At 40.8% G+C, this 72,089-nt stretch overlaps 5 protein-coding genes across 8 annotated transcripts; 4 read left to right on the top strand and 1 right to left on the bottom strand.

Moving 5' to 3' along the window:
- Window positions 1–3,695: 3,695 nt before the first annotated feature.
- Window positions 3,696–6,634, top strand: LOC133895323 (NAC domain-containing protein 83-like). Of its 4 annotated transcripts, none has more exons than XM_062335561.1 (3): window positions 3,696–4,072; window positions 4,198–4,490; window positions 5,641–6,035. In XM_062335561.1, the coding sequence occupies exons 1-3, from the start codon at window positions 3,871–3,873 to the stop codon at window positions 5,785–5,787; spliced, it is 642 nt and encodes a 213-aa protein (XP_062191545.1). In that variant the 5' UTR covers window positions 3,696–3,870; the 3' UTR covers window positions 5,788–6,035. The 4 variants fall into 4 exon arrangements, with proteins under 4 accessions (XP_062191545.1, XP_062191547.1, XP_062191546.1 ...); XM_062335563.1 differs by lacking the exon at window positions 5,641–6,035 and adding an exon at window positions 5,248–5,634; XM_062335562.1 differs by lacking the exon at window positions 5,641–6,035 and adding an exon at window positions 5,004–5,192.
- Window positions 6,635–34,797: 28,163 nt separating this feature from the next.
- On the top strand, window positions 34,798–37,218 carry LOC133896175 (pyruvate dehydrogenase E1 component subunit beta-2, mitochondrial-like). The gene is made up of 8 exons (XM_062336724.1): window positions 34,798–34,880; window positions 34,985–35,047; window positions 35,127–35,199; window positions 35,307–35,376; window positions 36,149–36,186; window positions 36,293–36,417; window positions 36,479–36,518; window positions 37,150–37,218. The coding sequence occupies exons 1-8, from the start codon at window positions 34,798–34,800 to the stop codon at window positions 37,216–37,218; spliced, it is 561 nt and encodes a 186-aa protein (XP_062192708.1).
- Window positions 37,219–39,253: 2,035 nt separating this feature from the next.
- Window positions 39,254–44,801, top strand: LOC133894971 (uncharacterized). The gene is made up of 8 exons (XM_062335187.1): window positions 39,254–39,657; window positions 40,213–40,984; window positions 41,170–41,685; window positions 41,776–42,027; window positions 42,979–43,059; window positions 43,595–43,751; window positions 43,840–44,276; window positions 44,571–44,801. The coding sequence occupies exons 2-8, from the start codon at window positions 40,529–40,531 to the stop codon at window positions 44,625–44,627; spliced, it is 1,956 nt and encodes a 651-aa protein (XP_062191171.1). The 5' UTR covers window positions 39,254–39,657; window positions 40,213–40,528; the 3' UTR covers window positions 44,628–44,801.
- A 4,548-nt stretch (window positions 44,802–49,349) lies between these two features.
- On the top strand, window positions 49,350–50,011 carry LOC133895204 (CASP-like protein UU-1). The gene is made up of 2 exons (XM_062335365.1): window positions 49,350–49,553; window positions 49,781–50,011. Exons 1-2 carry the CDS (start codon window positions 49,350–49,352, stop codon window positions 50,009–50,011), a joined length of 435 nt encoding a protein of 144 aa, XP_062191349.1.
- Window positions 50,012–50,301: 290 nt separating this feature from the next.
- LOC133894972 (zinc finger protein CONSTANS-LIKE 15-like) lies at window positions 50,302–54,333 on the bottom strand. The gene is made up of 4 exons (XM_062335188.1): window positions 53,351–54,333; window positions 52,135–52,362; window positions 50,915–51,156; window positions 50,302–50,803 (listed from the first exon to the last, which is right to left on the bottom strand). The coding sequence occupies exons 1-4, from the start codon at window positions 54,182–54,184 to the stop codon at window positions 50,689–50,691; spliced, it is 1,419 nt and encodes a 472-aa protein (XP_062191172.1). The 5' UTR covers window positions 54,185–54,333; the 3' UTR covers window positions 50,302–50,688.
- Between the last annotated feature and the right edge of the window lie 17,756 nt (window positions 54,334–72,089).

Raw genomic sequence — 72,089 nt, forward strand, 5'->3', positions numbered from 1 at the left:
AATTTATCAACTCTAAAGTTGTAGATCTTATTAAGAGCTATAATTTTCTATTAAAAAATTCTTCATCCAATTAAGTATGAATATTTTATAAATTTCAAAATACCTCACTACAAACATGCAAACTGACACTTGTTTTTCCCATCATAACATGAATCGACTTAAGCATTGTGTATATTATCATTTTACTATATGATTACTACTGTTAGAGATGATCATTTATCTAACTTATATTTTTGTATCATTTCATATTTCACCCAATTTAGAATTTAATTGGCCCACATGAAAATCTGAGAAGAGCTTTGACGAGTGCATTTCATATATACAACATGCTAATCATTTTTTATGGAAAAGCATTGCATATATTATTATTTTATCTTGTTATTACTATTTTTATCCTTTTTCATACAGTTTAGGAGTGCCAGTTACTCCCATGAGTGAATCACGATGAAAGAAGTTGAGTCGGATAAGTTATGGAGGACAAATTATTTTTTACCATCTTTGGGCACATAGATGATTTTAAATAAAATTTTTGTCAAATATAAAGTTATAGATATCGTCGAGAGCTATAATTTTCATATAAAAATTATCTCCATCTGACTCCGTACAAAAAAGTTATGAATTTCTAAAGACGAGTACAAACTTAGAACTGATAATGATAATTCATTACCATTATCACTGTCGGTTCATAATATGAATTGGCTCTGATACTCTCTCCGTTATCACTGTCAGTTTTTTATATGAACCGACAGTGATAATAAATTATCATTGTTGATTCATGTTAAGAACTGATATTAATAGTATTATTATCAATTTTGACATGAACCGATAGTTATAAGTCCCCATATTGGTGTTTTTTATAGTGTGTGAACCTATCCATGCTGGTTTGTGAGTCTCATGATTGGCAAAACTGTGCAAAATTGGAAAATGCTAATAGGCATCTCTAAAAGCTGGTGGGATGTCACTAAATTTATCGTATGTCACTGATGTCTCGCCAGAATTGAACCCCACGTACTAGCCTCACTCGTGCATATTGTGAATCATGTAGCTATCAAATGGTATACTGTGGATTTTTGGAATATATATTGCCAGATGTCCCACATGATACACCAGTTCCACGTCTACTTTTCATATAAAATAGTGGATATATTAATGTGGATAGATAACTAATGACAAACTCCAGAGTTTGATTGTACTACTAACCAAGGTGTCCAGGTTTCTTGATCATGTGTCATGTGCATTTTTGACACACCAATACCTGAATTTCATATGCATGGTTTTTTATAGGTAACCTATTTGGAACAGCAACCAACCTTACATGTCCATCCTACATAGCCATTTGCATGTTTTATAACTCAGAGATGTCATTGCCATGATTCGGTCGGAGGGGAACAATACTTGTGAGTGTAGCGATTACACAGTTCATAAAAATATTGTACCATCAAATCTTATCCATCTATCTGAGATCGAACAGCTCACAATGTTTCAAAGTTATTATGACTTCAATTCCTCTGAAGTCAGAGGATCTCAATTCACCATTGCTGCACTATACCATGAAGTCAGAGAATCTCAATTCGCCATTACCACACTGTACTGTGTATGGGCCCACTCACCCGGCCGCGGGTGTAAGCCCCACCTCTAAGATTTTGGTGCAAAGGCTAGTGCTCAAAAGAGAGAAGGAAGGGAGGAGGAGGCAGCTCCTAAGTAAAGGTGCAAAAGAGGAGCCAGCAAGAAAAGGTGAGCAGAGGAAGGGAGCATCATTTGAGCAAAGAAAAGGGAAGGCCAACCAACCAATTGATGCCCTCCAAATCCATTCCACCACACGCACACCACTCGCGCTAACTTGCACGGTTTCGATGTACAGAATGGGTTTGATTGATTAACTATTTGGAGATGCTGCATGTGTTAAGAAAGCGTTAGTGGAGAGCTAATGGAGGGCAGTTGGTTCGTGGGTGAGAACAGCAAGAACTAGACTGGTCGCTAGCTGGCGCCAAATCTGCCGGACAGATTGGCGAAAACCATGTCTGTTAAGTAAGAACATTACCGATTTTTATGTAAGAACATTACCGATTTTTATGTTAAAAAAAACTTGCGTGAAAAAACCACGTGCACACTACGGTGATATTCACTGTATCAGAAGAGTTACAAGCGTAGTTGATTTGCAATGAATCATCGATCGGCTTATTCAGTGCGGCTTCCACGAAGTATACATGGTGGCATAAAAATGATCCACTCAAGTCGAATACGAAAACAAATCCTGCCTATTGGCCTCTTCTCCAACAAGCCTGGCCTTTCATAATTTAAAAGAACTCGGATCATATATCAACAGCCATATGCATAATATGAAAACAATATGGTTCAATTTTGTAGTGCTAATTGTACAGAGTAACACTAGCAAATAAATATGGTACGATGTGAAAGAAAAACTTAGGAGAATAAGGTACAGTTCTAGTCCAATTCAGAAGTCATTTGCCTTTTGAGAATGTCTTTATTCTCGTCTCTGAAAAATGCTATAAAAATTAGGGATAAAATTTTTAATTGTGCCTCGAAAACGGGCTCATGTGCACATCAAAATGCATAAGGGGTAGATTGGACATTTTCACTGAGAGACTTACGGTCCCCATCAACAGTAGAGAGAGGGCGACCGAGGAGGCGATTTCTCTTCCAGGCATTGATCTTGTCGGATCCCTCCATCCCGTGACCTTCTTGGTTCCGAGGGTAGTAAGTGGATCGACACCCGGCATAGCTAGTTATGGAGTCTAGTTGTAGTTATTAGGGTTGTAGATCTATTTCTTTAGGTCTAGCTAAGCTCCGGTGGAGCCGCCGGTGATGGCACTTCTAGCCACTTCTAGGTTTTGTATGCTCCTACAAGCCTTCTCTAGCAGTGGTGGTCTGTTGGCCTCTCCGGTGAGGTTCTTGGTAGGTTAGTGGTGTTTGTTTGGCCTATGAATGGTTTGTTGTGGTTGTAGTCTCCTACTTTTGAGTTTGGTTTCTGAGCTACCGGTGTTCTCACCGGTGGCGCATAAGTTTTGTTCTAGGCCATCTAGGTGGCTAAGGTCCACGGTGGCGCCATGTGGTTGTACTACCAGATTAGAGAGCTTGACAACCGATGTTCTTTCATCGAGGATTTCTTGCGGCTTTCCAATGTTTAGAGTCCGTTCTACGATCTGGGCTGGAGAGGTTAGAGGTTGGGTGCTCTGGTGCGCAACATGACAGACGGGTGAGCAGCAGTAACAGCCAGATTCGAAGAGGAAGAAGAACATTAGGGTTGTTGATGTAATTTCTGTGTTACTCAGGGGCCCTTTCATAAAAAGGATGTACTTAATCTCTATTACCTTTTAATCTAATGATATTCCCCTTTCACTAAAACAAAAATAATGCACCAGGGGTAAGTTAGATCCCATCCGATTTGATTCCCATAACAATCCACATCCAGCCCTCAAATCAAGTGCTCCAGTCAAAATTGGTGGATGGTTTATCCTTTGCAGGAAAAAGAGCAACAATTTCACATCGCTGTAGCGGGAGCAAGTAACTTCCTGAGAAATTAAGGAATTTATGATGCCGGCGATGGGCTTGTCAGATCAGAGAAGACATCAAATTACGCTATAAACAGAACAGAGAAGGATAAATTACACTCGACGCCACAGGAGATCCTATAAAGCCCAGCGCCCTTTTCCCCTCAAAGCCTCCTCAGGCACACCCCCCTCCCCCTCCCCCTCTCCCTCCCCCAACTTTCTCTCTCTCCCCCATGGACTTGCCGAGCAGATGCACGCCTTCTGCTCACCGCTCTGGGCTCGCCAAGTGAACAGAAGCTGCGAGCTTAGCTGCTTTAATCAAGCTAGCTAGTTGTGTAGCACCGGCTAGTTGCTGAGCATGGAGAGGGCGCCGGTACTGGTGAGGAACGCCGTCGTGGTGGAGGCGCTGAGGCAGCTGCCGCCGGGGTTCCGGTTCAGGCCGACGGACGAGGAGCTGGTGTTGCAGTACCTCCGCCGCAAGGCCTTCGGTGCCCCGCTCCCTGCTGCCATCATCCCCGTCGTCCAAGACCTCTATGGCCTCGACCCCTGGGACATCCCTGGTACACACCATACGCCTTAACACTTTCGAAACCTCGTGCGTGCATGCTCCGCATATCGTGCTGTGAATGATATCGTGACACTAATTAAACTTGCATATTATTTTTTTGCGTATGGATCCTTCCAGGTGGAAGCGAGGGGGAGAGGTATTTCTTCGCGGTCCGGCCGGCGGGCGGCGGTGGATGCGCCAAGAGCGGCGCCGGCAGCAGGTGCAGCAGGGCGACCGCGAGCGGGCGGTGGGAGCCGGCGGGGAAGGAGAAGCCGGTGCTCCTGTCCCGCCCGTGCGGCGGGAGCCTCCTCGTCGGCGTCAGGAGGGCGATGGCGTTCGCGCCCCGGGCGAAGAAAAAGGCGTCGCCGGCGTCCCTGACGACCGGCTGGGTCATGCACGAGTACCGCCTCGCCGCGCCGCTACACAAGAACGTGAGAGCTCGCTCGATCATATCTTACCCGTCATTTGTTCATGCACTGCATGCTTTTCTTTGTCATGTTTTGATTAATTTGCTGTATTTGTGCAAGTGCAATAATTAGTATATCATCAGTTTAGTCAGCCGCAGTTCACAGTAACTCAAAGTAAATTAGCTTGCACACACGATTCAACTTGGTCTCATAAGTCATTAGCAACTTTAGACTTTTAGAGACGTAGTAAAACCTTCTTCTTTTTTAGAAAAAAAAAAACTCGGCAATCGAGAGATCACGGGATTAAGTCTCAAATCCATGATAAACCCACCTAACATGCAGATAGTGAGACTCCAATTATGGAACTCAGCCATATATATACATAGACCGAGTCGTGCATAGACTCATATATAGTGGAGCATATAGTGCAAAGTAGTTTTGGCACATCTGTATGTAGTTTTCCTACCTAATCAAACTGGAATATACTACCTGTTTTGAGTGAAGCCATCATGTACACTCATCAATATGCTTAAGCAGCTAGGTAGGCGGCAGGCGAGCAGCATAAACTCCACCGCCACTCTAATCAAGGAGGAGCATCTGCATCATCTCGCACACTGTCGCAGCTTAATTATGCGTCATGATCGGCCATAAACCCGCTGTTTTAAATCGCTTGTGATATTCGGTGGTTGCAAATTTATGCTGATACAGAGAGGTGGTTGTCCTTGATTACATGCTCTTCTCCGTGATTTACTTGCAATTGTCCCCCCCCCCCTCCCTCCAGGTTTTAAAAAGAAGAAGAGGAAGAAGCAGCAGCAGCAGCAGCTTGTTTCCTCCATGACTCCATAACCAGCCAACCAACCAGCAACGCCTGAACTGCTGACACTTAATTTTGATGCCTTAATTAGCCTGCAAGTATATTACTTAATTTTGATGCCTTAATTAGCCTGCAAATACCAATACCACACACAGGAGTAGTATCTGACAAGCTGCTCATATTAAATACCGTGCACCTGCCACACATGTGTGCCGATTAATTCGCTGATTGAGTTTACTTGAGCCTAACTACTGGAGTAGCTAGCATGCAACTGCGCCTCTAGCTGTGCCTGCCTATTTCCATTGCCACCACTGTTGCAAGAGATTGATGTGCCAAGACCTGCATGCTGCTCCTGTGCAGAATCTGTGCCAAGAGATAGAGATTAATTCATCACGAGATCTGCATGCAGTCCCTGGACGTACGACGCAACTGCACGATCAGTACTCAGCAGCAGCCATCGACCATCTAGATGCTGAGAGAACTAATCCTGTCAACTGTTTCGAGTAAATTGATTAGCACAGTCACAGCACGGCACAGCACAGTGTACTGATCGATCTCTGCAATCCAGCCTCGATTAGGACACTTCATGTCACTAGCCGTAGCTGTCTGATTGGCAACCTGCACTCGTCCAGTAGTACGTATCGCTGCTACTGCCTTGCAGAGCCGGTAGCTGGCAGCTCGTGGCCTCGTGCGCCATTGCTGTTGCTGGAATATGAGCGGCTGGCGACACACCGACGCTCACAGTTTGGTGGTCGATGCAGGGCTGCAGCTTGGCTCAGGCTGAAGGAGAGTGGGTCGTGTGCCGGATCTTTCGGAGGAGCAGGCCGAGGAGGCGAGCGCCAGCCACCGCGCAACGCGCGATGATGCCGCCGCCGTCGCCTTCGTCGTCTGCCAGCTGCGTCACAGATGGTTCGGACCAGGAGGAGGTCAGCAGCCGCTAGCGCCCACAGCCACAAGCGTGCGAAGAAGCTGCTGGCTGCCTATCCAAGAGAGGCTGAATTAGCCTAGCCTTAGGCGACCAGGAAACGAAAATGATGTCCTTGCTTGCTTCCAAATTTGTTTTTCACCACTTTTTTGTTCTTCTCCGTGTAATGTAATGCAGTGTAATCTAGCAAGAGAAGCGAAGCACCGGATTAATAACTTAACAAACAAGTTCAGGTTAATGAAACTTCTACTAGATGTTTCCACAAGCCAAATTTGATGTACGGAGTACGTATGTAGCAGCTGCAGAAATGACTTCTGCATGCATGGTCAAATTGTCAAATTTGTAACTTGCAAGCTTGTCCGTAATCACTTTGTAATATTTTTTTCAAGGAACAGAAATCTGAACGAAGCCGTAACAGCAATTGCTTCATTCGGCAGTGCTACTGGTCAGATTTCCCGTTTCCAGAACAATTCCCTTTTCGAGCACAATTCAGTATGAATCGAAGGGCTTGAACACATGATTGTACGTGGAATATTTTTCCTTTTTATTGGTACAATAATTGCTTATGTTCTATGGGCTTTGGTCACATATATACTAATTAAGTTCTGTAACCATTTTTGAAGATTTTTTTCTCGAATACGCAGGAGAGATACGCGTCATTACATTAAGAAGAAAAGTGACATAGTTTATAAAAAAACTAGATCCAAAAACCTTAATAAGTACATCATTATGACCCGCGGAGCCTAGCTCGCACGTAAGACACAAAAAGAGAAAAAAACCCAAGCCTATAAGAACCAAACAACAGAGGTCTGGCAAAGTAGCAAACAACCCAGTCTACATACAACAATAACACGCCATACAATCCGACCAAGCAGCACATCTGAACAGCCAGCAACACTCACACCAAACCCAACAGGTGGAGTCTTGCTGCCACTGTAGCGAAAATAGCCTTATTAGGTCATGATTGTGATTTTAATGATTAATAATAACATAGTCATTGAGACTAACATGTTTATCAAGAATATATGAGATCTCATGGATGCAATACATCAAGAAGCCATCGCAGCCATAACAAAGTTTAATTAAATTAAAGAAGTCTCAGGAGAATTGACCTCACCATAAGTTTCGGTGCAGAAGAATTTGCACCTATCAGAGCATTATGCACAGAGGCCGATAGCCTCATCGGATAGTCCGGTGCTCTGTGAGTTAAACTCACCGGAGTATTTCTAACAAAGAGGGAAAAGGTTGAGGACCTTTTCTGTACAGGGTAACACTGGAGCATTTTTTGCAGAGAAGAATATGGGTGCAAAAGACTGAAGATCAACCCACCGAAAGGTCCGATGCTTGGTTTGTGCATACCGGAGTATAGCATCGGAGCATTTCTTGCAGTGCGACTACAAATGCTGAATAATGAAGCTCAACTCACCGGATAGTCCAGTGATCATAGAGATGAATGCACTAGAGAATTTTACACAAAGAGACTGCAAAGGCTTGGATAGCTTAAGATAACTCACCGGAAGGTCCGATGATGGATTTGAAGGCACACCGGATTGCCTGGTGTTCACAGAGGCTGTGAGTGGAGTTCTAATGGCTAGTTTTCGAGTTTGTACTCACCAGATAATTCGGTGTTAGTACTACTATTCTCAATGAATCATCTGTTGTTAACAGCCTTCTAAGCCGTTGGAAAAACTGTTAGTTGGCGGGTTTGAGGCTATAAATACCCCTTCACTCAGTAATTTGAAGGTGTGGCATGCTACTGAAATCTAGAGTAAGCTCATACACACTTGAGAAGATATTCAAACCACCAAAGTGCTTAAAGTGATCATCCAATGTGATTAAGCACAAGATTAGAGAGTGTTTAGTACTTATAGGCCTAGAGTGAGTTGTAGCTAGGTGCTGCAGCTTGAAGAAGAGATCAATAAGTGATCCTAACTTGTATCGAGTGGTATGTCGGCGTCTTAGAGTCTTAGTGGCTTAAGCTTGTTGACCCTCTGACTTAGTGTGGAGCGGCGATAAAACATGTGTATGGGGATGCAGAGACCCTTGCCTTGGTGGTTCAAGCTCCAAAGTGATCATGACTACAAGTGACCGGAATAGAAGCTAGTGGTGAGACCTTAACTTGGTGGTTTGATGACTAATCATGCTTGAAACCTTGTCTTGGTGACTTAGTAGCTCAAGAGTCGTGACCGGAAGAGACTTGACGACCGGGAGCTTATCTTTTGTGGAGCTCCAATGTGGACTAAGGGTGATATTCATGCTATCGATACCATGGGATAAAAATCCCTTGTGCCGAGTTTGTCTCTTTACCTTATTTACGTTTTCGTATTTCCATACTTATAATTTACCTTGCTAAAGTAGGTTGCAATCCTCTTGAATGATGGAGTAGATATACTAGATAAATCTAGAGCACATTTAGATAGAAATTGAGATAGATCTATCTTGTGAAGTTTTTGGAGCCAATTTGGGTTTAAGTTTCTAAGTGTACTAATTCATTCCCCTCTTAGGACATCATCGTTCCTCACACCCACGCCTGACTACCAACTTGAATGGCGACTCCACGCTAAAGCACAAGTACAACAAACAGAGTCCTGAGATGTCGGAGCATAGCCACTAACGCGAAACATCGAATGGTGGTGAGAAGACCAAGCGAACAGGAGAGTGAACAACGGGGTGTGTTTTGCAAAGGGCTGCTACTAGTTGTAATGGCAAGAAACAGTGGGACTCTCTGAAATGACGCTTTCAGGAAGGAAGTGATAAATGAACCGTCGTCTCTCATCCGGGAAGCCGAATAGGGTTTTTCCCCGAAGAGAACCCAGAGGGGAAGCTTCTACATTATGCCTCCAGAAGGTAATGATGTCCGCGGGCGCCACCGTTGTCAGCAATGATGCCTAATAGGGCTTTCGCCCGTAAGATCCCCTTACCATGGCGCAACCCAGTGAATCCAAAGGGTCAACGGATCGGCCGGATGATGCACCTGCAGGAGAGCAACCAACAGCACAAAGAATCCGAGCAACACACCCCCACCAGCAGAGTAGACCATATGGCGCACAAGGGCCACCGATGACCAACAGCCGGCCAAGAGTAGACCCATGGTCGGCCAACAGATGGGACCGACCGAAGGCCACCAGGACGGCAAAGGAGAAGGCTGCATGCCCACATTCCCCGACAGAGCCGAAAGCAGGTGGCGAGTAGCAAGCAATACGCGGGCAAGTCACTGTGCATATCCGGCCCGGCCAAGAGGAGAGTAGATTGGTGGTAGCAACACGGCAGATCTAGCCAAAGGAAAGCAGACCGACGGTGGCACTGGCCAAAAAGAGAGTAGACTGGTGGCTGCAACCGGCCAAAGGACAGCAGCTGGATGGTAAGCAGCGAAGCGCGACACACAACCGCATGGAACATGGCATGGCAGCACAAACCAGCCCCGCATGGCAACGTGAACTAGCCCACACGGCAGCACAGACCAGACACCTGGCCACGGCAGAGCAGAGAAAGGTGGCCAAGGGCGAGCTCGGGCGGCAAAAGCATCCACCATGCGAATCCAGCCTGGAAGAAGCAGATCCGGCAAAGAAACGCGCAGATCCAATACGATATCTTTATGTCTTAGATGGCTCAACCAGCTAAATTTTTCTATAAAAAACAAGCTCTAGCTCTCTTATTTTTAAATTGTTTGTCACATCAGTTTTTTGCTTGTGTGGATATCGATTAATGTCTATGAAATCAACCATATTGGAGCGATGGAAAATGACTAATATTAGTCTCAATTTACATACAATAGTATTCCCTGCTGCTGTCATAAATATATGTTATTTTGAAAGAAGTTCAGTTAAACTTTTAAAACTTGGACTCACAATAGCTTCAATAGCTTTCAAAAAAATTAATTTAGAAATCTTAAAATCATATTTGTAGATTTGCATAAAAAATACTTTCATAATATCATAAATTCAATAAATTTTAAAAATATATTTTAATAGAAATTAGTGGTCAAAGCTATGCATCTAAGAAGATCGTGTCTTATCTAAAATGATATGTAATTATGACTAGATAGAATATTAAAAGAGGGTAAGATGATCATTTTATTTCTCACTTTAATTCTTATGTTTAACTCTAAAATGTTATTTATTTTAAAATAGAGGTGGTAGCACTTTAACAAAGTATGATTGTGAAAAGAAGATCAGACTCGATCTATCTTTTTTCCGTAACTCAGTAAGTAGATCAAGATTGACGTAGAAATGGTGAACTAATACGTCCAGACCCTGAAGAACAACCACCATTAACAAGGTGATACAGAGATACGGAACTGGATTATATTGAAAGATGAATAAGCAGATTACAGACTAAGCAGGGGCGGATCTAGGATGAGGGACTTCAGTCCTACTACTGTTCCACAGCTAATAAAAACTCTATAAACCCTCTCAATATTTTCTTTTTGTTATGGATGAGGGAGATCAAGAAAAAAAAAAGAGAAGTGAGAAAGATGAGTTGGATGAACACCTCTACCCAGTTTTTCTACATCCGTCACTGAGGATAAGGCTGCAAGAGCGAGTGGTTGGATCGGTGTGGGTATGCGTGTGGGCCCGGCAACAGGTACTGCCTTCGACCAAGCGTATCTATACTAGATCTCGCTTTGAATAATAAACGCCGCGGATCACCATCACAAACAGCGACCACATGCTCCATTTGCTGAGCTAGCTAGCTCACTGATCATTCATCAAGGCAATTAACTAGTACTCTAATTCTTCGTTAACCTCTTTGGCGTTCTGTCTTTCTCTTCTTAATTAGATCGATCAACCAGCTGTATATGATATATCGCTGCGCCAATCTCTGCTGATGTTTATCCAGATTTCTCGCAAATGGCAATCGCTTTCTGAACCCCGACTGTTTTTCTTTTAGGTGTAAATAGTGCTAGAAATAAAAATCGAGGCTCGTGAGTTAGTTGGGACTCAAATCGGTTCAGCTCGGTTTAGAGGTTAAACGAGCTCAGTCTATACCGTCTCCTTAGCTCAGTGACCTAACGAGTCGAGCCTAAACTGATTTAAGAGTGGCTCATTGACTCGACCACTGGCCCAACCTAGGCGACCAAGCCACAACCCACAGAGCAAGCCCAACGCCTAGGCTAGTGGTCCAACCCTCAGCGTGAATGCATGACAGCCAGCCTCTCACTGTCCCACATCAACATCCCAATATCATCTCCCACATCTTAGAGAGAGATGTCGTCACCCTCACTCGTTGAGGCGTCGTGCCACCTCCTCCCCGCCCGCCTGCTACCGCCGCCTCCTCTTCACACACCCGCTGCCGCCATGCCACTGCCTCTCTCGCCGACGCAGATGAAGCGACAGCCAAGCATCGACCCTCATGCTCAAGTAGCGACTTGGCTCATGAGCCAGCTACGAGCTCGAGCTGAGCCTAGCTCAGCTCGGCTGTTTTCAGCCCTAGGCGCAAACGGTTGCTTGTGTTCAACACACACCAGTGGTGGCTTCGAAATTTTTAACTTGGGTGTATGTACCGCTGCACTCGTTCCCGCATCGTACCCGCCACCACCGTGGCTCGCCTGGCTCACGCTCGCACCGCTGACGTCGTCGTCGCCCTCTTGGCTCGCGCTCGAGCCACAGCCGCCGCCTGGCTTGAGCCTGTGCCCTATCCCGCAACCTCCACCTTGCTCGCACCTATGCCACCGCCTCCCTCCATCTTATGGTCGACAGGGCGAGTGCAGTGCGAGTCAAGTCATCAGGCCGTGGGCCGTCACGCACACAGTCATCACGCAATCACACATGATCTTAGCCTCTTAATAACCGAGACATTCACGCACAAAGTCATCACTGGTGCCTTGAGGGCACCTGAGACACTATACGTGGCCGCACAGGATTTGGGTCATGAGCTGTGGCTATGTCAACATCCATCAGGTCGTAGCAAGATAAGAATTATCATAGACCATGATCACAAAACATATCTACAAAATATGACATATAGAAAAACCGTCAGGTCGTAGCGAGATAGGGAGCTATCATAGACCGTGCTCACCGGATACCTACAAAATATAACCTATAAAACAAATTAGATTAAATTTTAGATGTACATCGTACACCCATGTTACTTAGTGGGCCTCGCCCCTGGCACGCACGGCTGCCACCTGCTCCCCGGATCCTTAAAAAATTGCGTCTTTGGTCGGCAATGCAACTGCTGCAGATGTGGCCACCTGCTAGTGCATGCGAGCCCGACAACTTCGTTGTATTGTAGCGATGGCTGCTTGAGCTCCCTGAACTCGTGTACAAAGACAGTTGGATACTGACTGACACTCTGCAAACACGCAACAAGTTACTACTATTGTGTAGTGTCATGAAGCCTCGTCTTCTTCCGCGACGGCGACCAGGGGCGGACCATGTTGAAGATGGGGTGCACAGTATATTAAGTAATTTTATGTTTTTTTATATCATAGGTATCAGACCTATAAGATATTTTTTAGCTCGAAAAATAGGATACTTATATCTCTAGCTTGAGACATCCGAACATTTTGGTTATAGATTTGTCACTAATGGTGACGGGCAATCTGGCCTCACGATCCTTCACAAGAAAACTTGGAAAAGATCGACAGATGCACGGTCGATCAGTCCATCTCCATTCCATCCAAGGTTAGCCTTTGCGCCCACTGACGGAGGAGCGGTCGGGTGGATGGATGGATGGAGTTGATCAGGACGGATCAGGGTTGAATATATTCTGTCGAGTGCGCATGCGACATATGGAGGGAAAAATTTAAAAATAGATAACGTATGGTATCATATTTATAAAATAGATAATATGTTGGCTTACTTACAAATTTAACATATGTATTCGACATCTTATTTACCGAAAACCCGATTTTAACACTTATTTATCAAAAAAGGTAGACCAACAGTTTTCGGTACATGAGGTGCTGAATACAATATTATACACCGTATTGACATATTAAATAAAAAAACGGACTATACTCGGCACTTGAGCCGTATTTAGTACCTCAGGTACCGAATAGGTATGGATGACGGTGGCAACCAGTAGGAAGTAAGCTAGCAAGCAAATTAGTACTCATGTGTTTATATTTTTATTTAATTCTCGATTTTGTTTAGAGTATAAAAATAGTCAAAAAAATTAATTTTTATGAGCAAACTAGAATTCACTAGCAACCCGTTTTAATTATTTTGATCCAAAAAACCTAAGCTAATATTAAAATAAAATTCTCTAAATAAGTCTACTTTTATAAATTCTAACAATTTTTAATACCTCAAATAAATTCCAAAAATCTAGAAAAATTCACTAATATTCTTTTCATGTGATGTACTAATTTATAAAAATATTTCCAACCCTAGATTATTTGGTAAAAAAAGTAATTTCCTTTGTAATGCTCCATTTATATGTATTTTTATCATTTCATATGATATTATCTTTTTAATTCAATTTAAATAAAAATAAATTATTCACTTATGCACTTTTCCAAGTAAACGCACCTTTATGCACTTTTTCAGCATTATGTATTTTTGTTTGAAGAGGTTGGAACTATGCTAGTCTAAAATCTGTAAATATAATGTAAGCATGTCTCCTTGTTCCCTATGAATTGTTGTTGTTTTGTAGGTAAATTCTTAAATATTATGCTTAAACTGAACCATGTATACATGGTAGATTGACAACTACTATTAAGATGGTAAAGCTAGACACTTAAAAAGCATAGAATCCAGGAATTGCTAATATTATTTACATCCATCTTTTCAAAACAGGTAGTGATATGACATGTTTACAATTAAATATGGAAAATGATATATCCGAAATTTAAACAAATAGATAACAAGCATGCAGATTGGATCCCATCTCTTAAAACAGGAAGTGAGAACCAAGAAATAAATAAAGCATAGAAAACAATAAGAAGATAATTAATATTAATCTGAGATGTTCAAGAATTGTGTTATCATTGGCATGCAATGACAAAAAAACACAATCAATTAATTAAACAACACAATATGAGCTTCTTGCCCTGCATCTATTAAGCCTCCCATTATTATTATGCACTTGTTTTGTATATGCATTAATGATGTTGAGTTGGTTATGATAATTTTTTTGAACTTACCCTTGATCGTATATTTTGTGCATGTTGAATTTCTTTTTATTCAAATTGAATTAAAAAGAGAATATTACATGAAATGATAAAAAATATAAATAGAGAATTATAAAGGAACTTACTTTTTCACCAAATAACCTAGGGTTGAAAATATTTTTATAAATTAGTACATCACATGAGAAGAATATTAGTGATTTTTTATAGATTTTTGGGAATTTATTTGAGATATTAAAAATTGCTAAAATTGATAAAAGTAGGCTTATTTAGAGAATTTTAATTAAATATTGACTCAGGCTTTTTAATCAAACCAATTAAAATGGATTGATAGTGAACTCTAGTTTACTTATAAAAACGTTTAGAATTTTTTGATTACTTTTATACTTCCAAACAAAATCGAGAATTAAATAAAAAAATATAAACACATATGTACTAATTGGCTTGCTAGCTTACTTCTGACTATCTGCCGCCATCCATGCGTATTTCGTATTTGATGTGCTGAATATGGCGTTGTGCATATATTCGGTATCTCTTGTGCTGAATATGGCGTTGTGCATATATTCGGTATCTCTTGTGCTGAATATAGTCTGTTTTTAGTATCTGATATGCCAATTACAGTAGAGTATTCGACACCTCATGTTGAAAACTGTTGGACCCACTTTTTTCGGTAAATGAGGTGTTGAAATTGGATTTTTGGTAAATGAGGTACCAAATACGCATGCTAGATTTATAAATACATCAATATATTATTTATTTTGATAAATACCATACCATATATTATTTATTATTGATTTTTGCCTCTCTCCTGTTGATGATGCTCAAGTGTACTTCGCAGCTGGTAGGTGTGTTTTTATGTATCTCGTCAAACCACGAAACGGACATGGCCCTGTTCAACGCCGTAACAACGGTGCACGTCGGCAACGGGCGCACGCCGGACTTCTGGAACAACAACTGGCTCAACGGTTGTGCGCCTCTCGCAACATCGCGCCACGCCTCTGCAAGGATATTCTCCGACGTCGCCGGACAGTACAAGCGGCACTTCAGTGTGGTAAGTAAGTGGGATCGGCGACGTCCGAGCCCGCTGTTGTTATACGCTCCAGAGTCCATCATGTAGGCAATCGTATCACAAATATGTTTACATATGTTTGAATAATATATTATTATATTTCGTAGATAATTATTATTTATATTGATAAATAAATAAATAACTTCCACGTGAAGCTCTTTGTTTATATTACAGAGTTATTTTAAATAATCTATGGCCTTATATCATAGTGATGATTGATAGACTAATATATGTATTGATTGATGATCATATTTTATGAATTATAGATATAGAGATATCAAATAATAATGTGAACACATGTTAAAAAACATGGTGTTAAATTGACCCACTTCGAGACATTGTTGGATTTTTATGTAATATGCTGTCAGTTGTAGTCTTGGATGATACACATGTAGGATTCTTAGATCTAAAATCGTCATAGATCATCAGAATGTTTAGTATTATACTTATAGGCTACCAAACGCTACTACATAATTAAATAGTTGTAAATATAATTTTTAGGTATGCTATGAAGCATGACATGAGGTGTGAGTGATCTAGATGAAATTTGTCTCTCCAAGATAATTATAATAATATCTCTGAACCTTTTGATGTGGTTAGATTTAAAAAGTGCATATCCATACCAATATAATTAAAGTGTTAACTATGAATTAGTAATTCATTATAAGATCGAGTGATCAAGCTATCATAAGGATAATACATATCTTGTCTTGAGCTTAACTAATATTATAAAATGAAGAGATCGGTGTATCTGCATATAAGGTTGAACTGATGTGATCTTTGTGTGTGTTCAAAAGTTAATATGCACTTATAGGTACCGTTATTGACTTGTGGTATGATTTTAAATCACAGCTGTTTATATACGAGCTTAACGGGACACATATTTAATAGGTTAAAACATTAATTATTGAATATATGATTTGATCTTGTGGTCATGTGCATCTGTGCCATGCAAAAGTTAGGGATGTACTATTATATATTTGTATTATCTTGATACAACGCTAAGGATAAATAAAGCTTCTTTTATCAAAAGATTATATTGATCATCGCGTGCAGGTACAGTTGAATTCGTTACAATGCAAACTAGATTGCTGATGGACGCTGGTTTCCCTGATTAGTCTGCTATTCGATGTACATCAAGACTGCGCGACACTTGGAAGTTCAGTAGAAAATAAACACACACAGTCCACAAGGTGTTTCAGTCTCCCATTCCAGCTCTCTGGTCATTCGTGGGGTTGCTTTCAGGCGACTAAATGCAGCGGTTCGATCGGTCCCTGTTGCCAGAACAGAGAACAGAGAACAGAGTCATCATGAGTGAACATCATGCCGATGCAGGTACCCAGCTGCTGCTGCTGCTGGTGGTTGCCGGGAGTTTCAGTAACTCCAATCCTTGTAGGTACACTATAGTCACATAATTTTTAGGTCGATGGGTCCAAGAACGAGATTAAAAAAATACGGCACGCTACTTAGTTTTTTTTTTCAAGGCGGGAATCAGATTCTTCCTACGTTTCCGGAACAGGGACGGTGTTCATGGGATGATGGCCGGTAACTGTGGGTCACACCAAGTGGCGGATCTATGTTGGTGTATAGGTATGCAATTGTGTATTCATTATTTTAAAAAATCAATTATATACAGTATATATTAGATATAGTATCCAACTAATTAAATCTAAAACTCATAACATTAACTTTCTATCAACGTCCACTATCCTTACATCCTCACTTCCGTATGCTCCCATCCATCTATAGCCCACACACAAACATATTTAGTCACTCATCAGTCTAATTATCTTTCGCTAATTTGCTGTCTTGTAATCTTGCTTACCCAATCTACAAATCCTAATCCACCACTGATCACACCGTACCTGCAGGTAGACAGGCTTCTAAATATAAAACTCTTATCGCGTACTTGACCCTCGCTCGCACCAGATTTGACATTAATCCATCGACATCGAGTGATCGTATTCGCGTGGGCCGGCTCAGCTGGGTGTGCATGCCACGCCTGTGCCGGTGAGACTTCCTTTCAGCACAGCTAGCTCGATCGGATCGATCATCTCTGCGACGATGAAGAGCCATGAATTGACCATTGTACTCTACATGCGTGGGCAGGGACCCCAGGGTCCACGTAACAACACGGCCGATGGAATGTAACAATCTAATCGTTTAGTACTATCACTTATTAGGACTTGATAGTTCTTGTAATGACCATCGAGCTGTCGATCGGTGTATTGTGTTCCTGAATGTGTTTGCATGATATATTCAGATCGGATAGAACTCATCGTAAGTACTGCGATAGCTCGAGAATATGGATAACTCTGGGGTGGGGGGGGGGGGAGTTTCGCATTTGTTTTCTCTCGAGGAATATATTCACCTGCCGCCGAGTGCTATACTTCCATCGTCTAAAAATGCAACGCCGTGAAGTCTTAGCGGAAGGGAAATTTTCACTATGTAGGTGGATATATGATGTAGTGAAAATGTCTTTTTTTTTAGTTATAATTATAATTTTGATGATTAATAATAATATAGTCAATAATACGGGTATGTTTATTAAGAATATATATTCGTATGTTTCATAGATACATTACATGAAGAAGTCATCAAAATCAGGATAAAATTTGATTAAATTAGAGAATTTCTAGAGAAATTATTCTCATCGGATAGTCCGATGCAGAGGAGTATACACTCACTATAGTATTTTATCTAGAAGTTGTTGAAGTCACTGGATGGTCTGGTGATAAAGATTTAACAACATCGGAGTATTCTGTCGGTAGAGTTTGGTAAAGTTGCACTCACCGGAAGGTTCGTTGATGCCCCGGTGAACACACAAGAGTATTTCTGACAGAGGATGAGGATCACCTCATTGGATGGTTCGGTATTAGCAGAGTAAAAAACACCAAAGCATTTAACAGAATATTAGGTTTTTTAAGGGAGTTAAAGATCAGCATATCGGAAGGCCCGACGCTTTGAGTTGAATACACTGGAGTATTTGTTGTAGAGAATAAGAGAAATGGCTCAGTTGGCCCAAGACAACTCACCGAATAGTCCGGTGATGGAGTTGAAGTTACACCTGAATATTCGATGTTCACAGTGGTTCTAAGTTGGGTTCTAACGGCTAATTTTTGAGGTTGTACGTATCGGATATTCTGGTGCTTATATCACTGTCAACGTCGGAACGTTCAGTATTCACAGTAAAATTAAGTCATTGGAGCAACAGCTAGTTGGTGGTTTTGAAACTATAAATACCCTCCTACTCAGCCATTTGAAGGTGCTGGAGTCCAGAGAAGCCTATATATACTTTAGAAGACATCTAAGTCATAAAAGTGCTAAAAGTCATCATCCAAGGTGATTAAGTATAAGATTAGAGAATGATTAGTGCTTATAGGTCTAGAGATAAGTGTTGCTAGGTGTTGCAACCTATAGAGTGGATCAAGAAGTGATCTTTTTCAATTGGAAGATAACATGCCTAGAGAAGAATAAACAAGGAAACAAGATGTCTAGGGATGTTAAAGTTGACATAAGGGGAGAAGAAGGAGCTTTTTCATGGGTGGATTAAGAAAAATAGTGGCGATGGAGAAAGAGGAGCCACAACAAAAGGAGAACAAAGTGGTAAGAACATGTATCCAAGTAAAGAGGTATGGCTTTGTGAACTTTTTGGCATCATGCAATATCTTAATTAGTAGCATTTACCTCTTGCTTTGATTGTGTTGTCATCAATCACCAAAAAGAGGAGATTGTAGCGAAAATGGTTTTATTATACCATAATTGTGATTTTGGTGATTAATGACAACACAGTCGATGCGACTAATGTATTTATCAAGAATATATATTAGTAGATCTCATGGATGCAATACATGAAGAATCCACTGAAGCCGGGATAAAGTTTGATTAAATTGGAGAAGATACAAAGAAATTGTTCTCACCGGATAGTTCGGTGTGGAGGAGTTTGCATTCACCAGAGTATTTTGTTCAGAGACTGTTGAACTCACTGGATAGTGCGGTGATAAAGCTTTGGTAACGCTGGAGTATTCTGTGAGTGGAGTTCAGTTAAGTTGCACTCATTGGAAGGTCTAGTGATGCCCCGGTTAAGTTGCACTCATTGAAAGGTCCAGTGATACTTTGGTGAACACACCGGAGTATTTCTAACAGAGGGTGGAGATCACCTCACCGGATGGTCCGTGTTAGAAGAGTAAGAACGCCAGAGCATTTAATAGAATATTGGATTTTTTCAAGGGAATCAAAGATCAACACACTAGAAGATCCGACGCTTTAAGTTGAACACACCAGAGTATTTCTTGCAGAGAAGAGAGAAGTGGCTTGGTTGACTTAAGACAACTCACTGGATAGTCCGATTATTGAGTTGCAGTTACACTTATATTGATGAATTACCTTCACTTGAATTGTTGATGCTCCTTACTTGTAACCTGGTTAACAATGTTATTGTCCAACTTAAAAGTTTTGTTCAAAATGGTTAGCAATGCTTAGGTCCTCGGTAGAAGTCGAGCGATGGTTTAACCATTGTTTGCGAGCTTAAGGATTACTTATTGTTCACAATAATATTGATTATGATGTTGGGAGGTATGAGATGTGAGAATGAGACGAGATATGGGTGGTGCTAGGGGTAGGTTATAGACCGCTTGTATCGGTTAAGCACCGACTATTATTACAATTGGCTTAAGTACTTTCCGTACCTACTATATATCCGAATATGGGAAGGGTAAGCTAAGTACCGTAAGTCGCCACATTCATTTAACCCATGAGTTGAGGTGTGAGCGAGAATGCTGTTAGGGGTGCCTAAGATTGTGTCTGTAAGTTGTCGTATGCTCGAAATCTAGGTGGCCTTCACATTACTCGACATGGGAACAAAGGTTCGGGGTGGGTATGTGAACGGTTGGTACGTGAATTATCACTCGTAACTGACGAGTTGTGTGGAAGGTGGTCTCGTGCCATGTGGGTCAAGGAGTACCCCTGTAGGGTGTAAAACGATTCGAATTGTCGCGCTCTTGATCATGAGCATGCTTTCTGTCCATTTGCAATAGTCATAGAGTTCCAAATTTGAAAATATAAGGTATGTTCGGTTATGGTTGAGATGGTTATGTTCACAGTTATGACTGTCTAATTACCTTTATGTTCTTATTGTTGGTTACTGGGTAGAAAGATATATGTATGTGGTTAAGTCTAGGTGCTCACACATAGGTGTTAAGGTTGCTTACGTGTATGAATTTACTCAATCTTGTGGCCTAATCCTTGCTAATATCTCAATTGCATAATCCTTAAAGTCGGGTTTTTATATGTACCCAATATAGATTAAGTATTGCAAGTAACTTTGTACTCATGTTGCTACTTCAGGTTTATAGACAATGAAAGATTAGTTGCAGCTACTTTATGTCCGCCGATGCTGGCAGCGGACAAGAGTAGGGCTATCTACTCAAGTGGTGTGCTTTTGGGTGGAGCCTAAGGGCATATGGCTTCATTTAGTTGTTGTTGTTCATAGATGCTACTTTTCTGTTGTGTAGTATCTCTGTAAACTGTTGTAAATTGTAATAACTCTTATACTTGTAATATAATTTAATTACTCGCTCTTCCTGAAGCTTTGTTGTGATGTTATATGTTGAAAAGGCATGTGTTCCGATATCGAGCACAAAACACATGCTGGAACTACCGAAATGATATTCTAATTAATTATTATAGTCGTGATTATTTAAGTGATCAACTTATTGATTAATTATAATATTATCTGAACGGTTCCTCACAGTGGCTTGGTTGCTCATCGTGCTTGAGGTCTTGCTTTAGTGATTTGGTAGCTTAAAGAGCTATGACCGGAAGAATATTTGCGATCGGGGGCATATCCTTTGTAGAGCTCCAAGTGGACTATAGGTGACTTATGTGCCACTGATACTGCGGGATAAAATTTTTTTATATCGAATTTGTTCTCTCTATCTTATTTACGTTTGTACATTTACATATTTACAATTTACCTTTCTATAATAGGTTGTAAACCTTTTTAAACGGTAGAGTATACACACTAGATAAATTTAAAGCACATTTAGATAAAAATTGATATAAATTTATCTTGTGAAGTTTTTGAAGTCATTAATTTTAAGTGTCATAATTCAACCTCTCTTATGACATCACCCTTCCTCACATATGGCTTAACAGGATAGTTCATTTACGTTAATATTCGTATTAAAGATGTAGTTTATCATGATCATTTATTTATATTGAGATTTTGTACTGAAAGTTTAGCTAAAAAAATCATAGGATATATATGAGAATAAACTGGTGAATAAGTATCAAATAAAAATGATGGATTGTTGAGATAGACTGTACATATAAGAATATGCGAAGTTGTATTTCCCGTGCATGGACTGTGATTTTCAGTTACACATGCACTCGGCCATATGTACGTTTTCCTAGCCAGAGTAGCAAATCGAAGGATCATGCATGCATATATACATGGTCCTTGCAACCCCTCATGTCATGATGAACTAGAAGTATTATTGAACGTCTCCATCCTTGAAATTGATCAGAATCATTCATGATGATGTCGTATATATGTCCTTCTCTGCTTTCAAGTATACGTTCGATCTAGATCGATGGAAGCAGCTGCTGTTCGTAGTCGTACCAGATGGATTTTAAAGCCTGTCCGATCCTGCCGGTGAGTACGTACGTATGTCCGCGCGGAAAATTTTTATGCGTGCATGGTATATGGATGAAGCTAGTAGCGGCTAGCTGAATGCATGTTTCCTTTTTTTTTTTAAAGTAGGAGGGGAAAAATACCCTGGCCGATTTTCATACTAAAATTGAAAACCGATAAACATTCACCGCGTAGTTCAAACAGCTAGCTAAGTGAATGTGAAGAATGGGTGGTGGTTTAATTCCAGTCTATACGCAGTATGATCGACCAAATTTCATTTCTACTCGGCATTTGTTTCTTTGCTTACTCAAACATACATGAGTAATACACTTAGATTGTAATAATGAACAGACTGTGGTGCAGAAGCCGGAAACATTGTTTCCATTACTTAAAGAAAGCTGAGTGCATGTGCGTCGACACATGCATGAATATCGACGGCTTGTGCGTGGCCGCCTGCCAACGCTGCCACACCAGCTAGGCCGCGCTGTGCGTGCATGGGTGCAGGGCGACAAGGCACCTGCAGACACGCGCATGCATGCACGAGCCAGCGCAGAAGCAGCAGCAAATGCGTGCAACCATGCAGACTGCGATCGCGTCGGCGTCGCGCCATTTGTACGTACAAGCTGCACAGACCGGCCAACTAATCAATCAGTGCGTACGCGTTAATTCTCACTCGTCGCCCCGCCCGGCGTGTCTCCGACTGATAAATTAAGACCATCTCTAACAACTAACTCAAATTTTCATCCTCAAAATACTATTACAGCATCCCCTATCACTATTACAGCGTCTCCTATTTTTTCTACTATAACAGCACTGTAGCACTGGATAGAGTGGATACAGGATCTACTGGAGATGAATTTCCAGTGCTACAGTAGACCGCAAAATACTGTAGCACTGGAAAAGTGAGATTTGAGAACTCTCTTGGAGATGGCCTAAGTCGAATGAGTTATTAATAATGATAGATTTGAGTTGAATTTAGTTGGTACGAACTTATTTGTACGTGGATTCACCGGAATGGTCGAGTGTGGTGCTAATGACATCGGAGTAATTCAGATTAAAGCATCGTATTGCTCGACGATGGGCTTAGAGAGCACCGAATCATTTCCCGTAGAGAAGAAATTTTCGATGAAAAATGAAAGATCTCACCGGATGATCTGGTGATGCAATGCTGATAGCACTGGAGTATTTTCCAACGTGCGGCAAAATTTGAAATTTGAAGTTTGGCGCTAAATCTGAAAAAGGCACCAAATAGTCTGGTGTGGGAGTTTGTGAACATCGGACTAATTTTTACTGAGAGGTTGCAGAAGGAGAGTTCTGGGAGATAAAGACGTCGGATGATCTGGTGATAGGAAAGAGAGCATTTATCAGTGTGCTAAATGGAAACACACTCACCGGATGTTCTGGTGCTCAGTGAGCGAACACGCTGGAACATCTGGTACTCATATTTTCTGCATAATGAGTTCTGAACTGAGGATTTGTGTTATGGGTAACTAGAGATATCCTTGAAATTTGGAGATATGTGTTTACTTGTTCTATGGTGTGCAGGTAATGGATGCAACTTGATGATCAGTGGCAGGATAATCGGGGCAAAGTGGGTGCTTGATACCAGACTATCAAGGAGACCGAGAGAGTCAAGAATGATCCTAGCGGTACATATGGAGTTCAAGCAAAGCATAAAGAGGATGAAGGATGAAGACGATGTGTGACAAAGTCAAGCGAAAGGAATACCGATGCAAGTGACAAGGTATCCTGATGAATCGGGAGCGGGAGAGACTTACCGATGATCAAGATCGCAAGATGGAGGACTCGTGTCGATATTGAAGCGCTTGCTTGAGGCAAAGCAAGTGGCGGCTAGTCACACTTTGAGAAGCGTTCTAGGGTTTCGCGGTTTGGCCACAAAACCGCGGGAGGACTGGAGGGTCGCATGGCATCATCGTGAAGCTTGCGTCGATGTGAAGCTAAGTCGTGAAGAAACTGTGGTTGTTCAATAGAATGAGTGAAATCTGGACCAAAATATTCTGGTGGTAGGTAGGAGTGCACTATCGGTGAAAGGTATTTTGGAAAAAAAAATTAAGAGCCAAAGAAGCTCATAATGGTTATAAATAAAAGGGTAGAGCTGTGAGAGAGGATTGAGCCAATCATTTGAGAGCCTTATGATAAATTTTAGAGGAGAGGGGAGGATAAACTTAGTCTTTGTAATAGACTAGAGTTTTTATAAGAGAAATAACTTTATAATCTATCAAAAATAGGATTGATCTTTGTGTTGAAGATTATTTTCTTGCATGAGCTTCTTCCTTTTAGTCTTCTTCGTTTGGTTTCTTTGCCTTTAGTACAAGTTTTTCGATTTTCGTGTTGATTTTCGTTTTTGTTTTTGAGCTGCAATTTCTCAATCTTAGGAAGTTATTCGTCTTGTTGTTAGAAACATATGATATTCATATTCTCATGTATTTGAGAAGGTTTTGAATCCTCTTATTTTTAGACTATTAATTTAAAGAGTTACTTTTTTCAGTAACTATGATTTATTTTGTTTTTCTTTCAAGTTTCAAACTTTTGTGAATAATCTTGAATAACGTCTATAGCTCATATTCCATCTGTAAAGTCATGTTGCCTTAGAATTTTTTCTATCATTTTGTTTCTGTAAAGTTTATGATTCTATTTATATATTTTTAAGGATTGTTTGATAAACAAAGAGTATATCATCTATTTTAAAAAAATTATAACACGTTTATTAATCTCCTCTAATCGGCTATCACGGTTCTACACCGGCAATTCGTTTGCCGGCCGGCCGACGCGTCGGGAAACGATGAGAAGCGCACGCACTAGGGCATTTCATCGATCCCGGCGTGAGCTCATGAGAGCCGAGGAGAATCGGTTCGTGAGCGCCGAGGAAGTCCAAGTGTGAGATCGAATTGAGGTCATGTTGGCAAAGAAGATCTGGCTGCGGATTCATGCGCTAGCTTGACCCGAGGTAGGATCCAAGACAGATCCAAAAATGAAAATGGAAAACAGAAGATGACTTGGTTCAACACCGATCTACTTTCCCGTGGCGGCCCGGCCCGTATATAAGCTATACCTGTGGCTCCGAGCAGCACGTACAAACATCTAAATTTAAAAACATTTTCTCATATTCTCCTCATATCTAATGAAAACATCTAAAATTTAAATAATTTATTTATTTTTTATATTCATCCTCGTTCTACAGCCTACTCGTCTTGTTATCGACTACGGATATATGACTTGCTTTACTAATAAAAATAAAAAAATATATGAGAAAAAATAACGGATAATCTTCTCCTCTTTTTAGATTTCATCTGAAATTAAACTATAATGTCGCTCTCAACGTATTCATTCGACGGCGTTCCTATAACGTATCCCCATATATGTACCGTTAAGTTTGTGCTTGATATTACTGCATTCACTGTTTATGTTTAGCTAGTACACTTTGAATATGTGATGATGCAATGGTAAAAAAAGAGAGAATAAGTTATGTACAATGGATAGCTTATTGGTGTGAGTACCAAATGGGATTAGCATAGCCTGGTAAAGTTGCTCTTTCTGTTTGTACATATACATATTTTGTTGTCAACCAGCCTACCTTTTTGTTGTTTCGTAATGCTGACACTTGACACTGTTATCTGTTATCTGGAGACCACCAATGAGACCATGAAAGAGGATTGTTTCAATTAAAACTGCCGGATTAATATTACAAACCAACCTGGATTCAATATTCCCCGTTCAGCTGGAATATGTCCATCAAAGGTCATGCCATAGAATATTATCCATTATGCTGCGAGAAAAGAGAGGGAGGCACAGAGCAAGGCATCAATCAATAAGCGACTTGGCTAACAAAAATAAGAATATTTGCTTATGTTGAGTTGAGTTGATCACAAGCAAAGAATAATAGACCAGTAGTACATGTAATAATCACGGCAGATTCCTACTCCCAGTAAGACGAAGTTAGGGAATTAAACGCAACTCCCAGTAAGACGACAAGGCATAGTTAAGGCTTACTACACTTTGTTTTTTTCTTTCAGAAGTTGCGTATTAGTCAGTGCGCACTGTACCATTATCAGTGGAGGAACAATATTCAGAAGGACACAATGGTTCTTTGTTGAGAAACTTTTGGGTTGCCCAGGCTGTGTCAACAAACAAACTGACTCCATCTGCCCCCCCCCCCCCCCCCCCGTGACACCAACTGCTGCTCACAAGACTGTACAACAATTTGGAGGTCTTGCCATCATACTTATATTCTTATTTTGCTACTTGTTAGTTTGCCATGAGAGTGCACCTCATTGGAGCTCTTTGTTTTGCAGGTGAAAGGCAGGCACATTCTGAACCCTCCCGAAAGATTGATTATGGAGAATCATATTTCCTTCGAAGCGAGTTGCTGAAGGTTCCTTAAGTGGTTATAATTCCAATCCAGAAGGTATAGCTCTAATGTGTTCTTGTGTAAATTATTTGTTTATCTTAGCTGTTATTCCTCACCTCTCCTTTGCGTCTCATCTCTGCTTTACATGAATTATTGCAGGTTGTTTAACTAGGTAGCAATTTCGTCATGCAGCATCTGGACCATATCCCCGTATTGAGATATGTTGTCAGCAGGATTTCTTAATGACAAAGAGCCGATCCCTGATGAAGTATCATATACAGATGTTCAAACAAGACAAAAGGTGATGAATTGTGTGGTGCCAGACCCTGCTCTCGACCACCTATCCTCCAAAAACAACAATATGTGTTAAGTTCCTTATGATAAAGTTATGGAACTTTGTATTTGCTTGCATGGTCTTGCTTTTGTAACAACTGCATTATGTAGTTGTAGAACCGAGAACAGCAGCTAGAGAAGTGTGAATAGACATTTCATTAAATTTTTGAATAGTTTTTTCTATTTTCTCACCAAACGCACCACAAAATAAAGAGCGAAAGCAAAAACTCAAGAGAAACACGTTACACCAAAAGATCCTTTAAGAAAGCATGGCTCTCATAGATGAAATTGAATACTAGGTTCTATTAAAAATTAATCCATACATCATCGCACACAAAAGCTTGTAATTTGATAAAGAAACACTTAAATACAAGGAGATAGTCACGGGTGAAGGAACTCTTCAAGTTGATATTTTAGGGACAATAGAATTCAAGACCAATTCTGAATATGAATTTTATACCTCTAGCAACAAGAAAAACCGCTTCAACATGGTGAAAAATAGTTAACTCTCAAACCAAAACGAAAATCACAACAAAAAACTAAAAACTTGTGACAAAGCAAAAGAGCCAATAAAATAAGACTAGAAGGAGATGAACTCAAGTATGGGGACAAATATAATCTTTATTTCTTACAAAGGATATCTCTATTTTTTAAAGATTACAATATATTTTGCTCATAAAAAACTCTCGCTCTCCTCTACAACTCTAGCAAAGGCTCTCAAATGGCTCAACTAGCCCTCTCACTCTATTTATAATCTAGCTTCCTTAACCTTCAAGTTTTCTATATTGTTCTCAAAATATCTCTCTCTTCCAATACACTCCTACCTAACATTGATTGTACTTTCGTCCATCATTTTACTTATCCATCGGACGACCGTAACGTCTTTATGACTTAGCTTCATTACGCAAGTTTCATGATGATGCCACGTGTACTCCTCCTTCTTACGATTTTGAGACCAAACTACGAAACCATTTTGCACGCTTCTCAAAGTGTGACTCACCACCACTTACTTACACCTTAAGCAAGCGATCCGATGTTAACACGTGTACTCCGTTTTGTGATCTTGACCGCCGGTAAGTCTCTCCCACTCTCGATCCTTCAGGTTGCCTTGTCACTTGCACCAATATCTCTTTCGCTTGACTTTATCAACACACCGTCTCTATCCGCCTTCTTATACTTTGCTTCTCTCTACGTGTACAGCTAGGATCACCCTTGACTCCTCCCGGCATCCTTAATCGTCCAGCACCAAGCACTCCACTTAGTCCTGATCATCCCATTGTCGACTGTCAAGTTGCATCTATCACCTACACATCATAAGACAAGCAAATACGTATCTCCAACTCCATTATAGATTAGTGAAAATCAAAATCCTCAATTGAAAGCACATCACAGAAACATTATGAACACTAGATGATTCGGTGGGTATTGTCATCTGATCACCGGACCATCCAGCATGTGAATAATTCGGTATGTACACTCTTAGAAAACCCCCCGATGTGCACAGCTTCAATCGCCGGACCATCCAGTGTGTACATCCTTACCAGACAAGCTTTGCATCCTCGCTAAAAAAATTAGTCCGACATGCACATCCTCTATCACCAGACCATTTGACGTATAGAATCACACCAGACACGCTTTACAACCTCTCTGAAAAAATTAGTTTGGCGTGTGTCTGGCTTTCCATCACCGGTCCATCCAGTATATACTTCAAATTTTGCTTCTGCACTGAAATACACCGGCGTGAAACCTTCCGAGCCCTAGAACATTTGGCGAGTCCACTTTTCTGAATACTGGATCATTCAATGAGGTAAATTTTTCTAGACTCGGAGACAAAAATGCTAACTCTGTTTTCTCTACAACTTTAGTTAGTTATGATCATAAATGTAATACATAAATATGCTAATACAATCCTAAAATCATCAAACCAAAATTATCAACCTTATCAATCACTTATCACGTATAAACTAAAATATATTTTAACTTGATTTCTTAACAGTGCTATCTCAGAGACACCTCAATGTGTTTTTGTTTGTCTTTTGCAGCGCCCAAATTTGAAACACCATCATTTGGTTTAGGTATAGATTTGTATAAAGAAATGGAACATGTCTGCACTAGGGCCTGCTGCAGTTGATAATCTTATGGTTATTCCCAACGCTGCTTTACCGGACCCACAAACACCGGCCAGGCTATTCAGTGCACTCAACGGAACACCCGTGCGAGCGGACTTTGAACGTGGGCTGGCTCCAACGCTCGCGTCGTGCGAGCGCCATTCTTATCAACCGGACTAGCGCCCGGATACGGCTGCCCTTGAACTTGAGAGTTTCCATGTACCATTTTGGTTATTTCTTTTGGTACGGTTTAACTGTGCTACTTTTGCGTATGCTGAGCGAGACAACCTTATGGAGACTGAAATTATACGTGAGCAGCATCATCTCGATATAGATACGGATGTCAAAATCGATTCGGATTCAGGTGTCAGGTTCAGCAAAATAATTTTAACACGTGAAATACAACTCAGAATAATCCGACTCGGATTCAGTATCTAATTTAGAAAAAAAAATTGGACACTGTTGGATCGGATATGCGCAAATTATCCAATTAGAAGGGTGAATGGTTGCATAAGCTAAATTTAAAATTTAAATCACTTTAATTAAATATTTAATTTATTTATGAAATTTAGTTCGAGACAGATAACTATCACGTCACTAAAATCGATTCCAAAAAGATCCAACCGTTAGATTACCTAAACTTTTTACCGTATAAACTAGATAATCATACAAAACTATTTTCACAAGAATCGGGTCAATCGAATCTCTAGATTTGAAGATATAAAATTTACAAACACATTATGATAGACTGACAAAAATAAATCAAATATAAATAACTCATGAATTATGAAACTTTGAACAATTAAATTTCTCAGAGAGTTACTTGATATCTTAGGATAATTTTAGATAGATCAAACCAATACAAATCGTGATGGATGACTGATCCACTGAAAATCACCGTGAAATGACAAATAAAAAAAACTTAGAGAAAAACTTGCAAATTTGATCTCTATTATATTGATAGGTTATAAGATACATCTCCAAATCATCTCTAAAAATTTTCTCACGAAACCCTAGATTAAACTCTCTCTAATCTATTTTTCTCGGTCTCCTGCGCGCTGCGGCTGTTCTCGGCGTCACCCGATAGCTATAGTACCCTCAACCTTTTATACACCAGCCGACAGACTCCCAGTCGGCCACGAGCTCGTGCGCGCGTCGGCACCGAGCCGCACCGCGCCTGTAGCCACACGTAGCCCAACTCCATCGGCTGCAGCACTGAGCCCAGCCAGCCCTTATACCGGCAAACAATTTCTATAGGCCTTTCGTGAGGGCCTGATTTAGCTATATATTTTTTATTTAACGGCTGAGTTGAAGAAAAAGAAAAAAAAATAGTATCATAAAAAAATATTTTATAGAACCTGATCCTATAAAATGCAAATGCCAACATGACCACGGTCTGCCAAATGCCAACATGACCACGGTCTGCTCCTTCACGCATGCATTCAAGCCTGCCATGCAACATGCAAGCCAATTTCCTTTTTATTTATTCTAACGCACGCACACATACATGCTTAGAATAAAAACTTCACGCCATCACATAACGCTCTGCACTACAGACCATACATTCACCATATATGTCTCCTGATGCTATCTGTCACTACCACACTATAGCCCGTACAACTCTCGTATATATTTTATGATGTGATCATCTTCACATACACTGTTTTCTAGTCTGAACGTCTTACGTGGTCTCTTAACCGTCTTGATCTCAGTTCCTTCTTGAATCTAATCCTGGTCCTGTCATCGACCACGTTCGCTCTCAGGACGACACCTGCACATGAACAAAACCAACATACATAATTTCGAGCACAAATTTCACAAACTTAACTCACATCAATCCGTACAACATCACTCACATGAGTATGTTACACATATCAGAAACACAAATATAACTTTGCTACTATAAGCATCATCATCACATGCATATTACCACATGCATATCATCTGTAAAATAATAAATCACTTTGCACTTTTGCTAATTTTATAATTACGTCAAATATTTATTTGTCAATTTTTCAGTACATAATCTTACAGATGCGGATGTCTAGATAATTGTATGTGAGGGAATCGTTGGAGCGACAGGCTAACGTTGTCCCTGGGAAGGTGGACGAAAACAAGAGAAAGAGGGAGATCTGCGATGCTCTGGCCAAAACCGCTTCAAAACGAATCAAGAAGCATCCCTGGTGATTTACCATATCTTCTGCGTTTCTGGTTCTTCAGAATGCTTCGTAGTAGGAGTAGCAACGAGCCTTGTAAAACAATTTCCTCCCTTTTTGCGTGGAGTCGTTTATATAGTACACATTGTCCAGTAACCCGTGATTGTTTGAACTTGCAAAAGAAGTTATTTCGTCTATAACCAGCTGCTGATTGCTTTCTAGAAGGAAGATAAAAATGTACTTTGGGCATGCCACGGTGAACAGAAGCATAGTAAAGAAAGTCTGAACAAAAGAACAGAGTATAATTTGTAACTTATGCAGCGATGTATGTTGGTCTCTCTCATTTTCGACGCCCACAGGCAGTCAGCTTCAGTTCATAGATACGAATTCTTTTGTTTAGACTTTTTTTTTTTTTGGTCTAAGTGCATGTTTGGAACACATGAATCTCATGAAATATTTGCAAGATACGAATCAGTTCCCTGTTCCAAACGTGCTTTTAGTGGTGAAAGGAACATCAAAGGATATGATCAACTATGCGAACCATCGCTGCCATTACCAAGCCTTTGCTTTCGGTTTCTCTATACCTTGCATACGGTGTCCCTGCGAAAAACACAAAACTCACTACAACGAAAGGAGAGCTTCAGGATGAATCCATGAGGTGAATGCATCTGTCGAGGAAATCGAGTGAATCACGATGCCCTTCACGAGAGGAGTGGAAACAAAGACGAAGCACGCTCCAAAATCTTCAGAAGGAAAAAAGGATGAATTCAATATGGCAAGCTGATTCACCGTCCTGTTTTCTGCAAATGTCATATCTGATGTGATGAGTGCAAAACAATCACGTCGTTCCTTACGTTTGGAACAATCAGAACAGTTTCATCAGTTGATCCCGCAAAATAGCAGTAAAACCCCAATTGGCGGAAACTTCAATTTCTTCAGGTTACTGAATTCCTACCCGTCGTAGTTCTTAGCAGCCGGCGAGTGATTTCCATGTTCCAAAGTTCACTGTCCGAGCGAAACAGAGGAGGGCAAGAAAGCGCCAAGCTCCCCGCCCTGAAGCTCTCGCTCCCCGCCGTCGCCGCGCTCTGCGTCGCCACCTACCTCCTCGCCGCGTGGACGCACCCCGCGCCGCCCCTCTCCACCGACCGCCTCCCTCCTCCCATGCAACACGCGCGCTCCATCCGCCGTCCCTTCCCTCCTCTAACGTCACCGCGACCAGGAGTGGTCGGTATTTCAGTTACTGTCGGTTTAGACGACCACTGTCGCTCTGCTTTCCTCCATACATTAGGCAACCTTTTCTTTGTAGCTCTCCCAGCTTGCTTGCTTCTTGCATAAGTTCAAGGTTCCTGAGCTCCATTGCCCTGTTCAGGGGCTGAAAATGTTTGGAACACACGAATCTCGCCGGAATTTCACAAAAAAATATTCAGTTCCCTGTCCATGGTGATATGAACTGTGCGAACCATCAGTGCAATTACCAAGCTTTTGCCGTCGGTTTCTCTGCACCTTGCCATGGTGTCCCTGCGAAGAACACAAAACTCACCACGACGTGCAGGTGAGCATGGGTCAAGCTCAAAACGAAATAAAAACATCATCAGTAAGGCAAATGGACTGGCCAATCGGCAACAGCGACATGGCTGCATTCTTGAGATGCTACATTTGAAAAAGGAAAAAGCGACTGAAAAACCCTGCAGCATCTGAAAAAAAGAAGAAGCGATGAGGTTGCAAAACAATGGCGTCGCTCCTTACGTTTAGAACAATCAGTCCTACACGCCGTAGTGCTCAGCAGTGAAGCTACTTCCCCAGTTCACTTCACTGTTCTAGCCAAGGGCGGGCACGAAGCCATCGCTCGCCGCCATCGCCGTGCTAGCTGCGTCGCTTCCTTCCTCTTTCTGGCATAAAACCTTCATTGCCTTGCATTGTGAGCAGGAAGCAGACAAGGTCTGAGCGAGGTTCAGCCAAGCTGCTCTGCACGTAAACAGAGAGATTTCACTTGATATCCAGACAAAAACAAGATGAAAACAATTAAAAGGAATCATACCTCACAAATAGATTTCAGGTGCCAGTTGAGAGAGTCTCCGCCATAAGCTCTGGCATAATGAACTACATAGAGACCAGTGTTGGGGCTGCAACACGACGTTTTTCCAGTGAATTAGAAAGAAAATCCATAATTATAAAAAACAAGGAAGAAAAATAGACACTTGAACAACCGAATGTACTCACAACTTGCACAGTGCCCCAATATCTGTACGGAAAGTTCATGTACAGCCCTCCTATACAACATCCCAACCAGTAAAGAAATGATCCTTCCAAGTGAATAATGCATAGTGCAAAAGAGTGGCAGAGCCAGAACACCTATTGTATGAGAATTCTGTATGTGCCTGTGATACTAATCTGTACTGGTATTTGTGAATTTTTTCTCAACAAAGAGCTAATCTATACCAGTATTTGGAATTTTTGGGTGGTCCTGTGACACAAAAAAAAACCCCTAGCTCCGCCTATGGTGCATAACAGTGACTACATACGATGATGGAATTCGGCTTTGATTGATTGCATATCCATCATCATAGGATTCATAATAGTTATGTTCTTGCTTGCAAAGTCCCAAAAATAGCAACTCCAACCTACCTTCATACAATACCAGGAGGATAATCTACACAGGGCATCATGACAACATGCATGTGAAAAAAACAATTAGCATATTGTTTTCTAAAACGAGTGAAAAGATGAAATTTACCATTTCAATCCTCACCATCATAAAGAATCTGGCTTCCTATGAAGTAGGTTCTATTTGAAGCATTTGTTGCATAAATTAGAATAGCTACTGATAGTTGACATTCGTAATCATTGTGTTAAGTAGCACCTCATGCAGGAAAGGTTATCTATGTGTAATTAGCATGTTAAATTATTCCTAGACATCCTTTTGTTTAGCAAAACTTTACATGAATTCCCCCCACACTTCAGTTTAATATAAGGGCAATGTATAAAAATCCATCAAATAGTAATGATCCATAGTAACTTGATTACCGAATCAGACATGGTATATCATCTGATATTGTGTCGTTTATGAAGGTTTGATGATTACAATTTCTTGCACAACAATTTCCTCTTGGTTACATTTTTTTTGGAACAAAAGTGTTTATGATTCTGATACTATTCTCCATCTGGTAGCACCTTGTTGTATTTATTTGCTTTTTGCATACCTTTGTACAATAATGCCCACATTATTGACTTCTTTTAGTATATCTAGGTCTTTGAGAATATGAGTACACTGCATATTCCATATGCTGAAAACCAGGGTCCCTTAATTAAACCGGTTTGCATATTCAGACAATTGATCACATCATTAATTCAGATGCCAAGTCAAACTACATGTCAGTTGGTCAGATATATGTTCCTATTGTCTTCAGAGGGCCACATGGTGCTGCTGCTGGAGTTGGTGCTCAACACTCGCAGGTTTGTGATAGAAACTTGCCTTTGTTTGGTTATTCTGTTGTTGTTCTTATTCTTTAGAAGACAAACAATCTTGTAATGTGCATAGAATAAATTGTATTTTGCATATTATTTCGTGTTTTGAACACCTTGTGCTGACACAAAAATATGCAGAGCATAGGATAAATTGTAGAACCAAATTGTTCGTTACATTGAGTTTTCCTCCATACTGTAATTATTTGAACAATTCTAAACAAAATATTATTAAAAAATGTTTTGAACTGAGCAAGAGGTGTAAGCTTTAGTCTGCTTCAAAGTCTTACAGTGCATACCATCTCACGGGCATTCTTCAGTTAGTCTTTTAACTCTTTATGGATTGGTATATTTTTGTGCTTTGATGGAATTACTAACTGACTTAGTATGCAGTGCTATGCAGCTTGGTATGCGCATGTTCCTGGATTGAAGGTTCTAGATCCATATTCTGCAGAAGATTTTTTTTTTAGATAAGGGTTCCTTGACCCGGCCTTCTAGGAGGCCAATTTGTGGATGTCAGGGATCGATCCCTGGCCGGCTTGCTCCCACCTTGAGCTTTTATCAACTGCTCTACATGCTTGATGAAAGCGGCAATTAGGGATCCAGATCCTGTTGTTTTCCTGGAAAATGAACTTCTGTACGCAACGTCTTGCCCCACTCAACTTTTTCCTCTATGTTTGAGTTGACAGCTCATTGTATCATGTATTTTTCTGCAGTTATGGTGAATCATTTCCTGTTTCTGCTGAGGTACTTGATTGTAGATTCAGTCTTCCAATCGGCAAGGCTAAGGTATGTTCTTGTATTTATGTGGAGTGAAGAGTTCAATTTGATCATGCACTTCTTGATGGATTGTCTGGAAGGATCTTATTTTTGCTCTTTTTTTTGTGTATGTGTAGGTAGAGCGACAAGGAAAAGATGTTACAATCACTACATTCTCCAAGATGGTTGAATATGCTCTTCAGGTGTGTGAATAATTCTTTAAGTAGACAGAAGAATGGGTTGCTTAATGCTTATACATATGTCGACTTACATTCTTGTCCATGAGAGTTTATAGCTGCTATTGGAATTCAACTTGCTAGTGACAAAGAATGTTATTCTGATTATATCTATTTATGAAAGATGATTTTTCATGCAAAATTGCCAACTTGCTCAATATATAGAGCATGTTTTGGATCCTTTGCCTAACCTTGCTTAGTAAAGCTAGGGAGGAGGATGCATGTTTGGTTAATTTGCCTATCTCGCTTTTGTGAAAGGTGAGCAATGATTTCCATTTTCTTGCTTCTTAAATGGACTCTCCTCCACTTATAAGGTTTTCCTTGCCCAACCTTATCCACTAACAACAAGGTTGAGCAACGAAATCAAACATATCTATACCGCCACCTTGAATGCAAGGATGCATGTTTGGTTATTTTGCCTACATTGTTTTTTGAAAGGTGAGCAATAATTTTCATTTCCATGCTTATTAGATGTGCTCTCCTCCACTTGTAAGGTTATCTTTACCCAACCTTGTCCACTAGCAACAAGGTTGAGCAATGAAATCAAACATGTCCATAGTGCCACCTTGAGTGCAAGGAATAGCTTAGCTTTACATGAATCTCTGTAATATGAGACATTCCCTTTTTGAAGACATTTTCTTTTGAGAATTTCTCTTTAGTTGAGCGGATTTGTCAAGGTAATAGCTACATAAAATATATCCAATTGATTCTGGGTGCATTCTCATGTACTGTCATTTTTCAAGCTACCGATATACTGGCCAAGGAGGGTATCAGTGCTGAGGTAGTTTATTTTTGCATTTTTTTTACAGTACACTCGTGTGCAACCAAAGCTCTTTTCCCGTGGACACCATCACTGTTTCCTTATCCTCTAGTAATACTCTGTTTAGGTAATCAATCTTCGTTCAATTAGGCCACTCGATAGAGCTGCTATTAATGCATATGTGAGGAAAACCAATAGATTAGTAACCCTTGAAGAAGGCTTCCCTCAACATGGGATTGGCACCGAAATATGGTCTCTCTCTCTCTCTCTCTCTCTCTCTCTCTCTCTCTCTCTCTCTCTACAGTGGTCACAGTCCCTATGCTGTCAACCTTGAGAGGATGGCTGTTCCGCAGGTCCATATTTCCTGCCCTTTCGCTTTCGTTCCAAGTTTTCTTAGGGATTTCATTTCACATAGTATGGTTACACAACCGTTTTTATTCTACAAAAGTAAAGGCATAGCATTTTCACTAGTAGTGGCACCAGAAATAATACCATTGTGCTTGATTTTTCTGTTTTCTTGCTTGCATGCATTTATTTTAGTCTGCATTCTTTACAATTGATGGCTGACGTGCAATCCGTGACGTAGTAGGGGATAAAAGATAATGGTGATGAAACAACATCTGTTTTGTGGTATAGCTGGATTGTCTGACAGGGTCCTAGATGTTTGGCAAGTGCATTAGAGTTGATCTCTGGTAGAATACAAGGCGTCTAAGAAAAGTGTAGCAGACAATTAAAAATTCTGAAGAAAAGACAGACTAGGGTAGTACCCATAATCTCTAATGGGTGTTCTATATCTTCACCATAATATAGAAGGAAGAGGTTGGAGTTTGGATTCAGGAAACGTTTCTTGGGATAGAGTTTTTGAGCTTGGCCGAGAAAACGAGTTGTGGTTGCGGTATTATTCTTTCTTATTAAAAGTAGGATCTTGTGATTACTCATTTCAGTGTTCTCCACTCTTCACTATTGTTAGTGCTGCACTTGCAGGTAGATGACATTGTACGAGCAGCAAAACAGGCTTGCTACCGAGCAGTACCAATGGCAGCAACGGCCTAATTCACAAACCCTTTCGGTTTTCAATATCCTGTTTCGTTCTCTATGTCCAGAAAGATGTGTCGCATAATAGTACTGCTCCAACTCAATTGGCGTGAGCTGATTCTGTAGAGCTGCCATGAGGTCTTCAGTTCTATTCTGTCCCACGCAGTCGAATGTCTGCATGACTGCAAATCTATTTATGGTTCAACCCGGATTCGTGAATCATGCAACATCTGGAGATTTACATGAAGGAATGGTGTCAATAACATGTAAAAAACTCTTATCCATGAATTTCATCTGATTAATTTTTGAAGAGGTCCTCAAATTGAGGTTTTGGTCTTGCCAGCCTTTTATGAAATGTTATCCAAGAGTAGAAGGTAGCATGATTCAGGCATACTTCAACAAGAAACATCAATCGGAGGAAACTGTCTTTCATATGTTCTTTGACTGCAATTTTGCTGAGAGTTGGCACACTCTTTTAGGACTCTTAAGTGGAATTTTTCATCATGATGCAGAAAGCCAAGATCCAGTTTGCCTAGTCTTTCTTCATGAAAGTTTTCATCAGCGTTGCTTGGACTATCTGAAAATAGAGAAATAATTTTATTTTAAAAAAATCTCCTTCTCTCCCTAGATGGAGAGATGAATTTCTGACAGAAGCTCACCTCCAATCTCTTAGAATATAGGGATCAGTCTCCTTTTTTAGCTTGGCTATCTACTTTTTTAGTCCTCTCATTCTCTGAGACTTCCCTCTCTAACTTTCTCATTTCTTTTCTTGGTTTAGGTGTTATGTTGTATATGTTCCTTTTTTCTCTCTTTCCTTGTTATATATATATATATATATATATATATATATATATATATATATATATCTATTATTTTCCCTTTAAAAACAAGAAACATCAAAGAGTGGTGTCCGGAAGCGACACGTCTGGCGCACCCTGTCGCTTGGGGACGCGTCCACGGGCACTGAAACTGAGGCCGCCGGCAACCGTGAGGTCCCAAGATTCTATCACGTCCAGAGAAAGCAACAGGTGGAGACCCGGGACAGCAACACCAACTTATGCGCTGCAACTTGCAGTTTGTGGGGTTGATCTCCTATGGAATGGACCTACTCCATCCCTCTGAAAAATACACAAATTTGGTCAGGCTCACACGTATACGAAAGGGATATCACTGGATGGTGCTGTGGACCATGCACCCAACGAGCACCTGTCACCCCCTTTCTCTCTCTGCACACCTCTAGATCCCAATTAACAGGCCTTTTTGGCAGCTATTTGCACTGGATGACATCAAGTCACGGAAGGGATTTTTTCATAAGGATATGGGACCTAATACTTATTAGAATTATTTATTTATATTGAATGGTAGGTGAAATAAATCATAAGATATGTGAGAGAATTAAATAATAAATAAAGATGACTCATGGTAACATTTTGCGGAGTTATATTTCCTATCAAATTATAGACGAAGACTAGTCTTATGGTAATAATCAACGATTTAGCGAATCAAATCGAACATTTTGAAAACAGCAAGTTCCTTAACCGATGCATAGTTCACTTTTCTAAACACATCTATTCGCAGCTCGAGGGAGAGAAAAAAAAAAGTGGAAGAAGGCATAGGTCATGGGCAGGGAAGCAGAAGAAAACCCTGGGAAGAAATGGAAAAGGTTCAAGCGGACAGGATCCAATTCTTATCATCCTTTAGATTGATGCAAAAGGAGAAAGTACGGATCTGAGCCGCACCGGCAGTAGGCCCACGCGCTTCAATCTTTTTCTCCTTTCATCGGCATGTTTTGTAAAAAAAAATGAAATTCGTTACTTTTGTATCTCCTAAACATAATCATATTTACAGCTAAAATTTTTGCATGGAGGTACAATGTGACCTCACCTATACATGTGGATTTTTAGAGTTTCTTTTAAACTTCTAGATATGATTTCTATCGAACTTATAAAATCTTCAATATCTAGTGTATTTTCACCTGAGATGTACCCGATTAACCTTTTGACATGTAAAAAAAAGTTTCAACTGCCATGCTATCACTCCTCCAAAATTAAGGAGGACCTATATGCAAGATAGGGCGCCTCGGAAAACATCCATCGATGAGCAACCGAACAACACGAAACACAAGCCAAACCAAACCAGCCTTCCACCGGATTGGAAACAACCAGATGCTACTAGTCCTACGAATCCACCGTTTTCCGCCTTAAAAATATCAGAATTAGCGCCCCATTTAACGACCCGTGGTTACTTGCAGAATTATATAGCCACCATTGGAGAAGGTAGGGAGGGGAGTAGCCAAGAACCCAAGAAAGGGGAAGCTTGGGGGAAGGGGGAAGGGGGAAGGGGGAAGAAGAACCCAGGAGGACTTGGCGATTTGGTCAGATCAAAGCAGTTCAATCGCTATGGCTACCCAATCCGATTCGGTGGCCATGTGGTTGATTCCTCGGTTTGATTTGTCTGGTAGGCTGGTTTCTTGATTTGTCCTTGTAACTTTTTGCTTTGGATTTCTGTAGTTTCCGCTGTAATGTTTGGGCTTTGCTCCGTTATTCACGATACTTTGTTTTTTTTGGTTCCGGTCATTGATTTGTGCGATTATGTACCTCCCCCCCCCCCCAAAAAAAAAAATTGTGTTTCTTCCTTTCTTAAATTTGGCTGCTGCCAAGTCCCTTCTTTCCATACATGGGGGTTTGCTAGCTAGTCTAGTTTTGATGTTTAATCCAGATATGTTTTTGTTTTTAAACTGCTAATATATTTATGTGTTGAACATGTACTGTCTTGATTTATGTTTAGTGTGGAATGAAATAATTTCACTCTAATGGGATGGGCTTCTGCTTAGAGGTTATTGATGCAAACATTGATTGGCAGTTCACTTTCTATTTTTGATGCATCAAGCAGAAGCTTCAGAGGCTGAAAGTTATCTACTTTATGAGCTAAAGAAAATAACACTAGCATATGGGTTTAATTGAGCTTCTGTTCAGCAGTGTGGTGAAATAACTCTTGGATTTGCTTCTGCAGGGATGTGATATGATCACCTGGCATGGTTCATCCCAGGTTCCTGGTGGCTTGCTCAGGCTCCAAGTTGTGCTTCATCTCCAGCTGCCGCAGTAGTCATGGAAAGATGATGATATCCTTGCTTCAGATGGGTTTGAGCCAGACATTGGAGTGTAGTTCTACCCTTCCAGTGTTGATTGATTGCAGTCAATGATTCCTCGGAGCTTCTGGGGAACGAAATACGGATTCTGAAGGACATCAAAAGGAGTTGACAAAGTACATTTCAGGTGCAAATCCAAATTGATAGTCTTCTTTTTGCGGAAGTAACAGATTGGTTGCGATGGGTTTACCTCAAGCTCCTCCAGTCAAGGATGATGCGCCTACCGCATCGTGTACATCTGCGTCAAGCCCTCATTTTGGAGGTGTTGGTGCCTGTGATTTGGATGGGCTTTCTGCAGGAAGCTCAAGTTGCAGGGTACTTTCACACCCATTGATTGGCTATTTTAATAGAAAGACTGCATTAGATGCCCTGAATGAATCAAACGGGTATTGCAGAGACAGCCATGCGTTCGATGAACCTGCAGACCTCTGTGGACTAAAAGTTGATTCGAGATATGCAAATTCTAGATCTTATCCTAAACTTGAGCCTGCTGTCCATATGCCCACAAGGAGAGTTGTGGGCTTTGAATCAGGCTGTATTGGATTTGGAGCTTCTGATAGAACAGAAGCAAATATGGTCCATTCATCTTCGGTTGTCAGCAATTGTCATTCGCCATTTGATCATCATGAATTTCAGGCAAGGAAATTACTGCTCTCTCCATTGAAAAATGTGCTTCCTAAACAGTCCCATGGTGATATGCTCAATATTTCTTCTGGTGATGCTACATGTAGGCATTATGATTCAGCCAGTAAATATACAGTTCTGGCTTTCAAGATAGTAAAAAAGCTAACATTGGATGCCTCAATTCTTTTGAAACACAGGACTTGCCAACCTCAAGGTGCTCCAATTGGTGCCCAGAATGGGATGTTAGTAGGAGCAATTCCAATTTATTCACTGATGGTCCTTTACTTGGGAGCAGGGAGTTTTTATCCTATTATGACCATCTAGCAGCTAGTACAAAATTAGCACACTCTCCGCTTTCTCTGTCTCCTCTCAGTCCGAAACATATGAACAAAATTAAGGTTACAGGATCTCAAAGACATATAATGAGAGATCTTGAAAATGATTTTCTAGATCTAAAGGAAACAGGAGGGTCTAATGGAATTAGGGTGCAGGACGTGTCAGAAGAAACTAACTTGTTTCAAGATGAACTTGATATTATGACACCCAAATGGAGTTTATTGAGAAGATATCGAAACTGGGGTCCTGAATCTGCCCCTACGTCTCCCCGAGTTGGTTATGTTCGGAGTTCGAGTATGCTTGTGAGGAGGTCACTAGTTGTCTCCTTTGAGGAATCCCTTTTATCTGGTCGATATTCTTATGGAAAAGACAGTCAGGTCTCTAATTTCTTGTTCTCTTACTAGAATGTACTCGAATACCAGGCTATAGACTGTTGAATTTGATTTCATTTTTCTCTCTGAATGCAGACAATTGATGGTTTCTTAGCTGTTCTAAATGTCACTGGTGGTAGTTTCTTCCCTACAACTCAGAAACTTCCATTCTTAGTAACAAGCATCGATGAGGATAGCTCCTTATTGTACTATTCTTCTATTGATCTTGCGGGGAGGTTGCCTGTGAATAACAGCAAAAGCTCAAAGCTCCAAAGAAGCCTTAGTAACAATGATTCACGATCAGCAAAGAGTCGTTTACGCATCCCTGTAAAGGGTCGCATACAACTGGTACTAGATTGTTTTGAATCCCTAAGATTAAATATGGTTTCGACCCTTTACCAGTTTGTTCTTGGTGAAATAGTTGTCCTATATCATGCACTGCATCTATGTTTTTTTTTATTTGTACTTGATAATAATCAAAGACCTATATGAGCTATCTCAATTGAGAAGGCCTATTGTCACTAGAAATTTTCTTGAGGGTGGATCTGCCTGCATCTACTTTGATAGAATTGGTTACAGCTGAGAAAACACACACATTAACTTCCAGCTCTACGCGGCATGAGGTTTATGCTAATGACACTGCTTAATATTTAGATACTGGGCTTTCTTTTTTGTTCCAAATAAACATCCTCTCCTTAGTAATTACTATGTCAGTAGGCATTTTCTCATTTGCACCACTAAAGTCTGAGTATTAAAGCTTTTTAGATACTTGTACCTTGCTGCATTACATGCCACAACCTTGATATGTTGCTGTTGACATTTTTACTTGCAATCCTTCTGTTGTCTGGCAACTTTACTTTGGGTAAGAGCCTGTTTGGTTGGGCTGAGGCTTTTCCAAAAGCTGCTTTTAAAAGATGATATTGAAAAGCTGTTTTTGAATTGGCTTTTGATGCAATGAAATATATAATATAATGTAATGCCCCTCTGAACATCATTCCTTATAAGCTACAAAAGCTACCAGCTTATGCCTTCTAGTAATAATGACAACTTCTACTTCTCAGAAGCTATTTCCAGAAGCTGACTGTTTGGTTCAGCATTCTGCTTCTGAGTAGTAGAAGCTGAACCAAACAGGGTCTAATCCAGTTCATCTTTGAAATCGTTCCACATGTTTGGACTTATGATCTTTTGCATATTTTCTTCCAACTGTCGGGGCCTGATTTACTGTTTTGCATCTGCCCTCTTTTTTAAGTTGTATATTGTGTATTTATACTATTAAAATTGAAAATATAACTTTGACAGGTCGTCAGCAACCCGGAGAAGACTCCACTTCATACTTTCTTCTGCAACTACGACTTGAGTGACATGCCTTCTGGGACCAAGGTACAAGAAACTGCGACTAATGGGCTATTAATTTTCATCGCATGCTGAAGAGAACTGAATGTTCACTGTATGGTCGTATGTTTACCTTATTTCATGTTGACTTGTTGGCAAAATATGTACACATGTCATTTTCCGGTTGGCTGAGCCAATGTAAGATTAAATCCAATTATTGGGGCTGCTAGCAATCCTCAACCCTTTTGTGTAGTCTTAGTTTGAAGTTGATCATGTGCATAATAGATCAGCATATATTACACTGTTATTACTCATCTCATCTATACGAGAACTACCAAGTGGTTTGACATCAACTCGAGCAATGGAAAAAAAAAGTAATTTTGAAATAGGGCAGTGCAGGAAATCCATTGTTTACTGCATGTCTGAAAGTACTGTGACATGCAATGGACATGCTTTACCTTCTTTTAGAGGACTTGAGTGCTAGATTCTTGAGGGCTGGTTTATCGATCGTAGTGACCTGTTTTTTGTTTTCTCTATCCCCGTTCTCATCTTTTTTTTTCTCTCTTATTGTGTAACGAGACAGACTTTCATGCGGCAAAAGGTCACACTATCTCCCTCTGTTTGTCCCTCTAATCCAGTGGAAGAAGGAAGCAGGGCCTGTGATGTTAATGTTGGGCCCAAATCTCAGTCAGTCTCATGTGGAAGTGAACCTAGAGAACGGGGAACTCTATGTTCTGAATGTAATGGAGCTGATAGCCTGATACCAATAATGGCTGAATTCAAATTGTGGATTTTGAAGCAATGATAAACTCTCTTTTTTCTTTGCAGGCTGTGGACATGGACAGAACTGCAACTCAAATGACGAATCAGAAAAAAGAGGCCCGAACACAAAATGTTGTTCATCGGAGAGTGCTTCTCAAGAATCAAATAAATCTAGCTCTCCTGGGAAAAAGAAAAACAATACTGATTCTGATGGTTGCTGCTGTCAAACGGATAAGTTTTGCCTAGGTGGAAAGAAGTCATGCTGCTCATCGTCTAAGATCAATGATAGTTCAAGTGGAGGTGTGCTTCGTTATGCTTTGCACCTGCGCTTTCTCTGCCCCGCCTCCAAGAAATCCTCGAAATCAATGCTACGGTGCAAATCTGATCCATCATCAGCACCATACAGTAGCAATCCAGTGCCCGAGGAAGAGCGGAGATTCTATCTCTACAATGATCTTAGAGTTGTATTTCCTCAAAGGCACTCAGATGCAGATGAAGGCGAGGTATGCAAAAAATTCGAAGGGTTGAAGTTGCCACTCTCGGCACTACTACTTTTCTATTTCTTTCTTCCATCACCAGTCTAAAATTTGGTCGATTAATGCATATGCTTGAAATGATAGGAGTATTCTGTTATTGCCTATACATGATAGTAAATCAACTTCTAGTCTTTCTGAGATCATTTTGGAAGGCTGATTAAGTTGGCCTAACAGCCAATTCCTGGCAATCAACTGCTCATTGGTCGTTTCATGTTCTGTCAAATTCAATAGATTTAACGGCAGGTTTCATCTTTGTTGCAGTTGCGAGTGGAGCATGACTTCCCCGCTGATCCCAAGTACTTCGACATAAGCAACTGACGTTTGCTTGTGTTCTCATCTCATGTATAGCTTGCGCTGCCGCGCCAAAAAAGAATCTGTAAATATTTTACGATGACTAACTCGGTCACCAGTCTTTTTCTTCTGTGCTATCTTTCGCCAGCAAACTATACAGGTTTAATCTTCCAATAAAATGTATTATTTCGTTCTCCATAATGGTTTTTCCTTTTGATTTCGAAACCGTGAAATGCTGGGTGTCATATATCTGAACACTAAACTGTCAGAATTCGGGCATGTAGTCACACAGTTTATTTGTAAAAAAATTTCCTTGATACTATTGCTTGTACGCTCAACTGAAATTAAAATACACAAATATTTTTTGTGCAGGAAAAAATACACAAATATTAATATTCTCGATTTTTCCGCTGCATTTGTGAAAAAAAATATGCACAAAAGATTTGTGCCATTAAACTATTAAGGACCCCAAAAAATGTTGCCCATCTTGTGAAATTCCGCATTCTAAACGGAGTCTTAAAAAATAGACTGCAGCAACCAATGAGACATCACAAGGCTGTTTGACACGCTTTCTTTGGCCCATAAATTCAAGCCATTTCACTATTTTGGAGCTCTTATGCAGACTTGCCAGCTCAATTTTCCCTTGTGGAGCTTCATTCAATTTCCTCTTTTTTTTAACAAAACATACATACTATTTATTGTCCCCGGTCGTGGCTTCACTATTTTAGATATTATAGCCTGTCTTAGCTATGGTGAGGTGGCAATGGGCCAGGCTGGCAATAAAATTGCTTACGTTCTAGGTTGGTTCGTGGGCCGGTAGGCCGCTGTGTACGAAAGGCGAGAAAGGTAGATTTTTTTTATTTATATATTTCTTAAATTTAAATTTTTATTTATATATTTCTTAAATTTAAAAATTGTATAAATATGTGCTCATTTTGGAAATTTGCATAAATGTATTGTCGCCCATTCAGCAAAAGAGAAGTTAAAATCGCACAATCAACGAGCGATAGGTGCATTGGCCCAGCAGCAACCTCTCTCTCGTCTGATGTGCAATATTTTGAAAAATATCAACATATCACCTATTAGACGAGTGAGAGGTTGTTTTCCTCTATAAAAGGCCACCCCCAGCCCTCAGGAGAGAGCTCTGTTGTCACACTATTGCGAAAAAAGAACAAGAAGGGGAGGGGAGAAGAAGAGCGGCGAAGCCCTGCCGGATTCAACCTTTACTGGCGGTAAATAACCTAATCTTTATGCTTTATTTTGCAAACTAGTTAGATTAGCTATGAGATATAGGTTAGTCATCAAATCTAGATTGCACTATTGTTAGAGCGAGTTAGCAGAACAAATTTAGGGTTAGTTGTACTATTTATCAAATCTAGCATTTTAGAGCAAGTTGGAGTAACAATTCGACCTAGGATTTGATAGTTAGTATTGGTTGTTTGAGGTATTTACGGTTGCAATATTAGAATTATGTTTTTTATGTAGTGTTATTTTAGATCTAAGAACTTAGAGTTTAGTATTTTTTTTCCCCTGGAATTGTTGTAGGCCGAATTAATGGTATAAGTTTTTTTTATCGATCGTGGGCAGGTATATTAGACAAGTTATATTTCAAGATTTTTTTTTTTGGAGAAGAGGAGATTACTTCTGGTTTGGATGTGATAGATTTGTTGAGATTTCAGTTAGTGGATAATGATATAGCTAGAGCAAGTGAAAGGACATGGGAGTGTACAATTGGTTAATGCAGGGTTTCAAACTAGATCCCGAGCAACATGAATTGAAGATCAGTGTTGTATTCAGACGTGTTGGTAAAGGTTCTTTGTGGGAGTCGTTCCCGATAAATGGAACCTCAAGTTGGAGAAGGTACCTAGAACTGGTAACTGAGCATGCTTGGCCACTTGTAATGCTTGCTCAAGCTAGCTACATGTAGGGAGTTGGAGAATTTCATGGTGAACACGAAATAGAGCAAATACAATTGTGGAGGAAGATGAAACAAATCTAGATGTGGTGCAAGAACAGGATGTTGGGTAGAGCGGCTCTACCGATACAACCAACGGATGTGGCTGATGAGGGAGAACTCATACATGATATTACTGAACTGATAGAGAGAGGATATGGAGTACCACCTAGCTCAGGAATATGACAACTTGGACGATGAGGATGATGATTATGTCCCTGCGGAGTAAAAATCCTTGATTTTGCAAACCTAGTTGTGAGTAAAGGTTACCATGTGTCATGGAAGTATAATAAGAACGAGGTGTGTCGGGGGGTTAGGTACCTAGCATCTAGGTTATGAAGGATATTGTGGTTCAATGGCGACATCTCTTCGAAGGCAGTTCATGGTTGTGACGTGCAGCAGGAAGACATATGATGTGAAGTGCGTAAATGATGGTTGCCTGTGGAAGGTGAATGTCTTGGAGGGAAAAGTGGGCTGATTACTGGAAGTACTCGATTGTAATGGAGCACACTTATCAATTGGAGGAACTAGAGAAGTACCATAACAACATGTCCTCCAGTTTTGTTACTAATGTCATGTACGCTCAGATTGTGAAGAACTTAAACTTTGAACCCAGATCAATAATTATGGCAATTGAGGAGCAATGTCGTTACACCATTAGCTACACTAAGGCTTGGAGGACGAAACGATAATCTCCCACGTCTGGTTCACAGCATATGTTAGAGTAACCTTGAAAGTTACTGTGACATTAGGCACTACTCCTCGGCGAAGGAGCCTAGTATGTTGGTCTTGCAGCGAAAATTCTTTGCCTTCAAAGCTTGTATAAAAGCTTTTGTGCATTGCCGTCCTATCATTTGCATCAACGACACGTTCCTTACCAGAAAGTATAAGGGTCAAATACTAACTACAATTGGAATAGATGGAAACAACCAAGTATTATCAGTGACATTCACTTTTGTTGAGAGTGAGAACATAGACAGTTGATATTGGTTTTTGGAGCGCCCAAGGCTTTTTGTTGTGAAGGATCGACCGAATAAGAACCTCATGAATCTTTTCAAGAGGCTGTGCAACCATAATCAATAATGCAAGTTCAACGCTCTCTAGGAAAGACTAGATGAGCTGATCATGAAGCAAACCGAAGAGCTAGCAAGGGGGCCAACGACGACAGAGGAGGATGTCCCTGTGGCTCTTGGTTGGATCCTACTAGATCATTAGGGCGTGCAGAGGACTAGGTCATCTTTTAAGACCTTCTACTAGTGAATCGAGAACGAGCCAAAGGAAAAATAGATTCTGCTATATGACACTAAGCGAGTAGGTATGGTATCATGATGACGAACATAGCTGAGGTCTACAATTGGGCCATGCGTGGTATGAGAGGACTCCTCCTTGTTTGCAATTGTGGAATTTACTCTTCATGGGACGTGCAAGTATTTCATGGACAAATATGCATCAGCATGTAAGGCCATGAATGGCCGTTGGTTGATACATGGGTCGAAGATTACTCAGTACATGATTGATGCGATGAAGAAGGCACGGATGCACCAGGTTAAGCCCATGGATATTGTAGAGTAGGGAGACCATCGTGAGAGGATCATCCATGAGTGTGTCCTTAGGAATGATGTCTACATATGTACTAGCCAAAAGCCAAAGCTCCTTCACATGCTATGCACACATGTGATTGCTACTTGTGCTGAGACTCAATTAGTGCCTTGGATATATGTGTCCAAGTATTTCATGAAGCTGTCATGTCCACATAGAACCATGAGATGTATGGGTTCGGGATAAAAGGTATGTCCCCGTAAGACTACACGCATTCGGAACGATATGGACAAAGCTGAAGCCGGGCATCCTGTGAAATAATGCAACAAATGCAATGAAATATGACACACTTACAAGTACTACCCCAAAGGTCCTTCAGGCGTCAACGATGCAGAAACAAGTCCTTCAGGAGAGGCGTCTGATGGGAGATGTCCACATCCTCATTGAGCACATACTTCTTCCGTGAATGTCGGAGTTGTGTGACTAAATGTTGACTAAATACATCAAAGAGTAAAAAAAAAAAAAAATAGGATGGAAAGAAAGTGAGGTTGGTACTTCTCTCCCACCGGATTGGAGAAAAGTGTACTTCTCTTCCATCTGTACTTCTCTTCCATCTGTACTTCTCTTCCATCCGGTGGGAGAGAAGTACTTTTCATCCAATGGATAGGCGACAGGTTGCTTTGCTGTCCTCCCACCCTGTCTACACTGGCTCAATGTCAACCTATAGTGGATGATTGTAACTTTTTGCTACCTGAACGAGCGACATGTTTATATAATTTTTTAAAATTAAGAAATATATCAGAAAGTTATGTGGTGGGCTACCGAGCGATGACCTGCGTGATTGGGCCAGAATATGAGCTGACATATTCCAAAGCATAATTACATGTTTTTTTAACCCATATCCCTAGCAAATGAGAGGTGAGTTCATGCCTACGACAGTCTAAAAAAATAAAGAAGGGAAGAAAGGAAAGACATTTTTTTTTAAAAAAAAACTCCAGCATAAGAGTCCAGCGTGCTAAGATTATCTATAGACAAGGTCGTGCCTATCAGCCTTTTACGTAGGGATGGGGATACGTACGAGAGTCCAGCATTCTCACAGAATGTTTTGGTTGCAGATTTCATCAGCAGAGATCTTTAAACCCTTCCTCCGACAGATAGATATATGCAAATGCCCGAGGCGACGATACAAACTGCTGCATGCTCTCGTTCGCGATCGTTGCACTCTTTCAAGGTAACTTCATCGGCTGCCGGCAATGATGACGACGAGGATGACCGAGCTGGAGTCGCAGGAGGCGGTCGAGACGATAAGGGCCGCCTCCGCGGCGCACGTCAGGACCAGCGCCGCGCTCCGGCTGCTGGCGTTCGCGGCGTCGCTCGCCGCCGCGGTGATCGTGGTCACCAACAGGGAGGCCCGGTGGGGCGTCAGCGTGAGCTTCAAGATGTTCGACGTGTGGGAGTACGTAGATTAATTCGTCGGCAATAATAGTGACATCTGGTTCATCGTTCAGATCTACCTAGCTACGATATCGTGGTTGGCTGATCGGCGACCACGATGAAATCTGCATGGCTTTCGTGGCGATCATGTGAAAGACTTTCCTTTCAGTTTCTCCTATGTATTCTCTAGGTTTTTTTTTTAAAGAGAAGCTGATAATTGCTTCCAATGTGTGGTGTTGTCCGTCCCATGCAGCTCATGATGAACCTGCAGACGGCGGCTACGGCCGGCGCCGGCGCGATGGGTTCGGTGGCCATGTGGGGGAACAAGCCGAGCAGGTGGTTCGCCGTGTGCCGCCTCTACCGGCTCTACTGCAACAAGGGCGCCGTCTCCCTGGCGCTCGCCTTCGTTGCTTTCGCCGCCCTCGGCGTCGCCGGTACCCTCTCCCGCTACCCCAGGGCACCACCACCGGCCGCCGCCAGATAACAATGCAATACATCACTGGCTACAACCTAACTACGTACAGATCACCCAGCACCTCCATGAACAAGGTGTTCAGCTCTCAGGTTCAGATATACTGTGTTATACACATGCGTCTACCTGGTGTCCATACATGCAGCCATTCTTCAGACCTGAAGATCATGCGTTGGTCAGTCATAGGTCTTGTTTGTTTGATAGGTTGGTGAAATTCTCGTTACTAATGTACTTGTGTCCTATGCTGTTCTAGGTTCTAACTTGTCTGTTGTTCTTTCTAGTTTTGGAACATGAACCGTATATTCCTCTCCAACAGCAAAGATTGTTCTATTAAGTAGTTAAACAAAATCAAGAATTCACGATAGCAAAATATTATACATAAAATACTTCACTGCAAACTCATGGACGCGGCACTCATAGTTAGAATTGTAAGCTATCTATTTCTGTCTAATGGCGATAAGAAATTAAGGGGTGCCGTGTCCCTTACAAGCATACCGCTCTTTGGTGTTGACGGCAACCACGATGCTTCAACACAACTTCGGCTAAACACGGCGTAGTATTGAGCGATAGCATTGCGCATATAAAGGTGTCGTCGTAACGCACCATACCAGCTTCATATTCAGCTCCCTCTGTTCCGCAAAAAAAAAACCGAGCTACATGCAGCTAGCTCCATCTTCAACGGCCATGGCTCATCCGCCATTGCTAGCATTCAGTGCTTCAGTCGACTTGACGAAACGGCCTTTCACTCGCTTCCTCGTGTCTGCCCTCAGCTTCCGTGACTCGTAGCGGATGTGCTTTTCATACCTACAGAACAAGGATCAAAAGATTCGTGAGAAAACTGGAACCATTTTGTGGTGATACGGAATAAGTTGCTGTCAGCAACAGGCAGGTTGGAGCCAGTTCATAGATCCATGCCTGCGATTCTTCCTCTTCTCCCTGTACCGCTGCATCGCGCTGTCCCTGTTCTGCGCAAGCGTCTCGCTGTCAATCTTCATGGCAGACCTCTCAGCTCCAGCTGGGGCGACAGTTTGATCCCCAAAGGAGATCTCCCTGGTGAGAGCTGGTCCTGAAGTGGGCACATGGTTCCCGGAGGTTGTCGGTCCGTCGATGGTAGAGGCGCATGAGCTGACCTTCCGTTTGTTGCTCCCAGTGCTCACCTGAGAAGAGGAAAACTCTGCTACATACCAGCAGCTAGGCATGCTGAAAATTTTACTGGCTAGCCCCAGATAAGAGACTTGGTACTTCTCTACAATGATGCAAAAACAAGAACACGTGGTGGGGCTTTCTATAGCGATTTCTCAGTGGTGACAAAATTGTCCTTTAATATTTCATAAAGAAACAAGATGCCTCCATGACTTGGTGGACCAGAGGAGGACGCAGCAAGGATATGTATGGTGGCCCATTACTATCCTGGTGACTGAAAACAGCTACAAGCGTTCATACCATATGGGACCATTGAGCGTACTTTTGCATGAATAGTCCTTTAGAAGATAAGATCTATGTCTAATTAGGATCATGACTACCTGAACCCATTCAACAGTAAGTGGTGCATCAACATCAGCAAAAAGCTCTGTTATACAGAGGAACAGTAAGCTGTGCATCAAGCATCAAGCATATGAAATATCTAGTGTCCCCTGAACATATGCGTGTTTTAAAAAGTTCAGGTACATCTTCAAACAGCTGATTTTCAGTATTCTGTTGATCTTGAAGCTTTGATCGACAAGTTCCCAGAAAAATATTCTCATCATATTGACTTAAGAGTACTTAACTCAACCCACAAGACTTAATCATAAAAACTTGCTAAGTGTTTCTTGAGGAGGCAAACTCATGGGTACAAACTAGAGGATGATGCACATCTATTATAAACATATTTTATCAGATTTTTTTTCTTTGACTTTGCTCCTCTGCATTAAGGGTTATGGATATATGCAGAAAATAAAAGACTGCATGCAGTATGACATAAGTTTTGCCTTAACATGCATGGACTAATAATACTTCTTTCCTACAACATGGCCTATATAAGAAAAATACATGCTTGACACTGTTATTACGGTGAGCTAGGTGCCACATGCGCTGCATAGGCACAGCTGCACACCAAGCATTCTTTTATGTTCGGAAAAAGGAAGATGACTTACATTTTTCGATGACAACTGACAGATATTAGTAGACATGATATCTTCGGCAGCTGCACAGTATCTTAAGTCATAAATATCCTCCAGATCTTTTGCTGTCCCCGAAGAAATTTCCTTAAGCATGTCGCTATAACTCTTAATCATAAAGCCTCCATTGTTCGGACCAAGTCCAACTTCAAGTGCAGAGTTCTCATTGTGATCCCTTGACCTTCCTAAATTGAAGTCCCATATCTGCCACGCAAACAACAAGCTATGAACTGCCTCGCTTGCCTTGAAAATAAGCACACTCAACATGAAATTTGAATAAAAATTAGGAGAATACTGAAGCATCCGCAGTACGGAGGGTTTGATTTCTTGACAATGCAATGTGCAAGCAAAAGTTGAAATAAATGTTACTGCAATTGGTGCACAATTCCTGAGCGGATTTATGCAAAATATAGGATCCATTCCATAGGCAAAAAGTCAAATTACTCTGAAAGTCTGAATAATAGTTTAGCAACGTGCGAAATCACATACAACACATTTTTCCATATCATGATAGCAACACCTCTTCAGAAAGGTGTGTCTAGTTTGCATCCTTGATAAAAGATGCACCTTTCTTCACCTGCTCAGTTTTTGCATTCAATGTCCTAAAACAGCTGGTCCATGAACCCTCATCGCAACTACAAGCTCTCTATGAAAGAATCGAATCATAAATGGTGAGAACAGAAAGATCAAATTTATCTCTGGTTCTTTACTGAAAGCTACTGAAACCATTCTGTTCTCCTGGCTGACAAAACCTAGGATACAAGAGGAAGAACTGACGTGAGAAGTTAAGAACCAGATGCTGCTATATGGTCATGCGCAAAAGCGCAGAACCGTAAAATTTTGATGGCTCCGGAACTGGCACCTATATTTTCATGCGCAGAATCATGAAACCACCAAATATTTTGGTGCGCGTAAAACAATAGTTTTTGCCCATCCCCTTACCTAACAGAGATGTCCACTGCATTTCGCGATTGGGTTGATAATCGGAATTGTCAAGTAACTACATCCAGTTTGATTTCTCTCGTTAGTGGTGATCTTAATACGTGTGAGGCTACTGAACGTACGGGCAATTAACGTATTACTCATAAGACGAAAGAGCTAGCAATGCAAATTGACTAGTAGATTTCAAAAATTAATACAAATCTCGCCTTGTTTTTCTCTCTTTTTGACGGGATTTTCTCTTCTAATTTACCTGGATGGGCGGAACCGAGGGCGCAGGGCAGTCCCATAGTAACTGTTCGTCGTCGTCGCCCATCCAGTCGCTGCCGCCAATGAGCTCAGTGCAGTTCGCTGAAGCCATCATGAGCAGGGACGTGTACGGTAACGGCACCTCCGGAGCCGAAGGAGGAGGCAGCGGTGGGGGCGCCTGCTTGTCCGGCAAGCATCCACTGGAGGCTGCGGAGCTCCGGCGAGGCGTGCGGGGGCTCATTTCCGAGTGCTGCTGCGGGTGCGTCGTCCCCGCCTCGCGGTGCGCCATCTCCGCGAGCTGGTGGCACAGCGCCTCCCCCTTGAGCCGCCGGGCGCCACCGGCGGAGGCGGCCACCTCCGGCGGGTCGCACGGCACGTACATGTCGCGCAGGTTGGAGTAGTCGAGCACCGAGAAGAAGGTGCCCTCCTCGTCGTCATCGTTTCCCTCGTCGCCACCACAGCCGCCCACGCTGCGGAGGTCGAGGCCCCATGACGCGGCGAGCTCTGCCGCCGAGGGGCAGCCCGAGAACCCCTCCACCGCGACACGTGCCCCGCCCGTGCACCCGTTGCCGCCGTCTCCGTCGCAGCAGTCCGCGCAGAGGAACGCCGGCTCCCCGCCGCCGCCCGCGGCGACGCGCGCGGCGGCCGGGCGCGCCGCGCAGCCCGCACAGAGCGGCGCCCGCACGTGCTTCCGCGACAGCGCGTTGGCCGCGTGCACGTGCCGGTCGCACGCCACGCAGAGCCGCGCCGCGTCCGCACGGCAGTGCAGCGCCGCCGCCGCCTCCCCGCAGTAGTCGCACGGCCACTGCTGCCTTCCCCCGCCGCCTCCGCCCTTCATCTCCCTCGCCGCGCCGCCAACGCAAACCCGCCCCCACACGCGCGAATCACGACACCAGCCGACCAAGAGGAATCAAATGGAGAGCAGAGAAAGAGAAGGGACGAGGGAGGGTTTGCAAAACTCTGCGCCGCGCAGACGCCGCGCGATGCAATAAGGCAGGAGAAGGTGGGAGACGGAGGAGACGCCCATCCGCCACGCGGCGCCGAACAGCGGACACCCCACCGGCCGCCGGGAGTGGTGAGGTGGCGGGCGGTACAGCTTCCGCGGGACCCGCGGGGCAGTGGGCGTGGGGGTGTCGGAAAATATCTCGCGGCTTCCGCTGAGCTGGCGCGCCGAGCGGGAGGGGGTCGGGTCGTGGAGACGCTGACGCTGACGCACGGCTTCGTGGTGGGGGCCCACCAGGATATAGGAGCGGCAGCACTGAGCGACATGGGCACATGGTTAATCCTTTGAGGTGACAGCATACACTCATTTCAACATGCGCTAAAAAGGTGATGCTATCTACCTCAAGTTATCATCGTTACCACATGGATTTCAATTTCATTTTATAAACTTTTTTACCAGCGGAAAGATCAAAATTTGTAAATTTTTGTTAAAATTTCAGTTATTTTTTTCCTTTTCTCTATAGGTCTCGTGTATCGGTGAAAGAAAATTTTGGATTCATTCAACTCTGAAATTCATAAAATTTTACTAAAATTTTGATGAAATTTTAATCCTAGTTACTAGGTTACGATTAAGTTTTCTGTGTTTTCATATTTCATTCTGGCTACATAAGTCCTCTGCCTGTTTCTTACGTGGATCTCTTATTTGGTGTACTGACTTCACCACGTCCTCCCTTTGCTTAGTGTGGCCCATGATCAGTTTTGCGGCAGTTGTATGTTGTGCTATGCTTATTTTTAAGCTGTTCCTTACGTGGTAGCAAGAAAACACGATTAAAACAAAAGTATGATCACTAGTTGTAACTAAATTAGTGACCATTGTTCTCATGGAAACTATACTAGGGGTGTTCTCTGACAAATATGATACGCATGTCATGTCCGGAGTAGCTACAACACGTTGTCCATTTGTCACGACTCACGACTCACATGGTGGCCTGAAATAAAGTGATCAGCACATGATAGATAAGATTACACGACAACACCAAAAAGATAGGGGAAAACTGCAAAAAAACCCCCCAAAAGTCACTTGGATTTTGACTTTTCCCCCCAAAAGTTGTTTTGTTGCAAAAAAACCCCCAAAAGTTTGACTTTGTTGCAAAAAACCCCCTAAAAATTCAAAAAAATAAAAAAAAATCATTAAAAAATTCTAAAAAAAACTAGAGAAAATTCTAAGACCTTCTGTGAATTTTTGTTTCAAAAATAATATCCTTTGCATCATATTTCATGGAGAGAAAGTTTGGAAAAAAAAAGAAAAATGTGCAGCTCATTTATTAACTCATGTTATTTTAACTTTGTCATGTCTACCATTATTTTTCCTACACAAATAATTGTTTAAGTAAACTAATAAAAGTGGTTTCACTAATTTTGGAGGTGTTATGGATTAGTTATGAATTAATCTATCTGTAACACATTTACTCAATCCTGCACGTTACAATAACTATTTCAAGATTTCATGTATTTTTACAAGATAGAGGATCATGTAAGAAGACTACAAAAATTTATTTCATGATTTTTGGATTAGTAAATAATTAACTATGCATTTAACTCGAATTAATAAATGAGTTGCACGTTTTTCTTTTTTTTCAAACTTACTCTCCATGAAATATGATACAAAGGATATTATTTTTGAAAACAAATTTCACAAAAGGTCTTATAATTGTCTCTAGTTTTTTTTAGAATTTTTTTTGATTTTTTTTAAAAAAATTTGAATTTTTGGGGATGTTTTTGCAACAAAATCAAACCTTTGGGGGGATTTTTGCAAAAAAACAACTTTTGGGGGGAAGTCAAAATCCAAGTGACTTTTAAGGGGGTTTTTGCATTTATCCCTATGAATAGACCAGCGAAAAGGAACGTGCACGAGCGTACATGTTACTGCATAAAAGCCAGTGATGTAGGAAGCAACTTTTCCACGCTAATTGTGATGGTGATGCATTACTGTTAACACACCTAGGTTAACTTAGACGTCATCAAAGAAAACGAGAAAAATCTAGGATATATTCTCACCTACACCTCCTTTTGATGCAGCTAGCTATGGGGTGGTTTATCATGTTGTCTGGAGACTGAGATAGTTTAAATAGAGCTTAAACTAAAGTGAAAGATCTACAGTTAACTTTTTTACAGAGCTCTGGCAAAGGGGATGAATCAATCTAGAACATTCAAGTGTAGAAATCAAAACTACCATTACAAATTAAAATCTTCTTTAGTATTTAAAGAGGATGTTCTATTAACAAATCATAATCTAAGTAAAAAGCAATGGCCGGTGATAAGAAATGTTGTTTTTGCCACAAATTCGAGATAGTTAAGCACATCTTCTTTGATTTTTGTTTCATATGTTCTGCATGGCTAATATTCCAAATAGCATCGAATCTTTAAGAACCGTGAAGTGTTCAATACATGTTTGAGAATTGGCTTCAGAGTCTTGGTTAAAACTTGAAAGGTTATATACTGGCGACAACGGCCATATTTTATTGGTCACTATGGTCATGTAGAAATGACATGTCTTTAACAAAAGAAAATATGATTCTCCTTTGCAAGTTATGTTTATTTGTATACACTGGCTCTATTCGTGATATATACTATATTGGCTGGAGCATCGCGAGATGGTCACAACGGCATGTACGCGATTGGAGTTGGCATCTATAGAGCTTTTTACCCGGTTTGGATGGCAATCTAGACTATGTATCAAAGCTTAAGCAGAATAACTTCAATAGAAAATATGTGTTTTATTTTGTTAGACCTTTTTTTTATTTGTGTCTCATGTTCTGAGTTGTGATTTCTTAGTTCGTGGCCGTGTGGGTCTTATAATACAGAGACTGTGGATAAACTCTTATGTGGTTATATCAACTTAATATAATAATTAGAGTTAATAAAGCTCCTTTTAAAAAAACATATTGTTGTAGAAAATATAGTCAGTTTCAAACCCCGGGTCACAGTCGATTTTGAAAAATTGACTGTATAAAGGGTTATCATAAAGGGCAGATCTCCCTTGATTCAAGGGCATTCGTGCCCAAATTTTTTAGCAAATAATTAAGTATATGTATGTGTATTTAGTCTATGTATAGGTATACAATCAATTTACTACGTATGACCAGGTTCACTTGCTTAAACTTGCTCAGTTTTATCATATGAACTTCCCAAATAAGTATTTGATGCCTCTTAGTCACTAACTTAGACTCTTTATTAAAGATATACGTATAGATAAAAGGTATAGAAAGATGAAAAATCTTGGAAGCTTTCAGTCATACTTGTTAGAAGAGATAAGAGTATCATGTATCCTATTATTTACAAGCTTCTTAAGTTGGTGTTAGAAACTTTTTTTTGTTAGTTTTTTCATGATAACGTCTAGTATTGAGAGGGTACTTTCAACAATAAATTATGCAAAGAATAAACTAAAAAATAGAATAGAGGACTGATTGTTGGATGATTATCTGATTACATTTATTGAGCGCCAGTTTTTCAGACAAGTTATGAACGATATCCTAATATTGTGTATAGAATCCATAAAAGAGCGCATAGTTAAATCATACTATCTATTGTGTAATTTGTATAACTATTTGAGTTTGTCTCTAATATAATACCATATTATGGAGTTTAATCTTATAAATCTTTTATTTTTTTTGAATACTTTATGCTACCGTTGAATCCCACTTTAAAAATCCTGGTTCACAACTGTTATCATAGTCGGTTATTTGCACAGTCTTATCAGAATGTCCAAAAACATGTCGAGTTAAAATGGAAAATCGTTTTTGAATAGTTACTAGAGTGGATCGTGCATGGTTTGACAGATCGAACCTAACCGTGTTTCTTTAGATAATCATGCAATGTGCCGACAGGGGCTTATGGGGCATGATGGTGCCACATACATATCACCATCGGCACCATCAAGATCATCTCATGGGGGCTTCCTATGCCAGTAGCAATTGTTTTCATGGTAAAGAACTGAAGATACATTTCTGAGGACATTTGTCAAATTCGTATTTGTTGTATGTCAAATTCAGTGCAGTTTGTCAAATTCGGGAGCCGAGGTTGCCTATTGGATGCTTTCGTTGTCAGAAAGATGATATTTGCACTGTACAAGGCCGTACGCATGAAAGAGGATGGCGAAATAATATAAGAAGAATGGTCCCATGATAGTCAGTTCCTCAGTCCTCACCCTGTTTAACAGAAAACAACTATATATGCTCTTTCAGAGATAAAAGTAAGCATGTCCTAATTCCTCTAGTCTTGATGTCTCTAACTCTGTATATGTTTAATCTGATGTCACTGCTACAGGATAGCTCTGAACTTCACCATGACCGTCGTCAAGTACATCCGCTACTAGGAGGATCTCGACGAAGGCATGTCTGTAAGACACCACCATGTTACTACCGATTTTAGAATTGATAATAGGTAAGTGACAGTAGTAGTTAGAGTACTATCACTACTAAATTCTCCATCTAGAGTGTTGCCTTTTTTCAGAAAAAAAAATGAGCCAACTCAAAATCGAGTCGCCTCGATTGCCGCCACCACGCTAGCTCGGCCTTGCTCTGTCCTGCATAAGAAAACGCGGTGGCATGAATGCCGCCGTCACAACACACACAATTGCTCCCTGCTTATCGCCATTGCTGCCCGTGACCTGCTTGCCGCTGCATCCCGCACCATGCTTGCCATCGCCACCTGCACCCTACATGGCGAAGACCGTTGTCGCCCGCCTCCAACTCCTCCTCATGCATGCCGCCCTAGCGAGATCCATAGCTAGATTCCCACCGGATCACGTTGTGGATGTCACGAGGGGAGAAGGTTGGTGGGGAGGGGCGGGGGGATGAGCCCAGCGGGGGGGGGGGGATGGGCTCTGGCTGGTAGTGGGGGAGAAGGGGATGAGCTCTAGCTGTTGTGGCTGTGACGAAGCAGAGACGTATGAGATGGCTAAGAGGAGGCAACATGCGGAGTGAATTGAGGTGAGGGCGCTAAACGAAGAGATAAGGTTGTGGGGGGGGGGGGGCTACATGCAAAAGAGATAAGGTTGGGGCCGGCGACACAGTGAATTCAAGCCGTGCGGACGCGAGCCATGGACAAAAATGGAATTGAATCAAAATTTCAGGTTCGATTCGATGGTAACTATTGGATACTATCAATTGCATCAAAATTGATGGGTATCACTGTTGGTGTTTAGTATGAACCGACAGTGATATGTAATTGTCAGTGCCAGTTTTTAATAAGAATTGGTAGTTATGCTATTTTTTTTTACAAATCGACAGTGATAACTGTATTAATATTAATTTTTGATAAATTAAGAGTGATAGATCGGTATATAAAAACTATTCCATAATAGTGTGGGCAACAATATGCGTAGACCACAATTCCGATGCCTCTTTTGTTATCATTGAGGAAAGAGGGCCTGATTTGCATTATTAATCGACATTGAGAAAATTAAGCTCAAAGCCTCAAAGTCAGTAAAGTGATGTACAAAAGCAGTACGAGCTAGGGAACCTAAGTGCGATATTTTGTTAATCTAGCTAGAGAGTACAGCAGACAAGATATATAGAATTAGATTTTAGTTTTTACAAAGTCGTTGCTTATATTAACAATGAGAGTATCTAGTTCCGTCCATAATTGTTACATACACTAACACCGGTCTTTTCGGATCAACCACAAGTTTTCTCCGAGAAATATCAGTATAATTAGTAGACACACGTATATACTTATATACCATATATATATATATTTACACAATATTTATAAAAACCGAATGTATAGAGGTTGAAGTTTGATGAAATCACCACTGTCATCTCGCTGTCGATAAATACATCGCATACCATAAAAAAGATTTTATTTTGATAAAAACATAAAAAATAAATTTAAAATTTAATCCTTAATAAATAAGAGATACAACTATTTTCGCTAACCATCCTGGCCAATGTTTAAAACATTAGACACAAGAGTTTTGTCGATTTCAATTTTATGTGTGGTAGTATGCGGAGCCAATTAAGCCCCAAACATCGAATTAGCAATATATATACTCATCAAAAGTAGCATGTTGATTATTATAGGAGAACAAGTATGCAGAGCTTCTACGAGACACAGTAGCACCGTGCATGGACGATCCGAGACTGCCATTGAAGCAACAACGGTAACTGTACGGCTAGTGTACGGTCACTACCTTGACTATGGACCATGCTGAGCTGGCATGTGTACCCTCTGGAAGCATCTAGACTCGATCAGTAGCGTCCGTACGCCACCTCCTTTTCATACGTAAAAGAGACAGCCAAACAATACAATATACATCAAAATCTCCAATAGATTGACACGATCACTGTTTAAAAAGCTAAGCTCAAACTAATCTTCCCTAAAGCTTGCGGACATTTAGATTTTTTTTTGCTCTAATTGATACGCTAATGTTACGTACAAATTCAATACACTAATCTTTTTTCTCTTTTTTGATTCTGTTTCATGTATTTTTGCTTCGATTATACTTTTGTTTCTATTTGGTTATATGCATCTAAGCTACGCAAAAATTATAAAGAAACTCTTATATAGCTGTATCATATTAAATTAATAATAAGAGTTAATAAAGATTCAATTATTAAAAAACATAACAATTGCTATAAGTGCATCCATCTTCTGCGACGAAATTGCTCAGTGACATGTGGCTTGCTTACGAGCAGACTAGCAGTACGAATAGCCAGCCTCTCCACATGTAAACAAAGCAGCGAGTAAGGGTACGTTGGGTTCACGACTAAATTTATTGCGTTTAAAGTTACTCAAATATAATTTATCATAATAAGTGTGACTAACAATTTTTAGTCATAAGTGTAACAAAATTAATCTAAAAATTAAATATATGACGTGTGAACCAGTACGTTAATAAATTATGATTTATTATAGTTGTGACAGTCAATCAAACAATTATCTAATATTCTATAATATGACTAACGACATAATAAACTTAATTACGACCAAACATGTCCTAAATATAAACAATGCACTCAAGTTATCAAACGGATAATAAATAATGGAATCGAGATCTAATTTTATAGTAGCGAGCAACTAATCTTAGCAAATAATAAATAATGGGAGTTGGGCCAAGCGATGCGCCATACTAATCTTAGCAAACAGAAGCATTTTTTTTGGCACATGGTACGTGTACCCCGCCGAATTGAGGTCACCCGTGACGCCACCACGGGTACACGTTGGATTTAGCAAGTGACGGTTAAATTAAGCTAGGCTTGTGTGGTGGGTGGGGGGCATGATTAGTGCTACGAACCGTTATCTACAGAGCAAACACATATAATAAATTAATAAGCTGTCATTAACAGGTACTAATAGAGGGATATCTATTGCAGGACAACTGATTTTTTCATGGGGAAATCAGTTATCCCACAATAGATATCCATATATATATATATATATATATATATATATATATATAATTCATAAATGAATATAAGTTTTCACTCTCTAGTCGCTTTACTTTCTAGTCTATTATTCATTACAATTTTACTCACAATACATTATTAATCACTTGATCTCCACCGAGTATGGTGACCATGGTGAATCCTTTATGTCTCATACACGGCATACCTGCATCTTCATTCTTCATGTTTTTGTTCTGCTCCTGCGTCCACACCATCGCCGTTTCCATCGTCATACATGCCATGGCGCTGCTCGGCATCGTCCTGGCTGCATCAGCGGCCCTGTGCATTCCACTACAAGCACTGCATCTTGTTGCTGCAACCACTGCTGTCTGGCTACCGCCATCGGCCTCACTACCCTTGCCGCCCTTCTTTTTTGGAGTAAGGACTCCAGCAGTACTGGCCATCGGTGCCGAGTCCTTAACGATGGCGACTACCACCACAATGGCGGTTGGCTCCGCTCCACTGCCCACAATGACAGCGCACAAAGGTGTTGTCCTCTTCTTCATTAGCACACCATCGACAGAGACGCAAGACAACTTATCGGAGCAGAACCCAGAAGAGTATGTCCCATGGATGCCCTCCCTCACCGTTCCTCATCCACAGGCTGTCCCAGACATGGACGTTGCGGCCACGACCTCTTCCTCCACTATAACACCGCATTGCTGCATTTGTCGCACCGCAACAGCGGTAGCCAACCACCTTTCGGGCCTTCGCCCCGGGTCATGGGCTCTTGCAACCCTTAGCCTTCCCTCATTGACACCTAAGCGGTGCCCGGGCGTGCATGCATGATTGGGGAAGAGGGATTTTGGGCCTTCTGGAGCGCATGTGTAAGGGAGAGGGGATCAGCTGTCACATCCAAAAATGATAAGTCGTAATTAAGCATTGCTTAGCTATTATCGCATGTGTTATCACCTGTGTTGTTACGTAATTGTCTGACAAGTTTAGTTTGAAGGTGTTTCAAACACCCTAGAGACGGTTTAGAGCTCCTTAGAAAAGCCCTAGATCCTTTGGAGAAGAAAGAGAAGGGAAAACAGGAATACTTAGAAAAATTCAGCACAAAACTCCTCTCGCAGTTTGACCGGGATCACCCGTGGTTTGACCGCCATGTGGCAGCCACGTGGGCTTGCCACGTGTACTTGCTGCGGTTTGATCGGCGCCCTATGCGATCCGACCGCCAGCACACAGAGGCTCGACTTAAGGTGATCAATTGCCTCTCTCACTCTCTCACTTTCTCATTTGCTCTCTCTCACTTTCTCCACCCACACTAGAAGGGAGAGGGATTCCTTTGTCATCGCGTTCGAGGGCCGGAGATCGAAGGAGGGGACTCTCACAAGCTCCCAAAGGAGTTCCCAAGTGTTTCCCCCTATTCTCCCATGCCGGAGACCCGCTGTTCACCTCAAGCTCCATCACCACCTCGGGAGCCGATCCACTAGAAAGCTTCAATGCACTAAAGTGAGGCTTCCCCTACTGTTTTTCTGTTGTTTCCAAGCTCAATTCGACCCCCATGTTGTTTAGGCCCAAAACTCAACCTAGCCTAGGTCCAATCCATAGGGCATTTTGAGTTTAGCCAAAACTTGACAAACACCACAAAGGCTTGGCCAAAACCACTTTTCGCCAATAAGGCCAACAACACAGAGGGTTAGATCAAAAACACGTTTTAGATACTCTGGATTCCTAAAACAAATTCTCAACATAAACCCATCCCGCACTAAGCATGGTTTGAGCACTCAACACAACAATCAAGCAACGCTTTCGACAGTCCCTCTTGATAATACAACTATCGATCCTATAACCTAGTCTCCCACCAAACTCTTTAAGATCGGAAAAACTAGAAAACCTATTCTAGTTATACCTTTAACTTGAGTAATTCCGTCGGACTTGACAAACATATCATCCAAGCCCCGATGCTTCTCATAGCTCTTCAAGGCTCGTCATCAACTCCTCTTCTCTTCATGATGATGATCATCATCGCTTCCATTTTGATCTTCTCTTGACCTTATAGAAGCTTGATGAAGTCCACTTGATTGCTTCCCATGCACCAAGTGTGGAAGACTTCTTTCTTTTCATCATCTTTATCTGGTTCACCACTTTAGCATAAGTCGTAAGCATCAAGAACACAAGCTGTCCACTAAACTTGTCTTGATATTGCTATTCCAACTTGACATGGGAAGCAACTTTATACCTTAAGTCACTTAATATCCACTATTGACTTAGCTTGCACGCTTATCGTCAATCTTCTTGAGCTTTTTCTTCATCTCATCAGCATCACTTAGAGCTCATTCATCTTGATGCATCTATCTTGGTCACATGATATTCCTCAATAAATCTATGCTCAATCTTCCATGCATCACCTATGGAACAACCTACCAACAATTCTTGACAACATTATTAGTCTATAGGTATTGTCATTAATTATCAAAACCACACTTAAGGGTTAGATGCACTTTTAATCTCTCGTATTTTGGTAATTGATGACAATCTCACTAGATAGTTATATTTTAAAATCTAAAGTTCTTACTATACATCTAATTCGAAAATTAAATGTATACAAAGAACATGTTTGGAAACATCAATCATCATAAAGATATTTGAGGTTATCAAAACTAGCTTTACTAGCATTAAATAACACAAAGGTTTTGATGTTAGTAAAACCAACATATGTATATAAAAAACTCTCCCACAATCTATGCATGTGTAAATAAATCTTGAATATCATTGTATATATTGTCTATCTTAAAATTTTGGATGGAGTATTTTATACATATGAAGCAAGCATGACAATATATATCAAAAGTGAATATGCAATGCAAAGCAAACCATGCAACTTCTGGATACAAAAATCTTCACCTCATTTATCAAAAGCATAGCCTTTAAAACTCTCCCATAATCAAATTCTTCCTCATAAATAAAGTCTTCTTACAAAATATAATATCTAGTCTAAATTCTCTCTCAATTGACATCAATGCCAAAATGAAATCATCGAAACGAATTCTCCCCCAATTGACATCAATTCAGCAAGAATTTTTGGAGAACTTGCTAAGAAAGAGAAATTTTTATCCAAAGCACATTATCTCTATCCCACAAAAGGAATCATCAAAAACTAGTACATGAACATATACAGTGTGAGCTCCTCACAATATGCGTATTTCTCATAATCTACTGACCATTGTCACATTATGCCTTCTACTACTACGAGATTATCGGTGTATCAGGAACCGGAGGTCCCCGAATCCTGAGGCCAGGCCAGCCATCCGCCACATGACGCCATCCCGCGGAGTCTCTCCCGCAAGGTAAGAAAGATCGAGTCCCGGGAAAGGGCGCTCAGGGCCACAGTCGGTGGCCCCCGAGTACCCCAGTTCCCCGATGATCCACAACATCTAAGTACCGGGAAGAACGTGCTCGGGAAGGTGTATGGCGACCCCCGAGCACCCTAGTCCCCCGACGACCAGGAGAGCTAAGTACCGGGAGAAACGTGCCCGAGGCCGCTAGCGGTGGCCCCTGGGCACCCAAGTATCCCGAGGACCCACCGAAGGAAGTTCCGGGAGAGAGTGCTCGGGGTTGCGTGCAGCAGCTCCCGAGCACTCGGTTCCCCGATGATCCGTACAAGAGTGCCCGGGAGAGAGTGCTCGGGGAGGTGAACAGTACCCCCGAGCACTCGGTTCCCCGAGGACAAGAAAGGGCATTCTCGGGAGAGAGTGCTCGGGGAGGCGAATAGTGCCCCCGAGCACTTGGTACCCCGACGACCCAGAAAGGCCCCCGAGGGGCCCACCGATGAGGTATCAGCCAGTCAAAGGCCTGAGGCCGCGATTAAAGAGCGTGCGTGGCCTGTCCCCTCCAACTGCTCCCGCCGCGCTCAGCGTCAGTTCCTGCCACGTTCTGGCAGAGAGGCGCGGGGTTATTAATTGCACAGGTCCCATCCCGTGCCATCCGGCCCGTCTCGGGATAGAGTCGTAAGGGCCGAGATGTTCCGTCTGCCGCACTGCTGTGGCAGGGGAACAAGACAGGACGGGCACGTCGGGCCGCTCTACGGCTGCCCGGTGGGCCCACTCCACGGCGCCCGTTGCCAGGACATTTATTGTGACGGACGATCGGGCGTGCGACGCATTTTCCACCCCCGATCACGTCACCCAGAGGAAATGATGACGCCCTTTCCATTTATGGTGTCTCGAAACTCGTGCCCCCTCCCTCCCGTTCGGGGCACGTTGCTGCCGGCGGGTATTTAAAGCAGCCGGCGGCACAGAAGAAAGCATCTGAATGCATCCTGGAAAAGTATGGAAAAAAGAGAGGGCACACCAACATAGACAAGAACACAGCACAAAAGAAATAACGACTGAGAAGTGAGCAGCATGAGACATACTGAAGAACTTAGAGCCCTAGGCTTTTAGATAGACCAACATTCTTGTAACCAGCAACATCCTTGAGGGACTTCCTCAAAGTATTTATAGTATACATACAGGAGTAGGGTGTTACACACCCGTGCGACCCGAACCTGTCTAAATTCCGGTGCATTTACTTCTTCTTGCGCTAGGTCATTCCATCACCACCGGCAGTTGCATTCATTTCCATTTATTTCTCCAACGAACATACTCAGGATCATCCCCCCGGCCGAATCTCTAAAAAAGGGGTCTCTCGGGATCCCTGCGACTGGAGTTAATCCTCCGACAGAGATCTACACCACATTTGGTGATTATCTTCAAAATGCTACCTTGATAATTTAGGGTCTACACTTTATAATTCAAGTTTCAACTTGACTTTACAAATTTTACATTATTACAATATTACCATGATTCTTCAATTTACCTAAAAGTGTAAATTAATTCAATTATTGGTAATTTTGTAGGACAATATGTCCAACGCGAGTTTGACAGACTCGAGTTAGATGATTGAAACTATCTAACTTAGGCAATGCACGTGAAGATAAGTCTATCATCCCGTGGACTAATAATGGTGATTAATCCTCCTTAAGAAGGAGATCCACCTCTTCAAGATCAAATCAAATATAAGACTTTATACTTCATAAGGCACCATCTACATTCAGATTTCAAATTTGAATACTTTGTGGATGAGAATCCATATGATCTATGGAACTCGCTCAAAGAGCGATATGAATAACAAAAAACAGTCATACTTCATGAAGCTCAACGCGAGAATAATATGCTCTAGGTTGCTATTTTGTGATAAAACTCCCACAGATGAGGAAATTTTTTTTAAAAAACTTTATCTACAATGCTTCCTGCTCATATGGCATTGCAATAACAATACCATACTAGGAATTACCAGCACTATTCTAAATTAATTCACACTTTACTTCAGGCTAGAAAACATGGTGAACTTCTTTTGAAGAATCGTCATCAACGCCCTATAGGCACTGCTCCTTTACATGAAGTTAATTCTAATATTCACAATACCACAAAGTTCGATGATAACAAACACCACCCAAAGAACTCCAAAGGCAAGAAGAACCATAATAAGAAGCAGAAATTCCATAGACCCAATAAGGGGAAGCGTATTTTCATAAACAACAAAGACAAATCTAACATTTGTCGTAAGTGTGGATGCTACAACTACACAACTAAGAAATATCGCACCCCAAGACACTTGATTGATCTTTACCTCAAGTTCGTTGGATGAAGCTGACCAACTCAAGGAGAAAGATATGAAGTGCATTTCAATCTTCAACCCGACATCACCAGAAAGGTCAGTTGTTCCCAAATCGTTCTTCTAGAACCGAACAATGATATCACTCTACTGCAGCATGAGGACCTTGAGAGCATCGACAACATGATTGTGGAATTTACTTCTAATGACTTGTTTAGAGAACTCAATTAGTCTCCCAATTAATTAGATATTACTATATCTATGTCCTACATAGTGTTGTAATAGGTTGTTGTCTATATTGTATATATCAAAAATAAACATCGATACTCAATAAAGTTGTATGTATTCTATATATCTATGTAGAATTTCACTTTAAATTCTCCATTTCTATATATAGATGTCTATGGGGACAATCCGATGAAAAATGAAATATGCTTAGTGGATAGTTGTACCACTAACTCTATATTTAGGAAAACTAAATATTTTCAATCTCTTAAAAAGAGTAAATGAAATATTATGACAATCATTGAACACAATGCTATGATTGTTGGCTCTGGTCGCACTATAATTACTCTCGCTATGAGTACTCAAATCACAATTGATGATGCACTATTGTATCCCGATTTAACATGTATCCTACTAAGTTATAAAAATATCTATCAAAATGGTTTTCATATCGAAACCTATGGTGACAACAAAGAGGAATATCTCTTTATTAAAAAAATAATGGATATGCCAAACAAATACTAGAGAAAATTCTCTCTTTATCTTTATGATTGTACTACACATAAATCAAACCCGTACCACATGTTGTGTATAAGTTAATTTTTTTAGAATGTTGACCCATTCTAAATATGGCATGACCGCCTTGGTCATCCCGGCGTTGGGATGATACGGAAAATTATCGGTAATTCAATTGATCATAACATGAACACTGTCAAATTCCTATAATCCTCGATTATATGTGCATTGCATGTGCCACATGGAAACTGATTTTAAGCTCTTATCTTAAAATCCGAGCTGAACCATTAAAATTCCTTGAACACATTCAAGGCGATATATGTGGTCTGATCCAATCATTAACTGGACTATTCATATACTTCATGGTTCTAATTGACATATCTACACAATGGTCACATGTGTGTCTTTTATCCACACGAAACCATACTTTTACCAAAATAATTGCTCAAATTATTAAATTACAAGCAGATTATCCTGAACATAGGATACAATCCATTCTAATGGACAATACATCTGAGTTCTCCTCACGTGTTTTCAATGATTATTATATGGCCCTAGGAATTCAAGTTCAACATTCAGTATCATACATCCATACTCAAAATGGTTTGGTTGAACCTGAATCTCTCATAAAGAAAGTCAAGCTCATCGCACAACCATTATTACATAATTGCAACTTTACTAACTTCATATTGAGGTCATGCAGTCTTACACACTGCTGAAAGCTTGGTTACATTGTATATGTACCGATCTCACCACCGCAGAGTACATCAATGTACCCACATAAAAAATTGGGGATCTACGTGGGGTATAACTTTTCGTCAATGATAAAATACCCCGAGCCTCTCATATGGGACCTATTTACAACTCGATATGCTGACTACGTATTTGATGAGGTCCATCTCCCGACATTAGGGGGAGATTTCAAGTACCATAAATAATGCCACAAAATCAATTGGAATGCCATCGTCATTTTCTCCTTAGATCCACGCACTCAAGAATCTAAACTACAAGTTTAGAAAATCATACATTTGCAATATATTACAAATAATCTGCCAGATGCATTTACTGATAATAAAGGTGTCATCAAATCCTACATTCATGCTAGGAATATGTCGGAAAGAGTAGATGTACTAAACAAAACCACTCAACTCCCAAATCAAAATAAGAAGGGGAGAAGTATGGACAAAAAGGATAAAGCTTCTTGCAAGTTACCGCGAAAATATTGGAATCCCTCCTCCAAAATAGTAAATACAAATCAACTTCAAGTTGAACGACACCCAAGGCTTTTGGATACTATATATCTAGTGGATGATCAACATCTATATCCCAGCTCAACCATGTACACAAATATTGATGTTGAGATATCAGAACACCCCAACTCCATCGTAATGGGAAATCATGATGGGTCAGAAAGGTAGATAAAATTTCCATCAATTCTATTGATTCTGGAGAATTTGACTGAAAGACTACAATTATTGACACTTACTTCTCGTCAAAGATTGCAAATGACCTTCAAAATGATCCAGGCCTCAAGACCATGATAGAGTACAAGCGCTCAGACTAGACACAATGAAAGAATACAATCCAAATATAATTGCACCTGCTCTCCAGAAGGGAGGTATTTACATCAGTAATAACTACTCATCGTAACATCTTTCATGTGGGATACAAGTGGGTTTTTGTCCACAAACGGAATGAAAATAATGAGGTGGTGAGGTATAAAGCGACTTGTAGCACAAGGATTCACGCAGAGACCCAATATTGATTTCAATGAAACATAGTCTCTAGTAATGAATGGAATCATATTTCAATATCTAATTTCAATGGCAGTTCAAAATCTCTATCTATATAGTTGATGGATGTAGTGATCGCATACATATATGAGTCACTTGATCCGGACATATATAGAAGTCCCCGAAGGACTAGACATTCTGAATCCAAACACAAACTGCAATATATATTATGTAAAGCTTTAAAAATCACTATATAACTTAAAGCAGTCGGGAAGAATGTGGTATAACAGACTAAAAGAGTTCCTTCTAAAAAGGTACTCTAACAATGATTATTGTCTATGTGTTTTCATAAAAAAGTCCTTAGTAGGATTTTCCATCATCTATATATATGTCGATGATCTGAATATCATTAGAAATACAGAAGATATAGATGAAACATGCAATCATTTAAAGACGGAATTTAAAATGAAGGAATTAGGTAAAACCAAATTTTTCTTAGGTATACAACTTGAGCATCTTCCTTCAAGTATTCTAGTACACCAAGCCATATATACCTAGAAATTCAATATGGACAAATCATATCCATCCAAGACTCCCATGGGTGTTCGATCTCTTGATATGGAGAAAGATTTATTTAGACCACGGAAAGAAGGAGAAGAGATATTAGGACTCGAGGTCCCTTATCTCAGTGCTATTGGAGCACTTATGTATCTTGCAAATTGCACTAGACCTGATACCGCATTTGCAGTAAACTTACTAGCTAGGTATAATGGTGCTCCAACTAAACGTCATTGGGTAGGAGTCAAGAATATCTTTCGATGTCTCCAAATCACCATAGATCTTGGTCTTTTCTTAAAAAAAAACAATATATGAATATGATTTGTTACAATGATGTTAGTTACATATAAGACCTCCATAATACCAGATCACAGACAGCCTCCATGTTCTTATACAATGGAACAACTATTTGTTGGAAGTCTTCAAAAACAGACTCTAGTGACTACACCACAAATCATTCTAAAATAATTGCATTATATGAAGAATCATGTGAATACATGTGGTTTTGCAGAATGATAAATCATATACAACAATCATGTGATATTGGTTCTATTGAATCACCAACCATTATCTATGAAGATAATTTTGCATGCATTGCTCAAATACAAATAAGTTATATAAAGATCAATATAACTAAACATATCATCCATAAAATATTCTATCCTCATAAATTATAAAATAATGGGGAGATATAAATCTTACAAATTGAATCATGTGATAATCTCGTTGATTTATTCACTAAGTCCTTACCAACTTCCATATTCAAAAAATGTATTCGTGAAATTGATATGCGACGACTACGAGAATTACAAGGTTTAAGGAGAGTTGATCCCTGAATAATAACTTATTCTTATTATATTACACTCTTTTCTTTTATGAGTTTTTCATATACGATTCCTCATATAAGATTTTTAATGAGATAATATCTACTTTTTTCTCCTATTTTCTCAAATGGTTTTTTGAGGTTAATATGATCTATAGATTATAGTTATTGTTCTCTAAACTTATCAATGAATTTTTCTATTTAGGTTTATCATATGAGCTTTAATAAAATGATAACTAATATATGCTATATCATTTTCTTATTATATTCTTCCTTATTGGGTGTTAAAGGAATTTTAATAGCATATCAATATATTATTTTCTCCTCATATTTTCGTACAGGATTTTAGATGAGTTTCACAATAAATTTACAACTAAAATAATTGATCAAAGAAGAGTATTACGAACCATCATCTAAAGAATAAACCCATATAATCAATTAGCAAGCTAACTACCATTAACAATTACTAATGGGGGGCACCCGTTGGGGCACAACTGACCTCCCTAACAGTGTTTTGCCAGTCCTTTCTTGTGCATATATTTGTAAATACTGTTAATGAATGAATACAAGTTTTCACTCTATAATCTCTTTGCTTCCTATTCTACTGTTCATTATAATTCTACTCACAATAATTAGGCTAGCTGGGGTATCTCTGCTATCTAAATGCGGTCGTATTTGTCTCCTCCACGGTAGTCCACGTCAGCATCAAAATTCAACCGCTCGATTCACCTAATTCGCAATATGGGCCGTCTGATACAGATCTACCAGCATCCAATTGCTAGCAGTGTTACCTAGACACCCGTGTCCAGATTTATTTGCCGAACGGATAATGTGAATCTCTACTATCTAAATGCAGTTGTATTTGTCTCCTCCACGGTAGTCCACGTCAGCATCAAAATA

Source organism: Phragmites australis, chromosome 16, assembly GCF_958298935.1.
Source record: "Phragmites australis chromosome 16, lpPhrAust1.1, whole genome shotgun sequence".
In the NCBI taxonomy this organism is placed as follows: domain Eukaryota; kingdom Viridiplantae; phylum Streptophyta; class Magnoliopsida; order Poales; family Poaceae; genus Phragmites; species Phragmites australis.

Coding starts and splice junctions, on each gene's coding strand:
- LOC133895323 (XM_062335560.1), top strand. CDS start 3,871: ATGGAGAGGGCGCCGGTACTGGTGAGGAACGCCGTCGTGGTGGAGGCG. Junction 4,073..4,197: donor CGACCCCTGGGACATCCCTG/GTACACACCATA, acceptor GGATCCTTCCAG/GTGGAAGCGAGGGGGAGAGG. Junction 4,491..6,041: donor CCGCGCCGCTACACAAGAAC/GTGAGAGCTCGC, acceptor TGGTCGATGCAG/GGCTGCAGCTTGGCTCAGGC.
- LOC133896175 (XM_062336724.1), top strand. CDS start 34,798: ATGCAGTGCTATGCAGCTTGGTATGCGCATGTTCCTGGATTGAAGGTT. Junction 35,200..35,306: donor TTCCAATCGGCAAGGCTAAG/GTATGTTCTTGT, acceptor GTGTATGTGTAG/GTAGAGCGACAAGGAAAAGA. Junction 36,519..37,149: donor AGAGGATGGCTGTTCCGCAG/GTCCATATTTCC, acceptor CTGCACTTGCAG/GTAGATGACATTGTACGAGC.
- LOC133894971 (XM_062335187.1), top strand. CDS start 40,529: ATGGGTTTACCTCAAGCTCCTCCAGTCAAGGATGATGCGCCTACCGCA. Junction 40,985..41,169: donor TTGATCATCATGAATTTCAG/GCAAGGAAATTA, acceptor TTTGAAACACAG/GACTTGCCAACCTCAAGGTG. Junction 42,028..42,978: donor TAAAGGGTCGCATACAACTG/GTACTAGATTGT, acceptor TAACTTTGACAG/GTCGTCAGCAACCCGGAGAA.
- LOC133895204 (XM_062335365.1), top strand. CDS start 49,350: ATGACGACGAGGATGACCGAGCTGGAGTCGCAGGAGGCGGTCGAGACG. Junction 49,554..49,780: donor TGTTCGACGTGTGGGAGTAC/GTAGATTAATTC, acceptor CGTCCCATGCAG/CTCATGATGAACCTGCAGAC.
- LOC133894972 (XM_062335188.1), bottom strand. CDS start 54,184: ATGAAGGGCGGAGGCGGCGGGGGAAGGCAGCAGTGGCCGTGCGACTAC. Junction 52,363..53,350: donor CCTCGGTTCCGCCCATCCAG/GTAAATTAGAAG, acceptor TTTGCGTGGCAG/ATATGGGACTTCAATTTAGG. Junction 51,157..52,134: donor GTCAGTTGTCATCGAAAAAT/GTAAGTCATCTT, acceptor TCCTCTTCTCAG/GTGAGCACTGGGAGCAACAA.